Genomic DNA, 72089 nt, shown 5'->3' on the forward strand with positions numbered 1-72089 from the left:
ATTATTCTTATATTTCCAGTTGTGTACTTCTCCTTTTTACTTAGAGAAATCCCTTTAACATTTCTTGTAAAGCTGGTTTGATAGTGGTGAACTCTTTTAGTATTTGTTTACAAAACATTTTAAAATTTTTGTTTTTAATTGAAGGAGAGTTGCTTTACAATATTGTGTTAGTTTCTGCTATACATAAACATGAATCAGCCGTAGGTATACATATGTTCCCCTCTCTTGAACCTCCCTCCCACTTCCTACCCATCCCACCCCTCTAGATTGTTACAGAGCACCAGATTTGAGCTCCCTGCATCATACAGCCAAATTTTCACTGGGTATCTATTTTACATATTATAATGTATATGTTTCAATTCATCCCTCCCTCTCCTCTCCCCACTGTGCCCACAAGTCTGTTCTCTATATCTGTGTCTCCATTGCTACCATGCAGATAGGCTTGTCAGTACCATCTTTTTAGAGTCCATATATATACATTAATATACATTTGTTTTTCTCTTTCTGACTAATTTTATATAATAGACTCAAGGTTCATTTACCTCATTAGAACTGACTCAAATGCATTCATTTTTATGACTGAGTAATATTCCACTGTATATATGTGCCACAACTTCTTTATCCATTCATTTGGCAATGGGCATCTAAGTTGCTTCCATGTCCTAGCTATTGCAAATAAAGTTACAGTCAACATTGGTATACGGAGAAGGCAATGGCACCCCACTCCAGTACTCTTGCCTGGAAAATCCCATGGATGGAGGAGCCTGGTAGGCTGCAATCCATGGGGTCGCTGAGGGTCAGACACAACTGAGTGACTTCACTTTGACTTTTCACTTTCATGCATTGGAGAAGGAAATGGCAACTCACTCCAGTGTTCTTGCCTGGAGAATCCCAGGGATGGGGGAGCCTGGTGGGCTGCCATCTATGGGGTCGCACAGAGTCGGACACAACTGAAGTGACTCAGCAGCAACATTGGTATACATGTGTCTTTTGATCTCTCCATCAAATCTAAATGAAAATCTTACTGGGTAGACTATTTTTGTAGGTTTCTCCCTTTCATCATCATGCCACTCTCTTCTGGCCTGCAAAGTTTCTGCTGAAAAATCAGCTAATAGACTCATGAGAGTTCCCTTGTATGTAGCTTCTTGAAAGCCTGTTTCTCTGGAGGCTTTTTAATATTTTCTCTTTATCTTTAATTTTTGCTGCTTTAATTATAATGTTTTTTGGTGTGGCTCTCTATGAGTTGATTCTGGTTGAGACTCCCTATGTTTCCTGGATCTGGATATCTATTTCCTTTCCAGGTTGGGGAAGTTTTCAGTTCTTACGTATTCAGATATGTTCTGTGACCCCTTCTCTCTCTCTCTTCTCCTTCTGCTGCTGCTGCTAAGTCACTTCCGTCGTGTCCAACTCTGTGCGACCCCATAGACGGCAGCCCACCAGGCTCCCCCATCCCTGGGATTCTCCAGGCAAGAACACTGGAGTGGGTTGCCATCCCCTTCTCCAATGCATGAAAGTGAAAAGTGAAAGTGAAAAGTGAAGAGTCGCTCAGTCATGTCCAACTCTTAGCGACCTCATGGACTGCAGCCCACCAGGCTCCTCTGCCCATGGGATTTTCCAGGCAAGAGTACTGGAGTGGGTGCCATTGCCTTCTCTTCTCCTTCTGGGACTCCTCTAATGTGAATGTTAATATACTTGATGTTGCTACTGAGGTGTCTTAATCTCTCATTTCTTTTTATTATTATTTTTTGCTGTTTCAGTGGTTTCCACTATGCTATCTTTCAGCTCACTGATGCATTTCTCTGTATTATCTACTCTAGTGCTGATTTCTTCCAGAGTGTTTTTGTTCGTTTGTTTTAGTTATTGTAATTTTCATCTCTGTTTGGTTCTTTATATTTTCTCTTAGTTCAAAGCTTCTAACTTATCTTGTTCATCCATTCTTCTCCTGAGTTTTTGAACATCTTTATGATCATTATCTTGAATTCTTTACTGGATAGATCACTTATCTCAACTTTTACTTAATTCATTTTGGGGGGACTTTGTCATGTTCCTTCATTTGGAATATATTCTTCTAATTTGCTCTTTTTATTTCTGTATATTTGGTGTGTTGATTATGTTTCTCGACCTTGGAGAAGTGACCTTTAGAAGATGCCCTATATGTCCCAGAAGCACACTCCTCTTCCGATCACCAGAGCTACATGTGCTAGGGCGTCTTCCCATGTAAGCTGCATGGGTCCTTCTGTTGTAGTGGAGTTACTACTATAGGTGACCTCCAGTCTGGCTTGTTTCCAGGCCTGCCTTCTGTGGAGGTTTCTGACTGCTGGTGGGCAAGGTGGGGTCATGAAGCAGCTTGCTGTAGAACTCAAGGAACCTCAGAACTTGTGCTGGCCTACTTGTGGGTGGAGCTACCTTTTAAGGTAGATGGTTGCAGAGCTGGGCATCCCAGATGTGGCATTAACTTGTTCGTGGGCAGAGCCTGTTTTTTTTACAGGACTGTCTGTGGAGTCTGAGTTGTTTTAAAGCTGGTGCTGGCCTACTGGTCAGTGGGTCTGGGTCCCAGGTCAGATTTCTGAGGGGTCTAGAGTTTTAGAACGGGTATTGGCCTGCTGGTTGGTGAGGTTGGGGTCCTGGGGGATCCCAGAGCTGATAACTGCTGGTAGATAGAAGCAGGACATGCGGCCTCTGGCTACAGGGTTCTGGGAGTCCTGGTGGAGCTGGTGTCAGCTCACCAGTGTATGGGGCCAAATCCTGGGGCAGCTGGACGAGGGGCTCAAGGTGTGCCAGGGCTGGTGTTGGTCTGCTCATGGGAGAGGCTGGGTGATCTTTGGGGTTGGTGCTGCCCTTTTTGTAGGTGGGCTGTATCCTGACATGGCAGGCTGAGCGGCTGTGGTGGTACTGGTGCCCACTGATATATGGAACGGGGCACACAGCATCCTGGGGCTGGTGCCTGCCTCCTGATGGGTGGATTTGGGCCCAGAGTTTCTGGTTACAGGGCCCAGGAGCTCCTGGGCCTAGTGCCAGTACACTGGTGTATGGTGTTCTCGGACTTGTAGTGAATAAGGCCAGGTCCCACTATTTCCCACGGTCTTCTTCTGGCTTTCCTGAAAGTAAGTCCCACTGGCCTTCAAAGCCAGTTGTTCTGGGGGCTTGTCTTTCCACTTCAGGACCCCTAAGCTGAGGGCGCTTATGCGGGGCTTGGACTCCTTGCTTCTTGAGAAGAATGTCTGTAATTACCATAATTATTATCACTTCCTTCTGTTTGTGGATCACCCACTTAGGGGTGTGGGTCTTGAATGCACCGCATCGCCACCCCTCCTACCCATCTTGCTGTGTTTCCCTCTTTATATCTTAGTTGTATATCTTTTTTTGCTAGTCTTCCAGTCCTTCTGGTCAATAATTTCTTTGTAAATAGTTATAGTTTTGGAGTGCCCATTGGAGGAGGTAAGCCCCGGGTCTTCCTACTCCTCCATACTACTGGTCACTCTTTTGTTGAGTGTATTTTTGATCAGTCTTTTTAGTAGTTGTGTTTGGTTACACACATATCCAAGTCTACTGATGACTACACTTTACCATTTCAAATGGATTCCAGAAATTCTACCTCCTTTTACATCCCTTTACCCTATCCTTTTATAATAAAATTATCTTACATGTTCTCTCTACATATATTGAAAATCACATTAGACTGTATTCTTTTCTTCAATGATAAAGCATTATTCAGAGAACACAGAGGTGTAAATTTTGTGTTGACCTATATTTTTGCCCTTATCATCTTTTTTCTTCCTTCCTGATATTTCAAATTTCTTTCTTTTGTTATCGCCTTTCTTTTTAGAGAACTTCCTTAGCCATTCTTTCAGAATAAGTTTGCTAGCAACACATTCTCTTACTTTTCCTTTATTTGGGAATGTTTTATTCTCTCTGAATTCCTAAAAGATATTCTTGCTGGATTTAGAAGTCTGGTTTAACAAGTATTTTATTTCAGTTCTTGAAAAATATTGTGCCATTTCCTTCTGGCCTTTAAGGTTTCTGATAATAAGTTGTTATCATTTGAGACTTTTTCTCCTATTGCTGTATTAATTGCTCAGTTGTGTCTGACTTCTGTGACCCCATGAATTCTGTCCATGGAATTCTCTAGTCAAGAATACTGGAGTGGGTTACCATTTCCTTCTCCAGGGGGTTCTTTCTGACCCAGGGATTGAACCCAAGTCTCCTGCATTGCAGGTAGATTCTTTATCATCTGAGCCACTAGGGAAGCACTTTTCCTCTATAAGTAATGCATTGTTTTTCCTCTAACTGGTTTCAACATTTTTGTGCTGTTTTTAATTTTCAGAGGGTTGATTATAATATATCTTGGCATGAATTTCTTTCAGTTCAGTCGCTCAGTTGTGTCCAACTCTTTGCGACCCCATGAATCGCAGCATGCCAAGCCTCCCTGTTCATCACCAACTCCTGGAGTTCACCCAAACTCACGTCCATCGAGTCAGTGATGCCATCCAGCCATCTTATCCTCTGTCATCCCCTTCTCCTCCTGCCCCCAATCCCTCCCAGCATCGGAGTCTTTTCCAATGAGTCAACTCTTCACATGAGGTGGCCAAAGTATTGGAGTTTCAGCTTCAGCATCAGTCCTTCCAATGAACACCCAGGACTGATCTCTTTTAGGATGGACTGGTTGGATCTCCTTGCAGTCCAAGGGACTCTCAAGAGTCTTCTCCAACACCGCAGTTCAAAAGCATCAATTCTTCAGTGCTCAGCTTTCTTCACAGTCCAACTCTCACATCCATCCATGACGACTGGAAAAACCATAGCCTTGACTAGACGAACCTTTGTTGGCAAAGTATTATCTCTGCTTTTGAACATGCTATTAGGTTGGTCAGAACTTTCCTTCCAAGGAGTAAGCATTTTTTAATTTCATGGCTGCAATCACCATCTGCAGTGATTTTGGAGCCCCCAAAAATAAAGTCAGTCCACTGTTTCCACTATTTCCCCATCTATTTCCCATGAAGTAATGGGACCAGATGCCATGATCTTCGTTTTCTGAATGTTGAGTTTTAAGCCAATTTTTTCACTCTCCTCTTTCACTTTCGTCAAGAGGCTTTTTAGTTCCTCTTCACTTTCTGCCATAAGGGTGGTGTCATCTGCATATCTGAGGTTATTGATATTTCTCCCGGCAATCTTGATTCCAGCTTGTGCTTCTTCCAGCCCAGCGTTTCTCATGATGTACTCTGCATAGAAGTTAAAAAGAATACATTTGAATCAGTTCTAATGAGGTGGATGAAACTGGAGCCTATTATACAGAGTGAAATAAGCCAGAAGGAAAAACATCAATACAGTATACTAACGCATATATATGGAATTTAGAAAGATAGTAACAATAACCCAGTGTACGAGACAGCAAAAGAGACACTGATGTATAGAACAGTCTTATGGACTCTGTGGGAGAGGGAGAGGGTGGGAAGATTTGGGAGAATGACATTGAAACATGTAAAATATCATGTAAGAAATGAGTTGCCAGTCCAGGTTCGATGCACGATACTGGATGCTTGGGGCTAGTGCACTGGGACGACCCAGAGGGATGGTATGGGGAGGGAGGAGGGAGGAGGGTTCAGGATGGGGAACACATGTATACCTGTGACGGATTCATTTTGATATTTGGCAAAACTAATACAATTATGTAAAGTTTAAAAAAAAAAAAAAGAAACAACAACAACAACAAAAATAAGCAGGGTGACAATATACAGCCTTGATGTACTCCTTTGCCTATTTGGAACCAGTCTATTGTTCCATGTCCAGTTCTAACTGTTGCTTCCTGACCTGCATATAGGTTTCTCAAGAGGCAGGTCAGGTGGTCTGGTATGCCCATCTCTTTCAGATTTTTCCACATGAATTTCTTTGGGTTTACCCTATTTGGAATTTGCTTAGCTTTTTGAATCTATAGGTTATGTTTGTCGTCAAATGTAGGAGCTTTTCAGGCATTATTTCTATGAATATCTTTTCAGCTTTTACCTGTTTCTCTTCTTCTTCTGGAACTCCAGTGTCACAAAAATTGGACTTTTTTTTTGGTATCATTCACCCATTTGATGATATTTTGAATGCTAGTCTTTTTCCCAGTATGCATAATACTGTTTACTTTCAAAGTCATGAAAGAGCTGTTTTGTGCATTTTTTAATAGATTTTACACTTGCAGTCAGTGGAAGAAATAAGATGGGATGTGCTTCCTTCACCTAACCCAGAACTAGAACCTTCTCATTTTATTTTGAATCTTTACCCAACTGGAGGGTCTAGAGAGAGAAAAAAAAAAAAACAATTTTATTTTTCTAATTCTGCAAGTTCTTGCCTTTCTATACTCTGTCTATGTTCTGATTGCAAAGTGGCTAGTGTTTGACTCTTATCTCTTTTACTATTTTACTATATACAACTAGATTAGTTGTATAGTAATTAGTTGTATAGTAATTAGTCAACACTTTCAAAACTCTTGCTGCAAATAATATTTTCAATGTCAAAATCAAGTTAATTTTTATTCCCCATGTTGCCACAGGAATCAGTTTTTAACAATTTCTGGACCATTAACAACATAAGTTGTCATTTTCCTGCTTGTGTTAAGGGTTTCATTGCTGCTTTTCCAGCCTTACTCTCTACCGAGTCCTGAAGCTGATGCTACCTATTTTCAGGGTTTTATTTCAGTATAGCCCCAATCTTAGGTACTGATTTCTTTATCCGTTTGCTTTTGAGGCATGACCACTCCAAAATTAAGTCCTTTAAAAAACCCAACTATTTGTAATTTTTCATGAGTGTAGGGATCTGTTGCATGGTTTTGCTTAGTGGATTTTAGTTGGGTCTGCTAATGTGTCTGTGGTCAGCTTGAGGACCAAAAAGAGGCAATTTAAATAGAACATTATTGGTTTTTCAGCACAACAGAGGGACACACAGGAAGAACATGGATGCCACTCAGCAGGCTGGCATCCATGGGAATCATGTGGTCATGGAGAATGCAACATCTCCTGGCCCCTTGGAGTTCCAAAATCTTAAATATATTCTTTCTTATTATGGGACTCCATTCCAGACTCTTTTGCACCTCTCTTGGTGATAAAACATTCACTGAGACATTCTAATCCATTTCTGGAAGGCTGTTAAAACCAGTTTATTTAGTCTTCTGTGAGTCCTGTTAGCTCACCTGGGACTGCTTTTTCAGGCTCCGTGAAGGTGAGCATAGCAGCTGGATTGCTTTTGTCCTAATGAGGTCCTCAGCTTCTCTGCCACTGGCTGGAGTTAAATAGCTTCAGGTAACAGCCCCAGACACCCTGATTGTCAGGCCCTTCTGTAGAGATCCAGAGATGATAGAAACACACAGGGATGGTAGTGGACACATTTAAGATGGGGTTGAGTGTCAGAAAGTGGTCAGGGCCTTGAGGCAGGGAAGCCATCCCCAGGCAGTGGGCTTAGCAAGCCACTGTCCTATAAGTAAAACACATTGTCCTTTTTACTTTAATTTGCCGGGTTTTTTTCTCTTTTTTTAAGTGAGATTAGGTCACCGCCTCTGCACTGCTTTCTCGAGAACTGACACTTTCAGTGCGAATGAAGCTAATGATGAGAGACAATATTTTAATGTTAATTAGATATTCCATGTGTCTTAGTTCATCAGAGAACCATTGCGCTTTTATGTATCAGATGAAAGCACAGCTCTTGCTTGGAGGAAAACAGAATACACAGAAAAAAATATTTTCCGTTTTGTAATTATTCAAATTATTGTTGCTTTTTAGAAAAATTCAGAAGACTTTGAGAGGGCAGAAGGATACTTAGCAATAACACAACTGCATGGCAGGAAGCCACTGAAGAGCCTCAAAGACCCTCTTCGTTCTCTTTCAGAAAACATTGTTAAAAGCTGTAATCTCCAATTAGGAAACAATCTCTCCAAGAGTTACTCGGAGTGGCCTTGTTAGATGAACGAGAGGTGGTAGGACCAAGCCTCCTTCTGAATGGGCCTACCCAGGAGAAAAGAGCCAAAAAGCATGCAAGAAGTCCCCTGGGTCCTTCGGACTCTAAAGTGTCAACACTTAAGTTGGAAGAAAAACACTGGCATAAACGTGGTGAGTTAATACCTCTTTAAGGTCACTTAAAAATAATGATCGGAAAAAGAATGAAGACAATTCTGTTCTCTCTGTGAGTTCCATTTTCCTGTCAATAAAATGAACATACTGAACTAACGCAGGAATTCTAAATAAACTATACCATGTTTTCTCTAACCTCTAAAATGTATAGTTCAGTTACAGGGTCAAGGTGGAAACTTTTAAATTGCATATGTCTAAGTGATCCTGTTACTGATGGGAATATGTTGCACCCTTCTGGCAGGTTGTCCTGCCAACTGTCCTTCTTTAGTTTTAGAATTAGCTGACCTCACTTGATAGGTGAATGTGTTTTGTCGCTCATTCATGTCCAATTCTCTGCGACCCCATGGACTGTAACCCTCCATGTTACAGTTTCCCCTGTCCGTGGGGATTCTCCAGGCAAGAACACTGGAGTGGGTTGTCATGCCCTCGTGAATTAATGGTTGACATTTATGGATGAAAGACTTATTTATTGTTTTTATTTTTTACTTTTGAAGTTTTTTCTCAAAAATTTGAAATAATTTTGGATTTACAGAAAAGTTGCAAAGAGTCCTTTTAGACAGTTTCCCTTAATGTTGATATTTTGCATAATTATGGTAGACTTGTTGAAACATTGATGAATTATTATTAACTAATCCAAACTTTATTTGGATTTCATCACTTTCCCCTCTAATGCCCTTTTCCTGTTCCAGTTTCCAATGCTACTATCTAGCATTCAGAAAATTTTATTTTTATGTGTAAATTTCTATGCCAAGTACTATTTGGTTGGGTTTATGAATCAAAGAATGGTTCATGGCCCCCACACTTCAGAAACACATGAGCCTGGAGGCAGTACCATATGTGCAGAAAAATTCAAGCATCCTTGTTCCTAGATCATCAAGACATAATGCACGAGGTTTGAGGGCAGATGGTTCAACCTGGTCAGGTAAGACCATGTATATTGGCAGCCTTGAAATGTGGTGGGAATGTGGACTTCTTCCCTTTGGATTCTCTGACCAGGGCCAGTAAGTGTACGGGATCAGTAAGTCAAATTCCTGAAAAATATCTCAACAAGTTTCTCTCCACCACATACCCAATATATCTTTCTTTTGCTTCTTTGCATTATGCAGACTCAACTTGGAGTGTATGGATAATTACTCTTCATCAGAAAGAATAACCCAAATAAAATTGGCAAAACTTTTTAAATGATTAACATCAATTGTAGTCAGTGTGGGAAAATGGACACTCCTTTGAACTGCCTTTGGAAGAAAAAACCGATGCATTCTTCAAGGGAATTTGTATTTTATGTCATCAAAATATGCCTCCTCATTGACCCAGTTAGCTCAAAAGTTACTTGGTACAGTATTGTTTACAATAGCAACACATTAGAAGAAACAAACATTTAGCCAAGATTATTTAGACAAAGTATAAAATACACATATAAAATTAATGCATATCTTAAAAATGAATTATAAAAAAAAATTTCATGACACAAATGGTTATGTAATACTACTCCAAAGAAAGAATTTTACAAATAGTTATGTACAGTATGACTTATTTTTGTTTATATACATGTTTGTATCTTGAACATTTCCCTTTCTAAATATATCAGTAGTGATTTTCTCTGGGAAGTGGGAATTATTAAAACCAGCTCTATTGAGATAAAGTTCACATATCACACATTTCCTACAATTAAGTTGTGCAATTCAGATTTTAGTACATTTACAGGGTTGTACATTACAACCTGTAGAAGTGAACAGTTTGTACATTTTCATCAAAGATGAAAAGATGGTGGAGTAGAAGGACGTGCACTCATCTCCTGCGAGAGCTCCAAAATTGCAACTCGCCGCTGAACAACCATAGACAGGAGAATGTTGGATCCCACTGAAGAAAGATACCTCACATCCAAGGGCAAAGGAAAAACCTCAACAAGATAGTAGGAGGGAAATTCTAAATGTTCAAGCTGGATTTAGAAAATGCAGAGGAACCAGAGATCAAATTGCCAACATCCGTTGGATCATAGAAAAAGCAAGAGAATTCCAGAAAAATATCTACTTCTGCTTCATTGACTATACTAAAGTCTTTGACTGTGTGGGTCACAACAAACTGGACAATTCTTAAAGAGATGGGAATACCAGACTACCTTCCTTGCCTCCTGAGAAATCTGCAGGTCAAGAAGCAACCAGACATGGAACAATGGACTGGTTCCAAATTGGGAAAGGAGTACATCAAGGCTGTATATTGTCACCCTGCTTATTTAATCTATATGCAGAATACATTGTATGGAATGTCAGCCTGGATGAAACACAAGCTGGAATCAAGATTGCTGGGAGAAATACCAATAACCTCAGATACACAGATGATACCATCCTTATGGCAGAAAGTGAGGAGGAACTAAAGAGCCTCTTGATGAAAGTGAAAGAGGAAAATGAAAGAGCTGGCTTAAAACTCAGCATTCGAAAAATGAAGATCATGGCATCTGGTCCCATCACTTCATGGCAAATAGATGGTGAAACAGTGAGAGACTTTATTTTGGGGAGCTCCAAAATTACTGCAGATGGTGACTGCAGCCATGAAATTAAAAGATGCTTACTCTTCGGAAGAGAAGTTATGACAAACTTAGCATATTAAAAAGCAGAGACATTACTTTGCCAACAAGGGTCCATCTAGTCAAACCTATGGTTTTTCCAGTAGTCATGTATGGATGTGAGAATTGGACCATAAAGAAAACTGAGTGCCAAAGAATTGATGCTTTTGAACTGAGGTATTGAAAGAGACTCTTGAAAGTTCCTTGTACTTCAAGGAGATCAAACCAGGCAATCCTAAAGGAAATCAGTCCTGAATACTCATTGGAAAGACTGATGTTGAAGCTGAAGCTCCAATATTTTGTCCACCTGATGCAAAGAACTATTCCCCTCATTGTAATAGACCCTGATATTGGGAAAGATTGAGGGCATGAGGAGAAAGGGATGACAGAGGATGAGGTGGTTGGATGGCATCACTGACTTGATGGACTTGAGTTTGAGAATGCTCCAGGAGTTGGTGATGGACAAGGAAGCCTGACATGCTGCAATCCATGGGGTTGCAGAGTCAGACATGACTGAGCGACTGAACTGAACTGATACTTATCATCACAATCTAATTTTAGAACACTTTCTTCACCCCAAAAAGAAATCCTGCAATACTGTTGCTCCCTATTACACTTCCCTACAAGTCCTGGGAACACGAACCACTAACTTACATTTGTTCCTATTGTTTTGCCTGTTATGGACATTCTGTATCAGTGGAATGAAGATGTGGCCTTTGGGGACTGACTTCTTTCAGTTAGTTCAGCCGAGGTTTGGCCATGTTGCAGCATGTATCAAGTAATATATTCCTTTTTATTGCTGGATTATAATAATACATTTTTTGTATATACCACAGTTACTTTTTTATTCATCATTTGATAGGTGTGGATTGTTTCCTTTTTGTAGCTATTATGAATAATGCTGCTATGAATGTTGATTTGTATACAAGATTGTGTTAGAGCTCTACTTTTACATATTGGGTATATACCTAGGAGTGAAATTGTGGGGTCACATGATAATTCCATGTTTAACTTTTTGAGGACTTTCCAACTATTTTGTAAAATGGCTGCACAGTTTTACATTCACACCAGAAATGCACGAGGGTTTCAATTTCTTCACATTCTCATCAACACTTGATATTGTCTGTCTTTTTAAATACATTCATTGTGGTATATGTAAAGTGGTTTCTTAGAGTTTTGGTTTGTAGATCCTTAAAGTCTAATGATGTTGAACATCTTCATATGAACTTATCGGGCTTTGTATATCTTCTTTAGCAAATTGTCTATTTGGATTATGTGGCCAATTTTTAATTGGGCTATTCATCTTTTTATTATTTAGTTTGTTATTAGGTTGCATGAATTCTTTTGGGCTTCCCTAGATATTCTTGATATAAGTGCCTTATGAGATATATGATTTTCAAATATTTTCCCTTATTCTGTGTGTTACCTTTTCACTTTCTTGATTATATAATTTGTAACACAGAAATTTTTACTTTGACAAAATCTAATTCATTTATTTATTTTTGTCTTTTGTCCCTGTTTCCTCGGTGACTCAGATAGTAAAGAATCTGCCTGCAAGGCAGGAGTCCGGAGCTCGATCCCTTGGGTGAGAAGGTCCCTTGGAGGAGGGCATGGCAACTCATTCCTAGTATTCTTGACTGGAGAATCCTAGGGACAGAGGAGTCTGGCAGCCTACAGTCCATGGGGTCACAAAGAGTCAGACATGACCGAGTGACTTAGGCTGCATGCTTTATGTGTTGTATCTGAGAGCATTTCCTAATACAAATCACAAACATTTTTGCATGTTTTCTCTGAAGAACTTTATAGATTTAACTTTTACATTTAAATGTATTACCAATGTTGAGTTAATTTTTATGTGTAAGTGTGAGGTAGGGATACAACTTCTTTCTTCCACATGTGGATATACAGTTGTCCTAGCACCATATGTTGAAAAGACAAATCTTTCTCTATTGAATGTCTTGGCACCCTTGCCAAGACTGTATGGAATCGTTGCATATATACACAGGATTTATTTATTGGACTGTGGTCTCTATCCCTTACGTCACTACCACGCTCTCTTGATTACCATGCTGCATAATAAGTTATGAAATAGGTAGCCTTGTAGTAAGGTATGAGATATGTGAGTTCTTTTCTAAGATTGTTTTGGCTATTCTCTATCATAAATTTCTGAAATTTCTACAAAAATGTGACTGGATTTTGCAAGGGATTATATTGAATCTGAAGACCAATTTGGACAGTATTAAGTCTTCCTCAGTGATCAATGCAAAGAAATAGAGGAAAACAACAGAATGGGAAAGACTACAGATCTCTTCAAGAAAATTAGAGATACCAAGGGAACATTTCATGCAAAGATGGGCTCAATAAAGGACAGAAATGGTATGGACCTAACAGAAGCAGACGATATTAAGGTGGCAAGAATACATAGAAGAACTGTACAAAAAAGATCTTCATGACCCAGATAAACACGATGGTGTGATCACTCATCTAGAGCCAGACATCCTGGAATGTGAAGTCAAGTGGGCCTTAGAAAGCATCACTACGAACAAAGCTAGTGGAGGTGATGGAATTCCAGTTGAGCGATTTCAAATCCTGAAAGATGATGCCCTGAAAGCGCTGCACTCAATATGCCAGCAAATTTGGAAAACTCAGCAGTGGCCACAGGACTGGAAAAGGTCAGTTTTCATTCCAATCCCAAAGAAAGGCAATGCCAAAGAATGCTCAAACTACCACACAATTGCACTCATCTCACACACTAGTAAAGTAATGCTCAAAATTCTCCAAGCCAGGCTTCAGCAATACGTGAACCATGAACTTCCAGATGTTCAAGCTGGTTTTTTTTTTTTTTTTAAATTCTTAAGAATACCATAAGGGTATTTAATGGTTGGAGTTCATTTCTTTTTTTTTTTTTTTTTGTTCAAGTTTTATATTTTCATATTTATTATTATTTTTTTAAAATAATTTTTAACATTTTTAAATTTCAGGTATACACATTAGAAAAGGCAGAGGAACCAGAGATCAAATTGCCAACATCCACTGGATCACTGAAAAATTAAGAGAGTTCCAGAAAAACATCTATTTCTGCTTTATTGACTATGCCAAAGCCTTTGACTGTGTGGATCACAATAAACTGTGGAAAATTCTGAAAGAGATGGGAATACCAGACCACCTGACCTGCCTCTTCAGGAACCTACATGCAGATCAGGAAGCAGCAGTTAGAACTGGACATGGAACAACAGACTGGTTCCAAATAGGAAAAGGATACGTCAAGGCTGTATATTGTCACCCTGCTTATTTAACTTATATGCAGAGTACATCATGAGAAATGCTGGCCTGGAAGAAGCACAAGCTGGAATCAAGATTGCCAGGAGAAATATCAATAACCTCAGATATGCAGATGACATCACCCTTATGGCAAAAAGTGAAGAGGAACTAAAAAGCAGCTTGATGAAAGTGAAAGAGGAGAGTGAAAAAATTGGCTTAAAACTCAACATTCAGAAAATGAAGATCATGGCATCTGGTCCCATCACTTCTTGGGAAATAGATGGGGAAACAGTGGAAACAGTGTCAGACTCTATTTTGGGGGGCTCCAAAATCACTGCAGGTGGTGATTGCAGCCATGAAATTAAAAGATGCTTACTCCTTGGAAGGAAAGTTATAACCAACCTAGACAGCATATTCAAAAAAAGCAGAGACATTACTTTGCCAACAAAGGTCTGTCTAGTCAAGGCTATGGTTTTTCCAGTGGTCATGTATGGATGTGAGAGTTGGACTATAAAGAAAGCTGAGCACTGAAGAATTGATGCTTTTGAACTGTGGTGTTGGAGAAGACTCTTGCAAGTCCCTTGGACTGCAAGGAGATCCAACCAGTCCATCCTAAAGGAGATCAGTCCTGGGTGTTCATTGGAAGGACTGATGCTGAAGCTGAAACTCCAATACTTTGGCCACCTCATGCGAAGAGTTGACTCATTGGAAAAGACTCTGATGCTGGGAGGGATTGGGGGCAGGAGGAAAAGGGGACAACAGAGGATGAGATGGCTGGATGGCATCACCGAGTCGACGGACATGAGTTTGGGTAAACTCCGGAGTTGGTGTTGAACAGGGAGGCCTGGCATGCTGCGATTCATGGGGGTCGCAAACAGTCGGACACAACTGAGGGAGTGAGCTGACCGATTGAATTCTTATCCATGACCATGGGATATCTTTGCCTTTATTTATAGTTTCTCTAAATTTTCCACAATGTTTTGTACTTTACATATACAAATTTTGTACCTTTTGGTTTAGTTTATTTATAAGCAATTTATTATTTCTAATGTTATTGAAAATGAACTCATTTTCTTAATTTCATTTTCAGATTGTTTATTGTCAGTGTATAGAAATTAAATTGGTTTTGTATATTGATCTTATATCCTACAACTTTGCTGAACTCATTTATCAGTCTGATAAGTGTATTTGTGTGTTTTTGTGGGTGTATTCCTTCATTGTTTCTTTATACCAATAGAAGAATTTGTGCTTCCTCCTTTCGAATCTTGGTGCTTTTCTTTTCTTTTTTTGTCTAATTTTCATGGCTGACTTGAGTAGAATATGTTGTGAAGTGGCAAGAGAGTCTTGTCTTCTTTTTTCTTATCTTTATCTAAAGGCAGAATATATATTCCTCCTCCCACTATAAATTTTAATATTGCTGATTTTCTAAAAATCTTTCTTCCTTTGCTTACATGTATTTGTTAATTTTACATAATGTACTGGCACTTTTGTAATTTAAAAGTTAGTAAGAAAAAGGAATAAATGTCAAAGATCCTAACAGCTAATATTTGTCTGTGGTGGGGCAGATATGGAAGAGGAGTCTAAATGACCTGCTTTTGTTGTGGGGACCATGTACTGGTGTTTTCATATTTCTGTTTTCTCTGATGATCCAAGGCAGCCAAGGAACAAGTAGTAGGGTAGAGAGGAGCAGAAGCTATTCATGAATGTGAGAACCATGCCACACTTTCCAAGGAACCAAAGGAGAGATAGTCCCGGGGTCAGAAAGTACACTGCTAAAAAAATGGGTTCAGTTCAATTCAGTTCAGTCGCTCAGTCATGTCCGACTCTTTGCGACCCCATGAATCGCAGCACACCTGGCCTCCCTGTCCATCACCAACTCCCGGAGTTCACTCAAACTCATGTCCATCGAGTCAGTGACGCCATCCAGCCATCTCATCCTCTGTCATCCCCTTTTCCTCTTGCCCCCAATCCCTCCCAGCATCAGAGTCTTTTCCAATGAGTCAATTCTTCTCATGAGGTGGCCAAAGTACTGGAGTTTCAGCTTTAGCATCATTCCTTCCAAAGAACACCCAGGGCTGATCTCCTTTAGAATGGACTGGTTGGATCAAGCAAATGAATTGGGTGTTGCCAAAAGGGCTTTCTCTGGTGGTTTAGTGGTAAGGAATCCATCTGCCAATGCAGGTGACACAAGAGGTGCAGATGCAATCCCTAAGTCAAGAAGATCTCCTGGAGAAGGAAATGGCAAGCCACTCCAGTATTATTGCCTGCGAAATCCCATGGACGGAGGAGCCTGGCAAGCTACAGTCCGTGGGTTGCAAGAGTAGGACACAACTTAGTGATTAAATCATGAAAGCAGGTTGAGTTTCCCCCAAAGCAAACCCTGAAACAAGAATTTAAGTGCAGGTCACTTATTTGGGAGATGAGCCTGGGAAGAACAGTATGGGAAAGAGGAAGTGAAATTGGGAAGGGAAGAAACCAATGTAGAGTATGTCGATGTGTAAGATATGTCAGTGGGCAACTGGGGACTCCAGAAAGCTGTGGAAACACCTCAGTGTGGTCCCATATGAAGGTCAAGGAAGCTGGAGTGTTTATCATCAGCTATCTCTTGTCCTTTGAGACACAGCAAGAACATACATTGCCCAGTACATCAGGCCTGACTGAGGGGTTGCCATGCTCCTGTGGTCAGTGAGGGTCTGCAGACAGAGGCACAGGGCTGACAGTGAAAGCCCTATTCATGTTTGGGAACTGGAAGTGCTGAGGGGATATACCATCCGCTATGAAGAAGGAAATGGCAACCCACTCCAGTATTCTTGCCTAGAGAAGCCTGTGGACAGAGGAGCCTGGTGGGCTGCTGTCCATAGGGTGGCACAGAGTCGGACAAGACTGAAGTGACTTAGCATGCATGCCATGCATTGGAGAAGGAAATGGCAACCCACTCCAGTATTCTTGCCTGGAGAATCCCAGGGAGAGAGGAGCCTGGTGGGCTGCCATCTATGGGGTCGCACAGAGTCGGACACGACGGAAGCAACTTAGCAGCAGCAGCAGCAGCAGCAGCAGCAGCAGCAGCAAGGGAGTGAACTGCTTTTATTCAGTGGTCCTCTCTGGTGTAGTCAGTTGCTAAGTTGTGTCTGACTCTTTTGCAACACCATGGACTGTAGCCCACCAGGCTCCTCTGTCCATGGAATTCTTCAGGCAAGAATACTGGAGTGGGCAGCCATTCTCTTCTCCAGGGGTTCTTCCCGACTCAGGGATTGAACCCAGGTGTCCCACATTGCAGGCAGATTCTTTATCATCTGAGCCAGCAGGGAAGACTTACCTGGCTCTGGGTCCTCCTTAATCAACTGGCTGTTAAAGGAATTAAAATATAGTGTGGCTTCAGTAGTTTAGATTATCATACTTTGCAACAAACTTTGAATCTCTGGATAAGGGAACCATTTATTATCCAATCCCCCTCCCCACTCCTCTGCATTTGCATTTCACCTTGGGTTGCAAGTAGAATGGGGGCCCCATAGGGTTTTGTAGACTTGACCAAGGAAATACAAATGTGTCTGGGTTACACTTCTGTAGTTGGCAGGTGTGAGTCTGGGGCCATGTTTAGGAATAACGGGAAAGTTTTTAACTAAAACAAGCCAAGCGCTGTGTCCCTGCAGCTGAGGTAGGGATGGATACATGTGGGGGTACAGGCCTTTCAGCCTTTAAGAAAAGAGATCCCTGTGTGCTCTATGACCCTGGGGAGCTAGTCTTGTGAAAGATCCCTCATCAAGGCTCTTTCATAAACAGAATCATAACTCAGACTCACCTCAAAGGAAAGGGAATCTGTTGGTTCATTTCACTGGGAAGTTCCAGGGATGCCCTCAGGCAGAGTCATCAACAAAGTCACTAGGACCCAAAGTGTCCTCCTCTCTGTTCTCCTCCTTGCCCATGGGCTTCACTCTTAGGCAGGATGTCCTCCTGTGCTGTCCCCTGGAAAGTCCAGAATTACGTGCTCCAAGTCTATCAACTCCAACTGGAAAAATGTCTTCCTCCTTAGCTCCAACAAAAGGCAAGTGTTAAGTTACGTTGGCCTAGTTCAGGTCATCTGCCCTTCCTGCAACAGCAACCCTAGGGGGACTGTGGTCTGACTGAACAGGACTAGATTCTGTGTTCATTCCTAGAGGGAAGAGATGAGGAAAGTTGCATGAAAACTGTGTGGACAGATAAGAGAAGATATCTCCCCACTCCCTATCCCCAAAAAGAAAAAAACAAAAGAGAGAGAGAGAGAGAGATGCTGTCAGATGCACAGGTGACATTGAGCAAGCCCAAAAGACCGAGCTCCCGGTTGCAATCAAAGTCAGTGTTCTCTTTGCCTACAGGCACCATCTTCTGCCTTAAGATCCATTAATCCATTTATTCTTCCTTCTCTATTCTCTGTCTATATAGAGACTTAAATTTATATATATGTATATATACATATATATTTATACTTAAACCTATTATGTAACAGGCATTGAGCTAGCCAGAGAACCATCAATCATATTAACACAAGGCTGAGTGTATATTTAAATGCAAATGGTGTGGAGAGACCAGAAAGCTGATATAACCACTGATCACAGAGGTTCCTCCTTGGTTGCCCGTGTACTGATCCAGCTGGTACCAGCTGACTCACCTCCAGCAAGAGGGCTTGTCCTCAAATTCAACCTCCCATGGGCCAAAGGTCCCTAAGGTCTTCCATGGCTGGGCATCTGCCATATCCTAGACACTGCTCTAAACAATATAAAATAAATAAGCAAAATATTACTTATAAAGCGTTGATAAATATATAATCATAGTAAGCTATTTGATGCAATCCCAATAATTGCAAAGAAAGCAACAAAAAACATTAAGGTTGTAGAGCATTTAAACAAAGCTAGTATGATACGTTCATGGTCATATATACAGACAGCCCTAAAAACCAACAAAAATAGAACACATTATTTTCAAGCGTATGTGAAATACTAACCCAAATGACAATATTCCAGTTCATGAAGTTTGTCTCAGAAGATGCCAAAGTGTTAAATATCATAGACGCAACATTCTCTGACTATAAAGGAACCAGTTTAAAAATTAGTAACAAATATAAGTTAAAAAACCCCCACAGTTTTAGGGGAAAAATATATGTTTCTAAATAAATCATGAGTCAAAAAAAGTAAAAATGGAAATTTGACAATATTTAAAGTTGAACAAAAATGAAAATGCTACATACTAAGCCAGAGCAAAATATATACTCTTAAAAACTTGTGGTAGAGAAAGAATTCTGGAACATACAGAAAATGTTTAAAAAAAAAATGTAGAGTAAATAAAAGAATATAGAAAAAGAAGCAATAAAGGTAAGAGAAAAGATTAATGAAACAGAAAACAAAGAAGTGATAAAAATAATCAGATCTTTTCTGTTTTTTAAAAAAAGATTATAAAAATAGACAAACCTCTGGCAAGACTGAGCAAGGCAAAAAAAGATCAAGTACAAATAATTTTAGGCCTGAAAAAGGAGCCACAACTACAGATATTGTAGAGATGTAAAAAAAATAGAAAATACTGGGAAATTTCACAGCTCTAAATTTGAAAACAGACAAAAAATATTTCTTTAGAAAAAGACTTCTGAAAACTGACTCAAGATGGGGAGAAAATCTTTACTATATATTTATATCTGTGTCTATAAATAGATAGATATAGATAGACAGATATCTGTCAAAGGACTTGTGTGAGGAATGCACAAATAGCTAACTATCATTATATAAGAAGACAGCTTAATTTAAAAAAAAGGCAAAAGATTTAAACAGACACTTCAAATAGGAAGACACGGTTGCCAATAGTCACATGAAAAGTGCTCAATATTAGTATCTCTGATGAAATGCAAATCAATACAACAATAAAATATCATTTCATACGCAGCAGAATGGCTAAAATTAAAATTCCCAAAACATCAGATGCTGGCGAGGATGTGGAACAAAAGAACTCTCTTATATTGGTGGTGGAATGCAAAATGCTAAAACTACTTTAGAAAACTCTTTGGCATTTTTTTGTATAAAGTTAATCCTGGGCCTATCACAGGACTAAGCAATTATACTTTGAAGTAATTATTCAAAGAGTTGTACACCAATGTTTATAGCAGTTGTACACCAGAAGTACCTAGAACAGCCCCAAACTGAGATAACATATGTATCTATCAAGAGAGAAATGGATAAACAAATTATCTGTATTCATACAGTGCAACTTTACCTAGCAAGATAAAGAATGAACCACTGATAAACCAGTAACACAGATAAATCTCAACAAAAATTATTTTGAGTGAAAGAAGCCAGACACAAAATAATGCATACTCTGTGATTTTTTTAAAATGATGTTCTACAAGAGGCAAAACTAGCTTGTGATGAAGGAAATGATAGCAGTTACTGTCTGGGAAGAGAGTGAGGAGCATTAGCTCTTTAGGGGGGGATTTACATGAGGGATTTTTCTAGAGTGATGAAAATATTCTATATCTTCATGGGGATGTGGGTTATGCGGGTGTATGCATTTGTCAAAATCCATCAAATTGTATACTTAGAACCTGCATGTCACAATATATAATTTATACGTCAGTAAAATATCTTAAAAACGGACTGAACAAAAGAAAAGGAAAATGGTTTAATATCTACGCACACACATATGTACACACACATACATACTGGCCTTCCCAGGAGGCTCAGTGGTTAAGAATCTGCCTGCCAAGGCAGGAGACACAGGAGACTAGTGTTTGATTCCTGGGTTGGGAAGAAGATCCCCTGGAGGAGGAGACAGCAACCCACTCCAGTATTCGTGCCTGGAGAATCCCATGGACAGAGGAGCCTAGTAGGCTATATAGACCATGGGGTCATGAAGAGTCAGACACGACTGAACAACTGAGCATTCATGCATGCATACATACATACATACAGCTAGCAAATGTGCCTACATGGTTTTACAAAGCTCTACCAACCCTCGAGGAATAGGTATGCTCAGTGGTAATGATTCCATGGGCTGGGGTACTTCCTCCAGGCCAATAGCAAGGATCATCTGTACCTCAGTGTGTAGGGTAGGAAGGCTTGTGGACCACAGCAATGTATGGGGAGGGTGGCCCAGAATGAAGCTGGAGTACTCAAAGGGCCATACCTGCTGGGTCCTGGAAGCACATGTGGCAGACAGACATTGGTGGCTGACTGCTGAAATGTCACATTCCCCTAATGTCCCTTCATTCTTGCTAATAAAACCTTAATTTCATTGAGGTAAGAGTCACCCTCAACTCCAGGAGATGAACCTTCATTAGTGTAACCAATGGAACACCATTCTTCTTACCTTGATTGGTTTTAGGGCTGACAGGTGACACAATTCTGGCCAATGGGAGTGGAATCTGCTAGTAGAGAGGCAGGAGTGGGTGGACAGGCTTTCAGAAATCTTTCCTGGAATTTATAAAGGACAAGGAAAAGGGATATTCTGTCCTCTGACTTTGGGCACTGCTGTGTGTGAATGTGATACTCTGAGTGCCTTCCTTCAGACATCTTGGGCCCTGGGGGACCATCCCCCAGAGAAAAGCCAGTGTAGAGGATGCCAGGAAAGCTGGAAGGATGCTACATCCTTGATGATGTTACTGGACCACGAAGTTAACCAGTTCTTGATGGAAGATCATAAATGCTCTTGTTGTTTGAGTCATTTTGAGCTGATTCTGTTACTCTATCACTCACTGCCCAAAGCATCATAAATAATTCTTCATAATGAGGATTTGAATACTTATTTGATTTGAGTAACAAGAAAGTATTTTAAAATATTCAGCCCAGGATGGGACTGACATGCTTAGGTTACGGTCTAAAATGCCTGCAGAGCGGACTGGGGGAGAAGGAAAGAAGAACTGATGTGAATAGCCTCCAGAAGAGATGAGGACAATGACACTTTAGACTTTGATGGTGGAAGTGATAATGGAGAGAATTGAATGGATTCACACCTATTTAGGAAGAAAAAATTCCTATGTTGCCTCTTTCAGAAAGCCTCTGACTTTCTCAACTAGATTCTGGTTGTAAACTCTCCTTCCTCTAAACCCTCCAGTGATGGTGTGTGGCCTTCTCTTTGGGTACTGGTTTTGTCTCATATGGACTTCCTTGGTGGCTCAGACAGTAAAGAATCTGCCTGCAGTGCAGGAGACCCAGATTCAATCCCTGTGTCGGGAAGATCCCCTGGAGAAGGGAGTGGTTACCCTCTCCAGTATTCTTGCCTGGAGAATTCCATGCACAGGGGATCCTTTCTATCTTATATCATTTGAACATGCCCCCCGCCAACATGACCTGTGAACTCTCTGAGGATGGAGACCCAACCTCTTCCATTGCTCGGTCCCATGTATGCCCAGCACAGTGCCTGACACTCAAGATCAATCAGCCACTGCTCAGCTTGCCTGAAAGAAGACAGGCTCTGTGCAAGCTTCGCCTTTACTCTGGTCCGCCCACCCATCCGTCCATACTCCTCAACAGGGATCTGTGCACTGTGAAGCGCAGGACCGACTCAGTGTCGAGAGGAGCAGTGAGAGAGGCCCCCACGCTCCATGCACAGGTCCAAGTGGGGAGACCAGCCAGCCGTGCCTCTGCTGCCTTGGGAAAATCTTTCCTGCCAAAGAGGTGGGGCTGGGGGAGGGGCTGATCGCTAAGGTTGAATGGTGACCTCCTGGTTGAAGGGTGGCCTGCCTTCTTCACAGGCTCCCAATGTTTCAGTTTATTCCTGGGAAATGAGTTCCATTGCAAGAGACTGGGAGCGGCAGACTGAGGAACCTGCTCCAACAGAGAACAAAACGAAGCTTTGCATTGTAAAACGTTTCTTTCTCTACAGATTCACAGTTTGTGCTTTCAGTGAGAAATGGAAAACAGGGCTGTTGGCTTTTGAGGATTGTTTATTTCAAGGAAGCAGGTAGATGGTGGCCATGGATGGCGATGGATCCATTCTCAGACAATAGCCATTGTTTGTGGCCAGGCAGAATGCGTGGCTGCACCCCGGGTTCCTGGCCTCCCCGGGGGCCCCTCTACACCTGGGGCGCCGTAGTGGACAGACCCTTCGCAGGTTGCCCGGCTCCAAGACATACCAGAAGGACATAAATAATCAGCCACCGATCCTTCAGCTCAACTATAAAAAGCATGCATATGCTCTGTGCAGGTTTTCTTAAGGTAAGGGACAGAGCCTGGGCAACGCTGAGCTTCTGGAGCTGCCCATATGGGGAGGCGGTCTTTCACCGATGATTCTGCAGACAGAAATTGCCCATCTGCACCGTTTGCAGGTGTTTTGAATGATTATATTATTAGCTCTGTCTGTTCAACTTTGCTTTTTTATGGTGGCTTTAGTATTGCAGTAAAAAAAAAAAAAGGAGAAGAAGAAAGAAAAAAAAAAGAAATATAAAGGCAGCCATCTGGTTCTCGGTTTGTGATAGCACTCTGTCAGGAAGGGGGACGAAGCGTCCCCTGCTATCCGGGGGCTGGGGCATACGTGGGGTAGACCCTCATTCTGCCCTTTTCTGAGACAGGAGAATTTGGGGGAAGCGAGGTCTTTCACTGCAGTGAAGGAAGCTGATTTATTTTCTCATTTCTCTTCTTCCCACCACCTTGATGCTCTGCCATTGCCTTGCAGCTCACCTGGGTACTGGAATTGGGGATCAGCATGTCCCCCAAAGCCTCAGCCTGGCCATGAGAACTGCCTGGGTATGTCAGTGAGGCCCCAGAGGGCTGTGCTGAGCTATCCATCCCCCCAATGATTCTGGATCTTGATATAATCTGTGCTGTTACCTGGGATGCTTTGCAGGGCTCTTCAACTACAGGTAGTAAGACAAAGATGTATTGGATTATCCGTGTATGGGTAACTCATCAGGGAAATGCTCTCTGTGTCAGATGGTGCTGAGCGGGGTTATTTAGGGTTGCACAGTCCATCCAGGGCAGGCAGGATGCCAGGAGCCCCGAGACCAGCCAGGTCATGGTGCCTCCACACCACAAGAGATTCCAGGCAGATCTCCAGTCACACTTGAGCCAGAAAGGTTCCTTTCCACTGCTTTGGATGAAAAGAGAATTCTGTAGGTCCCCACCCTCCAAGACAGACAGAAACAATGCTCTGATGTAATCTGAAGAAGCAAAAAGGAGTCTGACACCCAACCTGTTCTTCCTTCCAGGTGCCCCAGGCCAAACGTGCCTGCATGCTAAATCGCTTCAATCATATCCGACTCTTTGCAACCCTGTGGACTGAAGCCTAGGAGACTCCTCTGCCCATGGGATTCTCCAGGTAAGAATACTGGTATGGGTTGCCATTTTCTTTTCCAGAGAATCTTCCCAACTGAAGGATTGAACCTGCATCCCCTGTGGCTCCTGAAGTGGCAGGCAGATTCTTTACCACTGAGCCACCTGGGAAGCACCCCAGACCAGACAAACCATTGAATTAAATGTGTCATTGATCCCTGTGGCTACTCTTCTGCAACACTCAATTGTGCTGGTAGAAGGTGACGGGTGAATGCACAGGTCAGCTGAATGGCAGGGGCAGCATTAGGCCATGATATGTCTTAGAGATCCCAAAGGAGGAGGTGGGAGGAAGGGTCTAGAGAAGAAAGAGGAGATTCCTCGAAACCATACTTCCTTGATGTTTTGTTCTCAATGAACAGAACCCCATCCAATGCACCAGAAACAGAGGCTTACTGGGCCTCCAATTGGGATGGGAACTAAATTCTGTTCTTTTCACTTTTCTCTCCCCACTGCACTTCACTTCCAAAAGCAAACTAAGCACCTTGTATTTTCCTTTTCGGGTATACATGCAGGTTTAAAGCTGTGGGTAATCCCTCTTCCTTTGTTTTATGCAAGCTCAAGTCATGAGGACTGTGCCCAGAAAGGAGGTTCCTTAGGGTAGGTGAAGACCCTGGAAAGCAGCTAGGGAGAGGAAGAGTATCCCTCAGTCTGGAAAGAGAACAGAACTTGGTGGTCCTCAAGTGGCCAGCATGACTCCCTTGCTTGTTGGCAGTGCCTGAAGCTGATAAGACCTTGAAGAGGATGACTTCATGGGGCACCTGGTGGGGATACAGCCAAGTCCTTATGGTCCCCAGGCTTGGCAACGGATCATGGATCTGTTAGGATCATGGGCAACTGGGGGTAACTGTTACTGAGGAAAGAAAGAAGGCCCCTTTCTGGGATGCTTTGCTTTGCATAACATTTCAGAGGTTTGTCTGACCATGAAGAGGTGGGATAAGTAGCAAAGAGTTGCATAAAAATGCTTAAAATGGGGACTTCCCTGGTGGTCCAGCAGTCAAGACCCCATTCTTCCAATGCAAGGGCCAAGGGTTCTGTCGCTTGTCGGGGAATGAAGATCCCTGCATGCTGCATGGTGTGGCCAAATTAAAGAAAAAAAAAACTTAAAAAAAAAGCCTGAAATGGTGCATTTCTATTGAATGAAGTGATCAAGAATTAAGGGCCTAATATCTTTGATTACAGTAATATTGAGAAATGAGCTACTTCTGGTTTTTGAGCCTGGAGCTGCAAATTCACATCTGATATTTGAGAGGTGTCAGAATAAAGTCCAGAAAAGACAAAATCAGGAGCCACAGAGCTGGGAGCAAGGGGGCCCATGGCTTTCGGCAGGAGGAGTCTGTGGAGGTAGGCCCCAAGGTCCAAGGCAGATGCACAGCGCCAGGCTGTGCTGCAGAGAACAAGGCGCGAAGGAGCAAGACACTGGCTGATGATTTCATACTGCTGAGAACACCCTTAAGGGGGCAGACTGCCTGCTTTGAATTTTGAGTTTTCTATTTATTAGTTGTGTAACCATGAGTAAGTCCTTCGTTCCTCCCACCCTCTCTCCCTCCTTTTCTTCCCCACTTCTTTTTTCTTTCTTTGATAATAATGCTAGGATTGTTGAGAGGATTACTTATAAGACGGCCTGCCATGTGATGAGTACTCAATAAAGATTAGCTAGAACTAGCATGATTTTTATTTTCTGCATATCTGCTTCCTGTTTCTTTTTTCTCCTTATATTTTATTTTCTCCTCTTTTTTATTGTCTCCTTATATTATTCTCTATACGGAGAGCAATACCATGTAGAGATAAGAGAACAAACTTTGGAGCCATGAGGCCAGGAATCAAAACAAAATGTGTTAATCATTTAAAATTATTAGCATCATCATCACAGTCATTGAATGGTTGCCCCCTGTCCCAACCTATGTTCTCATTTTTTCCTTCATCACACTCTACCTTTGGGACCCCAGCTCGCCCTCTGGGATCCACCACTGCAGGAATCTTCGTTCTTTCCTTTTGGCCCCACGTCCTGCCTCCTTGCAGGGCTCAATTCCCCAGTGAGAAAGGAACCCACGTAACTGTCTTCCAGGTCAGCTCACCCAGGGCCTGAACAGAGAACACTGCACCTCCCGGGTATGGCTCTTGCCAAGGCAGGTAGATCATGACATTGACCAAGAGGACAGAGGTCTTCTCCAGGGTGTAAGTTTACATTTAACACAGCCATTCATCCTCAGGTTCTTCCTCGTGATACCATACCCAGGGAGTCTCCCAAGCTTTCCCCAGACCTCCCTGCAGGAGGGCCAAGACGCATGACTGTTTACTCACTGGCACAAGTTTTACTCCTCAGTGTGGGGTTGAGGCAGCAGGAGGTTGTGCGTGCACATGCAGGCCAGCCTCAGGTAGACCCTGGTGCTGTGGTCACCCACAAGTGTTCCCTTGACTTCCCTTTTGGCCCAGATGGCAGAGAACTCACGTGGTGCCTCTTCCCCTTCCCCACATGACCTCCCTCAGTCTCTCCAGATCCTTTGGGAACCCATACATACCCCGCTGAAGACACTGATTTCAATTATAATTAGCAGCAAAAATTGCCTTAAAAGTTCTTCCACCTCGGAATTCTCCCTCTGAACCATTTTACAGTAGAGTGTTAGCCACTCAGTTGTGTCCGACTCTTGCAACCCCATGGACCGTAGCCTGCCAGGCTTCTCTGTCCATCAGATTTCCCTGGCAAGAATGGGAAACCCACTGGAGTGGGTTGCCATTTCCTTCTCCAGGAGATCTTCCCAACCCAGGGATTGAACCTGGGTCTCCTGCATCACAGGCATACTCTTTACCATCTGAGCCACCAGGGAAGTCCATATACTCAGCAATTTTCATGTTTTTGACTTTATAGTCCCAAGGCAGAAAATCAGATGGGCCCAACTCATCTATTCCAAGGTCCCCTCCTGGTTTCTCAAACTCAACTAGGAAAGGGATGGAGACTCACGGAGCAAAAGAAGTTGCCTCCCTTGGGTGTGGGTTCTGCAGGGGAACTGGGTGAGAAGACTTCTCATCTTGAGGACACCAGGAGCTCTGCAGTAAACCCTTGTCTTAACAGTTATCTTTTTCACATGAGGAAAGAATTACTCCTTTATAAAGGCCAGGAAAACAGTGCCGCTATGCTGTGCAAACTCGGCCAGTTGGAGGCAAAGCTGGTCCAGATTCTATCCCCTCTACCAAGTTCAAGCCTCACAAGAGTCCCGCACACCCTGAGGTCTTAGAGAGCTTTAGAGCCATTTGTCAAAGTCTAAATGGTGGCCACAGGCTCAGATACCCCAGTGAAGCTTCCTCTGACCCCCACTACAAGATAGGTTTTATTTTTTTTATTTTTTTGTAAATAATCTTTTTCTTTTGTTTTTTTTCTTTTTTTTAAATTTTATTTTATTTTTAAACTTTACAATATTGTATTAGTTTTGCCAAACATCGAAATGAATCCGCCACAGGTATACCTGTGTTCCCCATCCTGAACCCTCCTCCCTCCTCCCTCCCCATACCCTCCCCCTGGGTCGGGCTGTCTTATACCACAATTCTGTCTTTAAGAGCTTCTATGTCTTTATGATTATATATTCCTCATTTGATTTTTTTTTCATTCAGCACATGCTTTTTTTTTTAATGGCATATATTTTCTTTACAATGTCATGTTAGCTTCTGCTGTACAATGATGTGAATCAGCTATATATAAATACTTATCCCCTCCCCTTTGGACCTCTCTCCAAGCCCTCCCTGCAATCCCACCCCTCTAGGTCATCACAGAGCACCGAGCAGGGCACCCTGTGCTGTACAGCAGTTTGCCACTAGCCATCTATTTTACACATGGTTGTGTATATATGTGAGTCTTAATCTCCCAGTTCATCCCACCCCTGCCCCTCCATGTCCACATGTCTGTTTTCTATGTCTGTGTCTCTATTCCTGCCCTGCAGATGAACACACAGGTCTCTGCTCTCATGGAGCTTGTGATGGAGTGAAGAGTGGAGACGGGGAAACATCACAGCAGGAGGAGGACAGGAGGGCTGAGAAAGAGAGGGCTCCTGTATACAGGGCTCAGTGCAGACCTTTCTGACAAGGGACACTGCAGTGGAGACTGGGATGCACCAAGAGTGTTCTCTATGACAGTATCTGGGGAAGGAATGTTCTAGGAGGAAGATTAGTGTTGGTTGCCCAGTTACATGAGTGACTATTTGTGATCCCATGGACTTCTGTTCTCCAAGTAAGAGTACCCAGGAGTGGGTAGCCATTGCCTTCTCCAGGGGATCTTCCTGACCCAGGGACTGAACCCAGGTCTCTTAAGAAAGTACAAAGGCATTGAGACAGGGTTCTTTTCACTTATTTCAGAAAGAGCAAAAGGACAGTAGTGTGGAAGCTGAGTGAGTGAGAGGTGTCTGCAAGTCAGGGAACAGAGCCATATAGGATTTTCCCCTGCATAAGAGGAGAGCTATGGAGGGCTCTGGCGGGTGCCAGTGGACTCACTCCAGGCTTCAAGGGACCACGTTGCTTCAGTGCTGAGAACACTAGTCAGGAGACCTTTGCAATCCTCCATGTGAGAAACAGTGGCTCTGTGTGATGGGGACGTAGCAGAAGGGGATGCTTCCCTTACTGTGTTTAGCCAAAGACTTGGGGGGAGGGGCGTTGTTTGTTACAGAAGCTAGCACGAATTATCCTGACTACTAAAAGCCCTACCCATCATAGACAAGGTCCCTGCTTTCAGGGGACTTGCTGCCTAGGTGAGAAGACAAACACTAACCAAAGTTCATTTCTTGCTCAAAATCCAGTTTGAGTTAGATAGCTCTCGTGGGAAGTTTCTTCCAGGTCGTTACTCAGGAATTCAGGCTCCTTCTACATTATGTCTTTAGCATTTTGAAAATTTTCACATCCAGCCATGAGGATGGAGGAAAGAGAGAGAGATCTAAGAAAGAACGTTGCCAGAGGACCTCAGAGATGCAGAGGACACTTCTGGGGGAATGAGGCAGTGGCGAGGGGCTGGACATTCAGCCTCTGTCCCTGCTTTCATCAGAACAGTCTCACTTTTAGCTGTTCTGCATATCGGGTTTGACATATGATTTTCTTTTTTAGATGAATTCTATTGCTGAAATTTGAAAAACTCCAGATTTCATGATAATCCCAAGATTCTTGAATTTCCACATATGTGTTGGGGAGGGGGTATGGGGGAGAGTTGTCCTCAAGATCATTTGTTGTTTTTAATTCAGGTTCTAAAAATAATGGGAAAGCTGGTCTCTTTCACTCAAATAGTAATCAAAAGTTTTGTCTCTGTTTCAAAATGAAAATTTGAAAAGGTCTAGAAAATACCAAAGGGACAAGCTAATGATCGAGCAGCCAAGGGAGTGTAACGAAATGCTGCACTGTGGATCTGATGCCCAGGACCCACAGCAGGGCACCATGCCCTGTCAGTCCTCGAGCCCTGGCACTGCTCCCTGAGCCATCTCACTCTGCCAGGTCTGCATTCTTCTCCCCCTCCCCTCCCCTCACCAACCATCTGAGCTGTGGGTGGATTGGGGACCACAGGGGGTGGCTGTCACTGGTATCTTGTCTGCCAGAGTGATAGAATGACTAGCGTTTTTCAGCTCATTCCTCCCAAACCCTTACTTGCAATTGCTCTGATGTCTACCTTGGAGAAGAGAGAGGGACTGTTCCTTGGAATCACTGCTCCCTGATCTGTGGAGCACTGGCTTGGGGGAATGTACTGGACCTGCAAAGCATCCTGTGGCTCCACTCCACGTGTGGCACCATTATCTGTACAACAGTGGGCGATTCTATTAACTCTCCCCCAAATTCTAGTAGTTGAGAAGTGACCATTTTTCAGCTTCTAAAGATGAGAAAACCAAGGCAATGAAAGGGAAAAATATGTCTATGAATTCTCTGTGATTCTATAGCATATAATTCTCAGATGATTTAATTAAAATCTAATATGGATTTCAAATTTTAATTCACACCTTGCAAATCATCATCATTATGTTGAACCTGATGAGAAGTCTTGGTTTGGACTTTCTCCTTTTTTTTAATTGAAGTGTAGTTGATTTGCAGTATTGTGTCAGTTTCAGGTATGGGGGGGCGGGTGTTGTCTCTCATCCTGGTACTGAGTCTCTTAGAGGGAACACCCTCCACACAGGCTGTAGCCACATCAGAAGTGCAACTGATAAAGGTACTGTCATCACCACTTTGGACACTTGGAATGAGCAAATGTGCAGAGCTCACAGTTTCTTAAATTGTCCTCAGGACCACACTTAGGCACTGGGAATTTTCCTGATGATCAGAGTAAAGATAACAGCCAAGTCCAAGTCCTCTCTCCCAGGGTCCTGAAGTTGAAAGCAGACCAAGGCATGACTTGTCATACAATTTTATACAATGCAATTGTCAAAAACTATATCATAATTTGTAAAATCCCATCACAGTTAACTATGGGTTTGGATACAAAACAGAACTAAAAACTGGGTCGACCGTCCCCAGGCCCCACCCTATGGTTGATGCATTCATTCATTTATGTAATCAGCTGATACCAGTCAAATACCTATGACTTGGAAGTCACTGCAGAGAGAAAAGAGAGGGTGGCTGCCCAAGGGACCCCAGCACAATGCCCACCGTGGACCTCAGCTCAAGGCGAAAAGAGTAAGGGACCAATGGGAAGTGCAAGGACATTGGTGCTCCCAATGAGCAGGGTTATTTGTTGTTGTTTTTTTTAAATTTTATTTATTTAACTTTACAATATTGTATTGGTTTTGCCATATATCAAAATGAATCTGCCCCAGGTATACATGTGTTCCCCATCCTGAACCCTCCTCCCTCCTCCCTCCCCATACCATTCCTCTGGGTCGTCCCAGTGCACCAGCCCCAAGCATCCAGTATCGTGCATCGAACCTGGACTGGAAACTTATTTCATATATGATATTATACATGTTTCAATGCCATTCTCCCAAATCATCCCACCCTCTCCCTCTCCCACAGAGTCCAAAAGACTGTTCTATATATACATCAGTGTCTCTTTTGCTGTCTCGTATACAGGGTTATTGTTACCATCTTTCTAAATTCCATATATATGTGTTAGTATACTGTATTGGTGTTTTTCTTTCTGGCTTACTTCACTCTGTATAATAGGCTCCAGTTTCATCCACCTCATTAGAACTGATTCAAATGTATTCTTTTTAATGGCTGAGTAATACTCCATGAGCAGGATTATTTGAATGTATCTGTTTCACCTAACAGGATAAAGTCAGCTATGACAGTCTGGAAAATTGAGGGTTATCTAGTCTCATAGCACAGAGATCTGACATAAAACCCTCACTTCTCTTCGGATTATCAGTTTGTTTTTAAAATATCAGAAGGCTGTAAACAACGAGGGGTGTTTTTTTTCTGTTGTTCTATAACTACATCTTGTTCTTGGAAGCCCTTCACCTTATGCATGTCAATTCTTAAAGTGGTTGTGTTGTCAGTCATGTATAATTCTTTGTGACCCTATGAACTGCAGCAGGCCAGGCTTCCCTGTCTTTCACTATCTCCAGGAGTTTGCTCAAACTTACGTCCACTGAGTCAGTGATGCCATCCAGCCATCTCATCCTCTGTCGCCTCTTCTCCCCTTGCCCTCAATCTTCCCCAGCATCAGGTTTTTTCCAGTGAGTTGGCTCTTCTCATCAGGTGGCCAAAGTACTGGAGCTTCAGGTCAGCCTCAGTCCTTCAGTGGATATTTAGGGTTGATGCCTATGAGTTGAACATTTAGAATGCAACCAACTCTAAGATGGAAGCCCTATTCTCGTGGGTGTCACTGGGGTAGAAAGGCAGGCATATACCTACAGGACCGTTCTCTCCCTGCAAACCAGGCCAGAGCTGAGGCCTCTTGGGGTTGCCTGTGCTGTGACCTTCACCGACTTTCTGAGCCCTTGGGAGGCACAATAGTATACTGACAGTACTGATCAACAACCAAAGTGGCAGTTTTGGCTGAAGCTGGAATGTGGGTTGGGTTGGGTTGGGCTTTGCCATCCCAGATTGAAAAAGCAAAAAACAGAAAAGAAATAGTTAATAGATTAAAGCAGTCCATGGTTTATGTTAAAATTGTTGAACTGAAGCCATGAGACAGACATTGTCTAGAAAGCAGACTCTTTGGGTCTGCTCATTACAGAACCTAATGTGTAACCAATTACACAACCGAATGTCTCAAAATAAGCTCAGATGGAGGATTCTGCCCTCCTCGGTCTGGCTCTCCCTTTGTTTTCTTCTCTGTCACTCTCACTGTTTATTTTTTGAAATATAGGGCCAATGGAAAAGTGTATCATTTTGGGTGAGGAAAAGAGAAGGGTTCTAGCTTTCTTTGGACCTCAAAATGGTATCAAAGGCAAAGCCTAGAATATTATAAAGGACCATTTGGAAGCCTCCACCTTCCTACTCCCATTAATGCTGTTCCCTCCCCATCCTCTCAGATTGCCAGCTCCTGTCTCACCTCCACAGGGGAAGGGGTGAAAACACCCAGGCAGTGGGGAGAGGGCTGGCAGAGTCCCAGGCTCTTCCACTTACTCAGTGCAATTGATAGCTTGGTCAAATGTCTGAACATATCTGAGACTCAGTTAACCTATCCATAAGTAGGCATAGTGAACTCTAGCTCAATAGACTGTTATAAAAACTAAAAGGACTCTAAGGCACCACCAGGGTGTCATGTGTCATGCCTCCCAACCTCATGCCAGACAGTTGGGTATCTGGTAAGGCTTGTTGTGGGACCAGAGGACAAATAGGCTCAAGCCACCATTAGCTGGCAGATTTTCTGTGGATGAAATGATCAGCTTCTGGTTGTATTGGGTGAGAATGAAGGTGTCTGGGTCATACTCTCCAGCTGGGATCTGAAGAGTGGTCCCAAGTCTCTCCCATCAGATGAGACCTGAGGATGCTCGCTGGTAAGAGGTTGGGCCACATAAGCAGGGCACAGATACCAGCAGGACTGGAATTTCAGTTTATACAATTCATGTTATCAAGGGGCCCATCTGAAGTAAGGGTGTTGTTTGGGATGGGCTTTGGGCTGATTGGACAAGGAAAGAGACTGGGTTGACAGGAGGGTGTGAGATGGAGCCAAAAGGCCCCCTCTCTCAATGTGGGCATAGCCAGGATCATCTGGGGGGAAGATGAAAACACTGTGAGCTACTTGCTTTAATAAATGAGAAGTGTCCACACGTTCTAGCTTGCTGCTTTGGAGACACCAGAATCTGCTAGAAGAAAGGTGAGGTGGTTCTCTAAGGCTGTCCACTTCATTAACTTGGCTCCCGTGGGGAGGCCGGTCCTGCAGAGGGCTTCTAAGTGCCACCAATGACCACTGATCACAGGACCCCGTAAGTGAGGCCTTCTCCTTTCCTTCACTCTGCCACGTAGTCCCATGTGCTATGGGCAAGCCCTTCCTTCTCTTGGGTCTGTTTTCTCAGGGGTGGCATGAGGGTCCCCACTACACCCAAGGTGAGTATCTTTGCTGGGAGTTGGTGACCCAGCCTTCAAGGGGTAAGCCCTTTCTTGGGTCAAATGTTCACAAGAAAACTATCAAGGACCAGGTGGGGTCCCAGAGAGTCAGGGGTATGAACAGTCCCTGCCACTCTGCCTGGTGTCCTCTCCAGGCTAAGGCCATTTGTGCATTCCTGGGTCAACCGTCAACCTGTAGGCATCCATGCTTCCCTTTCAAGGAGGGACGCCCTCAGCTTAGCCCTGGGCCTGGACAGCATTCTACAGTTCAGTTGGCTACATGATCAGATAACTGAGCTGAAGGTTTGCCCAAAAGTTCTCAGTACCAGCCTGCCCCTTGGGCCTCCCGCAAGCCCATCCTTCCCATGGTTCTCTAAAGTTTAACCTGCAGAGACCAGTGGTCCAATAAGATCCAGTTTGGCCTGGGCCGTGCTTCAGATATACAAGATAGGAACACTCCGGGATGTTTTTAAGGAATTTCCTTCTCCAAGTTACACTTTTCCCTTGTGTACTAGTTTTGAAAGAAGAATAGAGTCCACACATGCAGGGATTTCTGCAGATTTACTCAGTATCTTAGAGGAAAAAGTAGAGATTCTTTGATAAAACTTTAGACAGAGTCTCTACTTCTCAGGACTTCAGGAAATGGGCATAAACTACCCTGTGTAAAGGGCTTCCCAGGTGGTTCTAGTGATAAAGAAACCACCTGCCAATGCAGGAGACTCAAGAGACCCAGTTTTGATCCCTGGGTAAGAAAGATCTCCTGGAGGAGGGCATGGCAACCCACTCCAATATTCTTGTCCATGGGAGAATCCCATGGACAGAGGAGCCTGGCAGGTTACAATCCATAGGGTTGCAAAGAGTCAGGCACAACTGAAGCGTCTCAGTACATACACACCCTGTGTAAAACCACAGGAGAGTCTGATCTGGAGCTTAATATTTTATGTTCCATAGGATCTTGGAAGAGACACCCAGGCAGCTGCAAGAACAATGTCTCAAACACAATACAATCTTGTTACATCTGATATTTATTTAGTTCTTGCTCTGGGTGGGGCCCTATTTTAAGCACTACTTTCTCACTAACTGATTTAATCCTCACAACAGTCCTCAGAACTAGTTAAGTTATTGGATGCACAAGGCGACTCTTTGCTGCCAAATAAAGATGAACTTTCCATTTTTTTGCAAAACATGCCACTGAGCAGATGCTCCATTTAAACCAATTCAACAACCTATGCACCACTGCATGAGTTCTGGAGGCAAGAAATCTTTCCCTGAAGGAATTTGACTTCCTATAGGGAAGTAAAGTATCTGTCTTTTATACAAACAACTGAGAGGACACAGAAGAAATACCAAGTATATGAACAAGTGAGTCACTCCTCTGTGCTTCTATGCCCCGAGCAGACATCACTAGTCAATCAGAAGCCTTCTTTCTTGATGAACCCAGATGCAGCCTCAGGATCCTTCTCGACATCCTGTTCCTGGAAGCCACTTTTGACATCCTTGGGATGTGCTTTTACAGAACAAAGGTTTGCCTGTATCCTTTCTCAGTATATCTGCTGGCAGCTCTGTGAAAGATGCAGATAGGATTCATTATCTCCAAAATAGAAGGCAGAGGACTGATGCCCAGAGAGGTCAAGTGACTTTCCTAAGGTTACACAGCCTCTTTGGGGCAGTGTCTAGTTGGTCTCACTTCAGACACATGCCTGCTGCTTGCCCAGTCGAACTGAGACTCCTTAGTGTACAGCCCATCAGACTACAGGTATGGGGGTAGAACTCATTTCTAAAGAGACACCCACGCACTTTTACAAAAACAAAACAAAACAAAAATTGTTAAATATTGAAGAGTCAAAAAAGTTTCCCTGTACCCTGAGTCTGATTTTGATACAACATAGCTCCACAATATCTTTTTAGCTTGAACTTGAACTCATCTCAAGTTCTCAGTCGACTTTCAGCATTGGATCTGTTCCTGGTCTTGGCATTTCTACACCTACCATAGGAAAGCCTATTCACTTCACTTTATTTAACTCCTATTAAGCATCATGTGAGGCATTTTCTGGGTGAGAAAACTGAGACTTAGAGACTTAACAAACGCATTCAAGGTCACTCACCTGGATCAAGAGTCTTCTCAAGGTCTTTCCATAAAGTCTAAGATCCATTTATGTATTAAATAATTAATTCACTCATCATTTGTTGAGCACTGAATACCCTTTAGACTTGCCTTCCTTTGTGACTTTGCTCATAAAGGCCATCCCTTTGGGAGTACCTCTATCTCATCTCCATGGAAACCTAACCCATCTTTCCAGACCCACTCTCTGGGTACCATCTTCAGACAGAAAATGATTTTCCATTGTTACAGCCTCTGTTTGTGCACTTCTGGTGCTACTCCATCCAGTTAGTCTGAGAATCTTAGTTCACTGTCTCCTCACCCTAAGTTCCTGCAGGCTGGTGCTATGTTTCCCACATTAAACACAGAGCCCCCGAAGCTGGAAAACTCAGTAATGGGGGCTGATATAAGCTACTGAGGTGGGACTATTTGAAGTTGCCAATAACCGACCATTTTTTAACCTGCAAAAATTGCCATCTCATGTAGTTCAGCAAAATAAATTGCATCTGACTTTATTGGGGTTTATGATTTATCAATAAGCAATTCTGGACTTTATATACTGGGATTTGTGATCTCCTATGCTCAAGATATTTCCCCACTGTAGCATCCTGTTATCAGAAAAGCTTAGATTTTACTTTTAGTTTTTCATGTTAAGAATCTTAAAAAGGCGGATTCATTTCGATATTTGGCAAAACTAATACAATATTTTAAAGTTTAAAAATAAAATAAATTAAAAAAAAGAATCTTAAAAAGGTAAAGCCATATACAAAAGTAAAGAGAAGAACATACTGAAGACCCAGACACTCCTCAACCAGCTCCAAGACTATCAAATTCATATTCAGTCTTATTTCATTCCCAATCCACCCACCCACCACCTCCTTTCCCCATGCCAATTATTCTTACGCAACTCCCAGACACCAAGATATCAAATTATTGGAAAACAGTTCAGCATGTGTTTCTAAAAAATAAGCAATCTTTTAAATATATATAGCCAAAATATTTAAAAATAAATTAATGACAATTTCTTAATATTGTCAGATTTAGTGTGTGTGCACACACATACACACACACAGACATACATGCAGAAAAGAGACACTTGCCTTATATATCACTTGACATATATATCCAATGAAGTACAGTCAGACAAAAGATAGTTTGAAGCAGGGTCTAAATTAGTTTTACACATTGTGTTTGGGGGCCATTCCACTAAGTTTCTTTCAGTCCTCAAGTTTTCCCTCCCAGTTATTGCCTGAATCAAATAGTTCTCTAATAGTCCCCTTTGACTCAGTGGAAACTGGGACCCTTGATTAACCGGGCTGTGTCCAATGTCCCAGATCAAGCCAGTGACACAGGCCAGGGATGGAGCCCAGATGTTGGGCGGTGCGAGCCTCCCCATCCCTCACCCGGAGGCCCCACCCAGGCCCACTCCGGAGGCCCGTCCTGGGGTCAGCACCACTGCCCTCTACAGATCACCACTTCCTGTTTATCTTTCCAGGAGGCAGTGAGCACTGCTGTGAAAAGGTTCAATGGGTTTCCTGACACACAAAGCCCCTAAAAGGCAATATTTTGATGATTTAAGTATAAATGATCAGAAACATGTGGATTTCATTTCCTTCAGAATACACTTGGGTATGAAAATTAAGGGGAAATGTGCTTGGCAAAGTACAGCCCGGGCTTCCTCAACCCCCTGACAGGGTTTAAGATGTTTAGCGAATCTGAAATGAGGTTCTCCTTTTTCTCGGCACTCTCCCACCAGGCTCATGCTCATTTGGACTCGACCTGCTACCGCGCGGGGCCGTGACCCTGTTAAGAAAGGCAGAGGAAGAGGAGAAGCAGGAAAAAGAGGAGGCGGACAGATTCTCCTAACTGGGCTCTGCCTTGCCCAGAAGAAAACTGACCTGTCTTCAGAATCAGTCCAAGGGAAGTCCTGCCAGGTCCCCCTGCCTTTATGCCCTTAGGGACTAGACGCACTCTGGCTACCTCTTCCTTTCTCCTGAGGAATAACCATGTGGAATCACACAAGAGGCACAGCAAACACTTGGGGGATTTTCCCCTTCTTTATTAGGGTTAAAATGGCATTGATTCCAAGACACAGGTAGATGGTCTCCAAAGCTCTGGATAATCCAGGCCACTAGGCAACCATAGTTTCTGGTGTTGGAAGAGGAAAGTCAGAAAGACGTTCTGAAGAAAGGAGACTGCAGTGGAGAAAGAAAGAAAGAAGGAAAGGCAGAAAGACAAATGGAAGGAGAGGAAAGGGAAGGAGGGAATGTGTGCAGTGTTGAGTGGGAAAGGTGGCCTTAGGACCACCCATCAGGGCTGCTGACCCTAAAACAGGATTTGGGGCCTTTCCTAGTGGTCCAGCTAAGACTCTACGCTCCCAGTGCAAGGGACCTGGGTTTGATTCCTGATTGAGGAACTAGATCCCACATGCTGCAACTAAGGCTCGGTGCAACCAAATGAATAAATAAGTACTTTTTAAAATAAAATAGAGTCTTGGTCAGCAAGTTATTTCCAGACCTGCCTCTTTTGAGGCACACTACAAATAATGCAAGGAACAATTTTGGGGGGAAATTTCATAAACAAGGACAGACTTCCTTTCTCTCTGTTTTTTGTTTTAATCATCACAGTTAGTAAAAACGTCTCCAGAGGGCTTGCTGTTTATTCTGAGGAATGGATGTTAGACTTCTCTGTGTCCTGGGGCACCCACCATGGTGAGGGCCATGCAGGATCCCAGAGCAACCACCTATGTGGCCAGTAATCACGGGTGGGGCCTCCCAGGAGTCCCCAGCCAGATCAGCATAGAGGTGGGCACATCCCATGTGTTAGGCATTGTTGTGGGGGTCCCAGGGAATGGGATAGACGATAAGAAAGGCTGGGCTTCCATTCCTGGGGGCTTGCTATGTGCTGAGTCAGTTTAATCATGTCCAGTTCTTGGAGACCCTATGGACTATAGCCCTCCAGGCTCCTCTGTCCATGGGATTCTCCAGGCAAGAATACTGGAGTGGGTTACCACTTCCTCCTTCAGGGGATCTTCCAGACCCAGGAATCAAACCCTGCATCTCTTGCATCTCCTGCATTGGCAGGCAGGTTCTTTACCCTTAGTGCCACCTGGGAAGCTCCCGTTGGGGCTTGGGGCTTACATAGCACAAAATACTTTTTTGGTGGGACAGTGGGAACAGAGCAGAAACATCATATTCCCAGTCACATGCTGGCATTAATCAAGGTAAAGGTGACTTGGCTTCAGGTTCCCCTGAAACAGATGCCCAGACAAGAGGAATCTCTGGGGACAAGTGGTATAGTTAAGAGATGACCCCAGGAAGCAGAGCAAGGGTGGGCAAAAGTGAGACAGAAAAGCCAAAAACCTTGCCAGTGAAGGCTAGTGCATGGGCAGCTGAGGCTCAGTGACACTGGGGCTCCGTGAATACCTCTGGAGTACCCCAAGGATGGTCCCACCAAGAGGTGAGCAGCTGGGATGTGTATCCTCCAGTTCACTGGTGAGGGGGAACTCCTGGGGTTGTAAACTTCCAGCTCTTCCAGTCCTTCCTCCCCAAGGATTCCTAGGCCCCTAGAACATCTTCAGGTGGGAAGCTGTGGGTTGGATGGAACAGTCTATGGCTGGCCTCCTGGGTGGGCCCAAGGGAGTCTGGGCAGGGGTTCTATACTAGCTCCAGCTTCCAAGCAGACACCAGCATTTGCCCAGATGAACAGAGTGGAGTCTGGGGGTGGGAGATGGCAGGCGAGTAGCAGAAACCAGCAGTTGTGCTTCTCCCAAAAAAAGATGGGGCAGCAGCCCTACCTCTGGGCAGCCCCACACACTAGTGGGCTCGGCCCCCATTCAAGTCACCGCAATCTCCTGGACTCCAGCTCTTCTGCCCAGAACTAGGCACAAGAAACAGGAAAGTGCTTTTTCCCTGGGCTCTGGGTGGCCTGGATTAAGTTCACAGTCATTAGAAGGAAATGTGGAGCACAATTGTGTATGAACCTTCAGTGGCCGCATTCATGAGAGGAATCACTGGCAGATGTTTTGTTTTTGCAGAATTTTCATGAACAAGGGGCATTACCGTCCATTATTCATTTCCTTTCAATTGCAGTGAATAGTTTCAGTGACAAATATCAAATTTCTGTATTTACAGAAAACCGGCACATGCGTTGATAATGGTGCAATCCAGTGTTTATAAAGTGCTGACTTGTTTTTCATTAATATAGACATTTGGTAATTATTACTATAACTATTCATTAAAATGTGAAAGTAGCTAAATAATAAGTTGGTAGGCCATTTATTCTGTGCTCCCGGGGCGGGACGGGGGGGCGGGGGTGGAATAGCCAGCTTCTCTTTGATCATCCTGGTTTTTTAGATTTTGGACAATTCAACTTCTATCTGAATGAGCAATCTGGAGAAAACACACCCTTTGCACATGGCAGATGATCAATAAAAATACTTTGACAAATGTTTATTGGTTGACAAGGCTACTAAGCATCGGCTTTATCCTTAAATCCTCTAGGCAGAGTTAATGTCAGTCCATGAAGTTCCCGCCACAGGTACAGGCACTGCATCCATGCTAGGGGACAAGATGAAGCCTGGATGCACAGTAATCGCTTGATCACACCTTCAACTTGGCAAAGATCTTGCGTAGGATCATTTTAAAAAGCACTTTAAAGGACCAAAGGTAAATAACTTCAGTGTCTCATAAGAAAATCCTCCAAGCTGACTGAATAAGAGCTCCCATGTCCGGGCCCTGTAGCCTAGGAAAAATGTGCTTATACCCACAATCCCTTCATTCATTCATTTGTTGGCTCATTCATTCATTCACGGATTCTGATGGAGTCTACTGCAGGAGGGTAGCACACGGCGTGGTAAGGAGCCAAAGAAAAACAACATACAGCCCTGTCCTCCAGGGACCCAGGGCTTAGGGATAAGGGACCTTCATATTGGAAAGTGTCAAGGATGACAACGGAGTCTGAACCTATCCCCTCAGATGAGCAAAGGCAGCTGTGCTGCTGTGCTTAGTCGCTCAGTCATGTCTGACTCTTTGCAACCCCATGGGCTGTAGCCCACCAGGCTGTTCTGTCCATGGGGATTCTCCAGACCAGAATCCTGGAGTGGGTTGCCATGCCCTCCTCCAGGAGATCTTCCAAATCCAGGGAATTGAACCCAGGTCTCTTGCATTACAGGCAAGATTCCTTTACCATCTGAGCCACCAGGGAAGTCCAAGGCCCATAAAGATCTGGAGGTTCTATACCATAAGTTGGATCTCATTCAGTCTCCATTTTGACATTGATTTACTAAGTGCAGTGAGTGCAGGTACATACAGGTGGAGACCAAGAGAAGGACGTTAAAATGATTGTATCACTTTCAGTCCAGTTGTGAACCCTTGTTTACAGACATTTACTCTTGAGTCTAGTAGAAATGAATGCTTTGTCCTGTAAGTTTCTGAATTAAAACTCAAGTCTCTCAACTTTCTTACATTTTCAAAGTTTATATATATAGACACTTCTATTTGTGCATATGTATATATGTATATGGAGAAGGCAATGGCACCCCACTCCAGCACTCTTGCCTGGAAAATCCCATGGGCTGAGGAGCCTGGTGGGCTGCAGTCCATGGTGTCATTAAGAGTCAGACACGACTGAGCAACTTCACTTTCATTTTTCACTTTCACGCATTGGAGAAGGAAATGGCAACCCACTCCAGTGTTCTTGCCTGGAGAATCCCAGGGATGGAGGAGCCTGGTGGGCTGCCGTCTATGGGGTCACACAGAGTCGGACACGACTGAAGTGACTTAGCAGCAGCATATATGCATATATATATATTTATTTATAGTGTATATATGTAGATATGTTTGTAGAGTTTCCTGGGATGCGAGACCTAAACCCACAACAGCCTTTTCTATTGACCCAGAGGCTTCACCTTGGACTTGATCCTGAAAATTAGCTTTTTGAATTGTTGTTGTTGTTGTTGTTGTTTAAATAGCAGCTGCTTCCAATGACTTTTCAAGTTTTGCTTCCTGGTTGCTAACACTCCAGAGCAGTCTGAAAACCAATTTTACACTTAATAAAGTTTAACTATTCAATATTTTTCATTTTAAAACTAAATAACAGACATTTAAAAGAATATTTCTTTTTTAATGACACTCATGCCACTTTTTATAAAACCAAGTGACATCCACCGTGCATTCCTATCTCTTTAACTGCCAAATACTCTATTAGTCAAGTTTGCTCATATTTACAAGATTTTGGAGCGGGGGGATGTTTTACTGCTATCAGAAGATCTAACATCTGTTTCTCCAGGGATTCTCCATGTGTTCTGTAGTTTGCAACAATTGAAACCACTGTTTTCAAAATGCATTTGGATTAAAGGCAATGTACTAAGACTGGATTTCACTTCACAAAAGCCTTGCACATGCATCTGGGGCTCTCACTCGTGTAATTTTCCCGAATAGCAAGACATTCGCTCTGGATTTAGGTAGGTGACATGCAATAACAGCAGAGCCCAGTGGAGTGCTTGTGTGAAATAATGTAGGTGAAGGCACTTGGGTGTGAGGAGTTTTCTGGGCATCTGTTTCTGCCTGGGGCACCACATTGGAGAGGGTGTTCCCTTGCTTTTGTTGCTTCAGAGCCCAGAGCAGCAGGGGCCCCTCCAGTTCATCTCCTTGCATTCAGGCAGGAAGGGGGTCTTGCCTGGCTATTTATCAGCAACACTGTCCAGTAGAACTTTCTGCCATGATAGAAATGGTCAATTATGTCTTTGCACTGTTCCTTTGATTATAGGATGGTGCTGCTTCAAACCCCATGTGGTTATTGAGTACTTGAAATATGGTCAATGGGACTGAAGAACTGAGTTTTTCTTGTATTTAAATTTTTTTAATTTCAATTTAAATTATAATATCCAAGTGGCGCTAGTGGTAAAGAACCTGCTTGCCAATGCAGGAGATGTAAGAAGGGTAGGTTCAATCCCTGGGTCAGGAAGATGCCCTGGAGTAGGGCACAGCAACCCACTCCAGTATTCTTGCCTGGAGAATCCCATAGACAGAGGATCTACAGTCCTCTGGTGGGCTATGGTCCATAGGGTCACAAAGAGTGGGACACGACTGAAGGGACTTAGCTAATGGCTACCACATCAGACCATGCATAAAGGACTCAGTCATGCTAAGATCAGTCATCTTTTGATGTGTCTGGACTGAGGCTTCAGCTCATGGGAGCAAATAGCACCATTGGCCAAAACTATTACTGTGCCCACTGCCAGTCTAGGTGTCACTCATGTACAGATCAGGAAAAGGAGCTCTTCCTAAAGACATTTTTCTCTTATTTGTTACAAAGTTACATCATAATATGCAAAGCTACCATGTCAAGGCTATGGCAGGCACCCCCTAAGCTTCTGCTCAACCATATGTAAGATTCTCCTCTCCATGTGGTTTCAGATACTTGGATATGGGCATAGATTGCAGACTGCTGGCTCCAGAAGAACAGAGGCTGGATGCCCCTCACTGCATACCCCAGGACAATAAGCAGGAACCTAGACAAACCACAAAGAGGCTTGGGAAGAAGCTGACTCTGGGAACTCTTCTTCCTGACCGGAAGCCCATTTCCAAGAAGTCTCCTTTCTATTGATTTTGTGATGGATTATCATAAACTCTCTCCTATAGGTTATCCCCACAACCTTTCAGTTTTTGGGAAACAGTTACAAAGCACCCCTTTCAGCCTTACGTTCCCTGGAACAGGAGTCCTGGGATAACTTCCTCTCCTCCACATACTTCTCTTCCTCTATCAGAGGAGCCCAGGCTTGTTTCCATGATGAGGCAGAGGCCAAAGTATGTCAGGCCTCCTGAGGCCTCGCTCAGAATGGACCGGCCACCACTTCTATCTTGGGCTTTGGCCAAAGCTGGTCACAAGGGGTAGAGAAATGCATTCTGATCCCTGAAAAGAATTCCGAAGTCACATGGCAGAGCGCAAGGAGAGAGGAGATAGGAAGGAGAGAGGAACTGGACCCTTAATTCGCCTATCACAAATTCTAAAATAATACTAGCCAAGCTAGCATTATTGAGCACAATTATTGAGTACTCCTTGAGCACACAGCATATGTGCTCAGTGACTGAGTACATACTAGTGAATGTGCTCAGTCGTTCAGTCATGTCTGATTTTGTGACCCCATGGACTATAGCCCATCAGGCTCCTCTGCCCATGAAATTTTCCAGGCAAGAATACTGGAGTGGGGTGCCATTTCCTACTTGAGGGAATCTTCCTGACCCAGGGATTGAAACTGTATCTCCTGTGCTCCTGCATTGGCAGGTAGAGTCTTTACAACAAGCGCCACCTGGGAAGTGTTATCTTTTGGCAATAAGAATATAGGTGATTCTTTTTATCTTTGCTTCATCTGTAGTTTATTCTTTTTTTTTTTTTTTTGCATTTTTGAATTATATAATAGGTGCATTTTAATGTTTGCTAATAAAGGGAATAGATTTGTGCAAATAAGTTGACAAATATAGACAAGTAGGAAATAAACACCCAAACTGTACTTTTCACCAAGAGTATTCCTAGTACTGTGAGACTACCTGGCTGGAGACTGTCATATGTATTGCAGGATATACATCTTTGGCTCCCCTCATATCCAATGATTGTAATGGCCTACACCATTCTGGTAATCAATCCCTCCACAGCAGCCACCATCACTCATGTTTCCAGTGGCTTCTTGAGTTCTTCTCCGTTAGTAACACTAAAAGCCACATTTACCCTTTTGATATGCTGATTTGTTTTTTTTTTTTCTTTTTTGGTACTTCTGTGCATAGCATTAATTCATTCACTCATTTAAATAATTTTAATGTTTATCTTATTTATTATTTTACTGTTTTCCAATGACATAACACATCACATGGATAATTTTGATTAGTTATTTTTTATTTAATTTGATATAATGTATTTTTTTTACATGCATCCTAGATGCTCCAAGTCTTTTGACTTTCTAAAGTTATGTTTCCTTTAACTAAAACAAAATTTTTCTAAGGTATCCAGTTTTCCACAAGAAGTCAGGTCAATGCCTTCCTGTGGATTTCTAGATAGGAGAGAGGCACCTGGACTCTTCTCATGGCTGTGGCTGTAGTCAGCCCTTCCCATTGCGTCTTCCCCCATCATCCCAGGCACCTCTTGTGCTGCCCTCTTCCCCACCACCTTTCATGGACATTTCTCCTCTCTTCACTTATTTCCAAAGAAAGTTTTGCTAAAGGGACCTGTTTCTATACAGTTCTGGAGATAATGGAAGGTGACAACTGCGTGGAACTGGGAACAACTTGGGTGTGCATTTCAGGCATCACGGGTGCCCAGGTTCACTGGCCATAGCATGTTTTAGGGCACTCTCGGACTATGCAGGGAGAACTGCATCATACCCTTCTTGCCTGTAAGTTTTGAGTCAATTGAGAATCAGATGAATGTTTCAATGTGAAAACTAGATAACAGCTAAATTATTGGGGTAAATAGCTTGGATCTAGAGCTGAAGTCAATATTCTGGTACTTTCCCTCAAAGTTTTGCATCAAAAGTTTTGCACCTAAGTTTTGTACCTAAATCTTGCATCGTAAAAACAAGAGAGTTCCAGAAAAACATCGACTTCTGCTTTATTGACTGCACGAAGGCCTTTGACTATGTGGCTCACAACAAACTAAAATTCTTAAAGAGGTGGGAATACCAGATCACTTTACCTGCCTCCTGAGAAATCTATATGCAGGTCAAGAAGCAACCGTTAGAACTGGAAGAACTGGACATGGAACAACAGACTGGTTCCAGATAGGGAAACGAGTACATCAAGGCTGTGTATTGTCACCCTGCTTATTTAACTTATATGTAGAGTGAAATGCTGGGCTGGATGAAACACAAGCTGGAATCAAGATTACTGGGAGAAATATCAATAACCTCAGATATGCAAATTACACCACCCTTATGGCAGAAAGCAAAGAAGAACTAAAGAGCCTCTTGATGAAAGTGAAAGAGGAGAGTGAAAAAGTTGGCTTAAAACTCAACATTCGGAAAACTAAGACCATGTCATCTAGTCCCATCACTTCATGGGAAATAGACGGGGAAATAATGGAGACAGTGACAGACTTTATTTTCTTGGGCTCCAAAATCACTGCAGATGGTGACTGGAGCCATGAAATTAAAACACGCTTGCTCCTTGGAAGAAAAGCTATGACCAACCTAGAAAGTGCAAGTGAAAGTCTTGTCTGACTCTTTGTGATCCTTGTGATCCTGTGGACTGTAGCCCACCAGGCTTCTCCATCCATGGGATTCTCCAGGCAAGAATACTGGAGTGGGTTGTCATTTCCTTCTCCAGGGGATATTCCCGATCCAGGGATCAAACCCAGGACTCCTGCATTGCAGGCAAACGCTTTAACCTCAGAGCCACAGGGGAAACCCTGACTAACCTAGATTTTTTTTTTCTAATGGACCAACCTAGACAGCATATTAAAAATCAGAGACATTACTTTGCCAACAAAGGTCCGTCTAGTCAAGGTTATGGTTTTTCCAATAGTCATGTATGGATGTGAGAGTTGGACTATAAAGAAAGCTGAGTGCCGAAGAAATTATGCTTTTCAACTGTGGTGTTGGAGAAGACTCTTGAGAGTCCCTTGGACTGCAAGGAGATCCAACCAGTCAATCCTAAAGGAAATCAGTCCTGAATATTCATTAGAAGGACTGGTGCTAAAGCTGAAACTCCAACACTTTGGCCCACTGATGCAAAGAACTGACTCCTTGGAAAAGACCCTGGTGCTGGGAAAGATTGAAGGCAGGAGGAGAAGGGGACAGCAGAGGATGGCATCACCGACTCAATGGACATGAGTTTGAGCAAGCTTCAGGAGTTGGTGATGGACGGGGAAGCCTTGTGTGCTGCAGTCCATGGGGTTGCAAAGAGTCAGACATAACTGAGCAACTGAACTGAACTGAACTGAACTCACCAGATGAATGGAAAATTATGACCCATTTCTCAGAAGAGGCCAGTTGCAAAGAATGTATTATGGGAACTGAATTAGAAGATGCCATTTAGAGCAGCCACCAAGAAATTTCCTCTTCAACACCTATCCCCTACTCTACACACCTCTCAGCTGAATCTGAGAAATGCCTTCTATTGGGAAGAAAACCTCCTGGTAAAGTGTTAATAAGGACTCATGGAAGGAGCAGAGGAGGTTAATTTTTCTACAAAATTTCTGTTCAATTATTCTGTTTATTTTCTGTTGGGTTGTCATCTATCTATCTATGAAAAAAGTTCTTCACATATTCTGTATAGAAATAATTTGCTAGTTTTGTGTGTTACAAATACAATCTCCCACTTTGTGACTTCTAAGCTGTATATGGTATATTCAATTTTCTAATTCTGATATGGTATACCAATCTCTTTTCTTTGTCTTTAGTACATTTTGTGCCTGTTTAAGAAGCATTTTCCAATACCAAAGGTCTTAAACATATGCTCCCATATTATTAATAAATTTTCTAAAAGTTTTATAAGTTTTGCTTTTCATATTTAGCTTCATAATACATCCAAAGTTGACTTTTGTGAATGGTGTGAGGTAGGGATCTAATTCCAATTTTCATTTCCATAAAAATACTATATGTTTCTAGAATCATTTACTTAAATGTAGATGTCTTCCCCCATTGCTCTATAGTAATATCTCTGCTTGTGGATTTTCCCATTCTATTGTGTTCATCTGGATATCAAACACTTGTTATAAAACTAATGTGATGCTGGCCCCAGATGGATAAATACATTGAGTCTTCTCACCATGTTCTTCCTTTTCAAGAGTGCCTTGGCTATACTCAGCATTCTATTTTTCCATACACTTTCAAATCAGCTTGTTAAAATCCACAAGATCAATTTGAGGGAAAATGATATTTTAAACATATTGAGTTCAAGCACTATCCTTTTGTTCAGCTTTTATTACTTTATTTTAAGTATGACTTAACAAGCAGACTGTCAGATTTTGTTTGTTAATCCTGAGAGTTGCTGACCATTCCAGCTACTCCAGCAATTGCTGGAGTGCAGCTGTTTACATTTAGAGGAGTCATGAATAAATTTAGCTTCCTCTATCTAACTTTCTGTTTATGCCTGTTGCACACTGCAGTGTTCTTTTTCCTTTTCTTTATTTTACCAGTTTGATCATGTTGCTATTCATTCCACTTTTGCCTCTGCTATAAAGATCTATTGCACTTTTCTTTTACACTTATTGCTAACTTCCCTTCCCCTGCTCTTTGATTCAAATATATATTACTTCACCATCATTCAAAAGTTCAGATCAGATCAGTTGCTCAGTCGTGTCTGACTCTTCGCGACCTCATGAACTGCAGCATGCCAGGCCTCCCTGTCTATCACCAACTCCCAGAGTTCACTCAGACTCATGTCCATCGAGTCAGTGATGCCATCCAGCCATCTCATCCTCTGTTGTCCCCTTCTCCTCCTGCCTCCCAATCCCTCCCAGCATCAGAGTCTTTTCCAATGAGTCAACTCTTCGCATGAGGTGGCCAAAGTACTGAGTTTCAGCTTTAGCATCATTCCTTCCAAAGAAATCCCAGGGCTGATCTCCTTCAGAATGGACTGGTTGGATCTCCTCGCAGTCCAAGGGACTCTCAAGAGTCTTCTCCAACACCACAGTTCAAAAGCATCAATTCTTCTGTGCTCAGCCTTCTTCACAGTCCAACTCTCACATCCATACATGACCACAGGAAAAACCATAGCCTTGACTAGACAAACCTTTGTTTGGCAATGTCTCTGCTTTTGAATATGCTATCTAGGTTGGTCATAACTTTCCTTCCAAATTCAAAAGTTAGTTACCATTTATTTCCTATGTTCTTCCCTCATGAAGCCTTAATTACCCCATCTCAGAATTTCTCAATGAGAGGCATAAAATAATTTCACTTACCCCAACTATTCCCAAGCCTTCCTTTTATTTAATATGTGAACTTTGATATTTTTTCCTCCCTCTTCTCTCCCTATCACTCTCACTTGTAGATTTTATTTAAATGGTTTAGCTACAGTGTTCCTTTTATTCTGTGTCTTTATAAAAATAATAATTAAACTTTCTATGTATATGCATGCATTTATGTTGAATATTTGATATCTATATATTAGCCAGGTTTATTGTTCACTGCATTTTCTTTTTATCTTCATCTTCCCTCATCTTTATTTTTTCATTAAAGTCATTTTACAAGTATTCTGCTCAGATAGGATATTTGGGTGATATACTTTCTAATTTTTTTAGCACATTTATTTCACACTACTAGATTTGTGCTATGTCACCAGGCATAGAAATTTCTCATTATAGGTCTTTCTTTATTCATCTATAGAAACAATTCTATTGTCTTCCAGCATTTAGTAGGGCAGATGAAAAGTCTGATGTTGTTAACTTGTGCTGTTTACTTGGAAGCAAGTACAATTTCAATTTTTCTGTAAAATTTAAGAATTTCACCAAGTGGGTCTAGACATGTGTTTGTGTGTATATGTGTTTCTTCATTAATTTATTTCAATTTGTTTAAGCACTTTAAATCTGCAGACTTTTCTCAATTCATGGAATGTATACATTTGTTAAAGTTTAATAATATCTCTTGTATATCAGCTGCTTCTTTTCCCATAATTTCTGTCACTCACATGTTAGATCTCTAGGATTTATCCCTTAATCCTTTTACCTATTCTATCAAGTTCATAATCTTTTTGCATATTTTTCTGTTCTTTCAAGTATCTCTTGCTCTTGACTTGTGACAGTATTAATTTAATCTTAACAGTGATAAATCTTTCATTTGATTTATTTACCATTTTTTCACTTTATTTTATTATGAAAATTAATTTTCTTACATCTTATGCTTCTTTTTTTATCCAGATATTCACAGCCTCCTCCAGCAGTATTTTTTTTTTAACTAGGTTTGCATACTAAGAGTTCTTCCTGATCCTTCTCATTAAGGTCTCTGGGCTCTTTTAATTAGAATATTATTCTTTCTGGATTTATGTAGTTCAGTTAGCTACAGCTGCTATTTTTTTTTTTTCCTGAACAGCAGGGGTTGTATGGATGATGAAAAAAATGTGGTAGTTCCTGGCCCCAAGAGCCTGAAAAGTAAAGACAATTGTCACCTGCTATTAAGGCACCTGGAGAGATCTCTTGCTCACTGATGTCCCAACACAGGATGTTGAGCACCAGGATCAGGAAAGCCTCAGTTTACCCATTCATTTTACTCCTTGACTTTCAAGAATGTCCCTAGACAACTCTCCCCAGGTCACATTGCACTCCTACCCTGCTCCCGAGCTGCATCACTGCTCTTGGGTCACTTATTCACCACCTATGCTCCCTGCAAGAGCTATTAGTTTCCAAAGACTCATGCCACTAAGCCAAGTCCTGTAGATTCCAGGTCTGTGGTTAGGAGAGGCTGGTAGCATGGATTAGGTTGTTGAGGCAGGAGGGAACTGCGTTCAGTAGAATCCTCTTTATACTGTTGCCCAGGAGAACCCAAATAATCAGAAAATTTGCAGATAAATTTTCAGTGGAGCAAGGTCCATAGACTGTAAGAAAGTAATTTTGAACGTAGAAGTCTATATCCGATCAACTAACATTATTGTGAGGGAACAATGAAAATGTTGTCATCTGATATACCTATAAATAGATGTTTATAGCAACTTTTGTTCATAATTGCTAAAAGCTGGAAACAAGTCAAATGCTATCCAATGTGTAAGTGGATAAACAAATAGAAGTACCTCCATGCAGTGAAATACTCTTCAGCAATAAACAAGAATAAACTATTAATTCATGTAAAAATTTGTATGGCTTTCAAAGGCATTATGCTGAGTAAAAAAATCAGTTTCAAAGGTTATGTATTATATGATTCCTTTTAAATGATATTCTTGAGAAGTCAAAATGATAGTGATGGAGAAGAAATCACAGTAGTCAGGGATTAGGATGTGGGGAGTGGATGTGACTATAAAGAGATAACAACAAGGGAGGGTTTTGTGTGATGGAATTCTTCTATTACAAGTGGGAGTTATTGTATGAATCTAGGAGATCAGCCCTGGGATTTCTTTGGAAGGAATAATGCTAAAGCTGAAACTCCAGTACTTTGGCCACCTCATGCGAAGAGTTGACTCACTGGAAAGGATTCTGATGCTGGGAGGGATTGGAGGCAGGAGGAGAAGGGGACGACAGAGGATGAGATGGCTGGATGGCATCACTGACTCAATGGACATGAGTCTGAGTGAACTGCGGGAGTTGGTGATGGACAGGGAAGCCTGGCGTGCTGCGATTCATGGGGTCGCAAAGAGTCGGACACAACTGAGCGACTGATCTGATCTGATCTGATCTGATGTATGTGTCAAATTTTTTGGAAATGTGCACAAACATCAGTTTTACTCTAAATTAATTTCGAAAAGGAAAGGAAAGAAAGAAGAAAAGAAAAGAAACGATAGGCAGAGTGGATTCAACCTGAAATCATGCCTTTAGACAAATAAGAATTCCAGAAATAGAGAACTGAGAAAATAGAGGGAAAAAATTATATTGAAAATATAATAGATTTCCCACAACAGAATCTTCAGTTTGAAGTACTCCACAATAAATGAAAATATCATTTCATCTTCCATATCCATATATTCACAGAAATAAGACATCCTCTACAAAGGAGGAAGAATTAATCAAGCATCACGTGTCTAACTCTCTCTACTGGACACTAGAAATAAAAATGGAACAAAACCTTCAAAGTTCTTAGGGTGACTTGGGAATTGACTTTCAAATTGGAAGTGTATAGCCAAGCAAGCTATGAGATAAGTGAAAGGGAAGAATAAAGATATTTTCAGACTGCACAGACCTGGAAACTTACCTCAAACACACTTTTTCCTTGGGAATTATTTGAAGACTCTAGCAAAATAGAGTAAACCAAGAACCAAAAAAGAGAAAAATATGGGATCCAGAAAACAGTGTATCAAAACTGAGAAATAATGATGTCCTATTTCAGAATCCTTGCAAGCACCAAGCACAGAGACCCGTAAGTCCAGACCAGGGTGGGAAGGTGACTCCAGAATAAAAGGACAGTTGGAGGATTGTGTAGAATGATTAGAACTTCCCAGGTGGTAAAGAACCCATCTTCTGATGCAGGAGACTCAAGAGAAGTGAGTTCTGTCCCTGGGTGGGGAAGGTCCCCTGGAGGAGGAAATGGCAACCTACTCCGATATTCTTGCCTGGGAAATCCCATGGACAGAGGAGCCTGGCGGGCTATAGTCCCTGGGGGCGCAAAGTGTCAGACACTATGGAATAAGCAATGGGGTGGGGGTGAGGGGGGGTGGGGGTGGCTTGCTGAAGACAACTGGTGATGTTAGATTTTTAAGAATGAACTTAAACTTGACTTTGAGTACATTTTTCTTCGAGTGGCTTTGTGGTCAAGAGGTTGGTCTCCTGGTGAAAGAAATGTATCCTGTTACTTTGTTCTTTTGTCAGAAATATTCATATAATCATAATAAAATCAACATCATTTATTAGCCTTTGACTTGCAGACTCACCCCACAAATGAAACACAGAAGATCCAACTTTGATTATACTGCAAAAGTTATAAATCTTGGCCAAATAAAAGTAAAAGTTCATTTGAAAGAGGTTGGGAGGTGGAAATATCCTCACTTTAAAAGTTAAAATTCAAAAGATTTAATTCAGAGATTGAACCTATCATTGATTAAATAAGAAATATAGACAGGATAGAACAGTGGCTAAGAGCAGGGGGTCTCCAGGTTTGAATCCCATCTCTGTCATTTATTAGTTGTGTGATCTTGGACACATTACATAATCTTTCTGTACTTCAGTTGTCCCATCTGTGCTGCTGCTGCTAAGTCGCTTCAGTCGTGTCCGACTCTGTGCAACCCCATAGATGGCAGCCCACCAGGCTCCTCCATCCTTGGGATTCTTCAGGCAAGAATGCTGGAGTGGGTTGCCATTTCCTTCTCCAATGCATGAAAGTGAAAAGTGAAAGCTAAGTCGCTTCAGTCATGTCTGACTCTTCGCAACCCATGGACTGCAGCCCACCAGGCTCCTCCGTCCATGGGAGTTTCCAGGCAAGAGTACTGGAGTGGGGTACCCATTGCCTTCTCCAGCCCCATCTGTAAAATGAGGGTATCAATCATAACCAGATTAAATGAATGAATCTATCTAAAATACTTAGAATAGTGTATAGCACATAGTATTACATACACATTTGCTACAAACTCAGAGATGAACAATAAAGAAATTAATAAAAGTGAAAAATATTTTTTGAAGGATAGAGATATTACTAGATGTCATGTAATTGCACAAAAGCATCATTAAAACATGGCAAAAAGTTATTAGACAATATCTATAGCTAACAAGTCAAAATGGTGAATTAAATTTCTAGAAGTAGAAATAAGAAGATTTAAAGAGATTAAAGGGTTTACTTCTGGAAAGACAGGCTGGGATTTGGAAGTATAGAAGCTGAACTTCTTGCTTACAAGAGTAAGGGCTTCTGAACCATTTGATTCTTCAGCCAGATTCATGCATTATTGTGATAATCTGTTTTTCAAAAGTAAGTCAAAGAAAGACAAATATCATATGATATTAAATATATGTAGAATATTTTTAAAAGGGTGCAAATGAGCCTATTTACAAAACAGAAGTAGAGTCATAGATCTACAAGACAAACGTGTGGTTTCTTGGGGTTTTGCCTGTGTGCGTGCTAAGTCACTTCAGTCATATCCGACTCTTTGCAATCCTAAGGACTGTAGCCCATTGAGTTCCTCTGTTCATGGGAATTCCCCAGGCAAGATAACTGGAGTGGGTTGCCATGCTCTCCTCCAGGGGATCTTCCTGACCCAGGGACCGAACCCACATCTCTTACGTCTCCTGCATTGGCAGGCAGGATTTGTTTGTTTGTTTTTACCACTTCCTGCTATCTGGGAAGCCTGGGGGTAAGAGTGGGGAGGGATAATTTTGGAGATGGGAACTGACATACACACGTACTAAAACAGTGACAGATTTTATTTTGGGGGGCTCCAAAATCACTGCAGATGGTGACTGCAGCCATGAAATTGAAAGATGCTTGTTCCTTAGAAGAAGAGTTATGACCAAATTAGACAGCATATAAAAAACCAGAGACATTATTTTGCCAACAAAGGTCCATCTAGTCAAACCTATGGTTTTTCCAGTAGTCATGTATGGATGTGAGAGTTGGACCATAAAGAAAGCTGAGCGCCAAAGAATTGATGCTTTTGAACTGTGGTGTTGGAGAAGACTCTTGAGAGTCCCTTGGATTGCAAGGAGATCCAACCAGTCCATCCTAAAGGATAACAGTCCCGAATATTAATTGGAAGGACTGATGTTGAAGCTGAAACTCCAACACTTTGGCCACCTGATGCAAAGAACTGACTCCTTGGCCACCTGATGCAAAGAACTGAAAAGACCCTGATGCTGGGAAAGATTGAAGACAGGAGGAGAAGGCGATAACAGAGGCTGAGATGGTTGGATTGCATCACCGAGTCAATGGGCATGAGTTTGAATAAGCTCTGGGTGTTGGTGATGGACAGGGAAGCCTGGCCTGCTGCAGTCCATGGAGTCACAAAGAGTAGGACACGACTGAGCGACTGAATTGAACTGAACTGAAGTATAAAATAGATAGCTAATAAGGACCAGCTGTATCACACTGCTGAGTAGAGATAACTCTACTCACTACTCTGTGATGACCTATATGGGAGAAGAATCTAAAAAGAGTAGATACATGTACATGTATAACTGATTCACTTTGCTGTATACCTGAAACTAACACGACATTGTAAATCAACTATGCTCCAATCATAATTTTTTTTAATTACATGCATCAGACAATATGTCCGGGTGAATAACATAAATGTCTATCTTCTAAATCACCTTTGTGATGAAACTGAATAAGGAAAAGTTAATCCAATAGAATGCAAGAAAGAAATACAAACAAAAATTGGAAAACATAAAATAAGATGAGAGGAATTAATCTAAGCATTTAAATAACAATGTTATGGGACTTGCTCAGAGTTCCTGTAATGAGGAACATAATGGCTGACTAACCCCTCTTGCCCTCTCCAAATCCACCACCACATTCCCCCCAAGGCTGACCTAGCCCTGGGAAATTGCCAAGGATACTCACACAAACCACTTCTACAGAACACTGAGCCCTGTTAGGGGCAGCTTGGGCTGCAGTCTCGTATTAACCAGGTTGGAAATTTCAGGTTGTGGACTGAGTCAGACTCTTTTCCCCGTGTTCTTCTTGCTTCCCCTCTGCTTCCATATGGGGCAGATCTGTTTTGCTAGAGAAAGTTTGTCCTCGCCTTTTCCTGTGTATGACACTTTTATCTTGACCTGCACTCCCCCAATAAACATGGTGCAGGTTACTGTCTTTTTTTTGTTTCCTGGCAGATTCAACTGATCTATCAGAAGACAGAGTTCCCAGATTTAGTTATCAAATAAGATCCAGTATGTAGGTGTCCTCAGAGATAGAACTTCACGAAATAGAACAGAAAGTCTGAAAGTAAGGGGTCGGAAGAAGTGCATGAGGTAGATATTCACAAAATAAAGAAATTTAGCTAAGGATATTAAACAGAAAACAGATGCAGTCAAACTGGTATTTAAACAAATGAGAAATGGACAAATCCTTGATTACAGATAGAGACTTTAACACAACTTTCTGAGAAATACAGATAAGTTCAGTTCAGTTGCTCAGTCATGTCTGACTCTGCGACCCCATTGACTGAAGCACGCCAGGCTTTCCCGTCCATCACCAACTCCCGGAGCTTGCTCAAACTACAATACAGATCAAGTCAACCAAATACAGATCAAATCAACCAAAATACGCAAGGATATGGAAAGTGTGATTAACACAAATAACATGCCTTAGTCATGAATTAACATACTCTTCCTCATCCCCCAGTTTTTAGCACTCAAGGAATACTTACAGAGTTGTGCAATGTATTAAATAAAATTTTTAATGTAAGTTACAAAAAATAAATCTTTAAAGCCATTTTTCTCTGGCCATAAAAAAATTGAGAAATTAATATCAAAAGAGAACAAGAATGCAGAATGGTGATCAGGAGGGAGGAGAAGCAATGATTCACCTGAAAGAAATTTTTTTCAATTCTTGATTTAAAGAAAACAGACCCCAAATCATGAACAAGTTATAAATGAACACCAATAAATACTCTACACTTCAAAATGGTGAACATGACCAAAGTAGAACTCAGAAGAGAACTATAGCCATAAATCTATTTTAAAAAGACAAAACAAAAAATCTTGCATTAAAACAAACAAGCAAGCAAAAGACATAACAAATAACAGAAAAAATAAATTCTAAAAAAGTAAAAAAAAAAAGATAATAAAAAGTAATGAAGTAGAACAGCAATATAAAAAGTACACCTTATCTATCAGTGAATCTCCAAGCTGATTCTTTCTATGACAACAAGAAAGACAGCCATCAGAACTGCATGGAGCCTGACTGCTCATCCACATACTTCTGTAGTGATTTACATGCAATAACCTAAGTCATCATCACCTCTATTAATGTGGATGCCTCATGGTGGGTACTATTATGTAGCACAAATTCTGTGTGTTTTCATAGTCTTGGTTTCCCTTTTTATTTAGTGATTATTCATTCATTCATTCATTTATTCATTCAACGGATGTCTCAGTTCAGTTCAGTTCAATCGGTCAGTCGTGTCTGACTCTTTGTGACCCCATGGACTGCAGCACACAGGCTTCCCTGTCCATCACCATCTCCCAGAGCTTGCTCAAACTCATGTCCATCAAGTTGGTGATGCCATCCAACCATCTCATCCTCTGTCATCCCCTTCTCCACCTTCAATCTTACCCAGCATCAGGGTCTTTTTCAGTGAGTCAGTTCTTCACATCAGGTGGTCAAAGTATTGGAGCTTCAGCTTCAGCATCAGTCCTTCCAGTGAATATTCAGGACGAATTCAACAGATGTCTAACACCTGTCATGTACTATGACATATTTGGGGAACTGGAAAGTTGAACTAAGGAATTGTTTCATATAGTCATTTCAGGACTGCACTGAAAAATATTGATCACAACTGTTATGTTGTTATATAAATTGTTATTGAAACTCACTGGCTTTTACATTTACATATATTTTCCTTTTGATTTTTATTGAGGTGTAATTCACATTCAATGAAAGTCATCATTTTTAAGTGTACAGTTCATTGTAACACATTATGTGTACAGCTGGGTAGTCACTGTACAATCAAGATATAGAACATTTTTATTCAATCCCCCAATTTTTCCTGCCTTTTTCAGTCAGCCTTCTCCAGTCCCTGGCAACCACTCATCAGTTTTCTCTACCTATAGGTTTGATTATATAAAATATCATATAAATAAAATTACATAGTGTACAATCTTTATGTCTAGCTTCTTTTGCTTGGCATAATGTTTTTGAAATTTACCCATATTATTGCATTTATCAGTAGCTTATCCTTTTTCATTACTGAGTAGTGTTCCATGGTGTAAATCAAACACAATTTGTTTATTTATTCACCAGCTGATAGACGTTTTTGTTGTTTCCACTTGGGGCTATTATGAAAAAAAGTGCTATAACAATATATATGGTTATAGGAATTTTGTGTATACATATGTTTTTCTTTCTCTTGCAAAAATACATAGAAGATGAGTGGTAGGTTTATATAGTAGATATATGTTTAGCATAATAAGAAACAGCATTTTTTTTCCAACATGGGTATACCTTTCTGCATCCCTACTGCCAATGCATGATGGTTACAGTCTTTCCACGTCTTTGGAATTCAGTAATTCCATGCCTTTTAATTTCAGCCATTCTAATGAGTGCAGTAATATCTCTGTGATTTTAAATTGCATTTCTTCAAAGACATGTGAAGAAATACAATGTGAGGTTATTAACATGTGAGGTTATTGCCTTTTCATGTACTTACTTGCCATGTGCATATCCTCTGTTAGTAAAACATCTTTTTCAAAGCATCTTGTATCCTTTTACAATATATTTGCTTTACTTAATATTCACTAATAAGAGTTTTTTATATATTTAGGATAAAAATATGTTTTGTAAATGTTTTCTGCCAGTGAATGACTAAAGTCCCTAAAGTTTTGGTTTAATTAAAGCTGAACATAAGAAAAAAATGTTTATGCATACAGCTGATAGTTATGATTTTCCAGTTTGTACCTCATGTAACCACATTTTATTATACACACACAACATATTTTTTGTATGGCCAATATTCTTAGTTGTGAAAAACTCTGGTGTAGATTTTAGGATGAACTGTTGAAGCACAGGCTCACCAGGAATTCATCTTCTTTTCCCCCCACATTCTTAACTATGTCTTCGTGTAAGAGCAATTATTGTAATCTTGATTAAATCGAATTTACCCTCTTTCAGTCTTTATTTTATGATTTTTGCATCATATCTAATAAAACTTTACATAATTTGAAGTTACAAAGCTTTTTACTCATATTTTTTTCTAGGCTTAGTTTTACCTCTTACATTTAGATAAATGATCTATTTTGAGTGTGTGGTGTGAGAAAAGGGTTACATTTTTTGTTTATTTTGTTTTTTCCATATAGATATCCAATTGTTGTAGTGTTTCTCTTGAAAGACTATCATCTTGGAGAATATTCTTCTTCTTTCCATCGAATCACCTCAGTACCATTGTAAAAAAGTCAATTTGTCATGTATGTACATGTCTAGTTTTTGCTTCTCCATTCTCTATTTCGAAGCTCTGTCATTACGTACATAGACATTCAGAATTGCTATGTCTTCTTGGTAAATTCTCCAAGAATTTTGTAATGTCTTCCTTTACCACTTTGTAATGTCTTCCTTTATCACTCACAATATTTTTTGATTTAAAGTTCATTAATATAACCATTCTGCTGCTGCTGCTGCTAAGTTGCTTCAGTCATGTCCAACTCTGTGCGACCCCATAGACGGCAGCCCACCAGGCTCCCCCGTCGCTGGGACTCTCCAGGCAAGAACACTGGAGTGGGTTGCCATTTCCTTCTCCACTCTACTTTTCTTAGAATTAGTATAGGCATATTGAATTTTTTTTCTATCCATTTGTTTTTAACCTATCTATAATCTTTATACTTAAAGCAGATTTCTTGAAGACAACATCTTGCTTTTTACTTAATCTGATAATTTTTTTGCCACTTAAATGGGGGAATTAAGATAAATTATATTTAATGCAGTTACAGATATTGTTGGATTTAAGTGTCTCATTTTCCAAGTTGTACTCTTTCTGTTTCATCTGCTATTTTATCCTTTTTACCTCATTATGGGTACTTATAGATTGAATACTTTTTAAAAAGATATTTATTTATTTATGGCTGGGCTAGGACTTCCCCAGTGGTTCAGTGGTAAAGAATCCACCTGCAAAGGAGGAGCTACAGGAAACACAGGTTCAGCCCCTGCGTTGGGAAGATCCCTGAAGGAGGACATGGTAACCCACTCCTGTATTCTTGCCTGGGGAATCCCCATGGACAGAGGAGCCTGGCAGGCTACAGTCCAGAGGGTCGAAAAGAGTTGGACACGACTGAAGCGATAGCTTCATGCACGGCTGTGCTGAGCCTTCATTGCTGTACACAGGCTTTCTCTAGTTGCAGCAAGTGGGGGATACTCTGTAGTTGCAGTGTACAGCTTTCTCATTGTGGTGGCTGCTCTTGTTGGAGGACACAGGCTCTAGGGTGCACCCCTTCAGCTGTTGTGGCACACGGGCTGAGTAGTTTTGGTGCACAGGTTCTAGAGTGTGCAGGATGCTGTAGTTGTGATGAGTGGGGTTGATTGCCCCATGGCATGTGGAATCTTCCCAGACCAGGTATCAAAGCCATGTCCTCTGCATTGGCAGGAGAATTCTTAACCACTGGACCACAAGGGAAGTCCAGACTGGGTACTTTTATAACTCCACTATTGTTAAATTTTCTAGTGGTTTCTCTATGGTTTCAATATCTTTAATTGCTGCTGCTGCTGTTGCTGCTGCTGCTAAGTTGCTTCAGTCGTGTCCAACTCTGTGCAACCCCATAGACGGCAGCCCACCAGGCTCCCCAGTCCCTGGGATTATCTTTAGTTAATCACACTCAAATTATTTTATTCTGCTTCATGTATAAAGTAAGAAGTTTACATTAGTATCCTTACAATTCCTCCCTCCCTTCTTTTGTGCTAATTGTTATTAATAGTTTCCTTTTTATGTTAAGTTCCAACTCAGTCAGGTATATTTTAGAGTGATTAAAAATAAGGAAAATGACATTTTAATTTTTTTTTTGCTGTTTCTAGAGAGCTTCATTTCTTTATGTAGACTGAAATTTCAGTCTGATATTATACTCCTTCTGCCTGTAGGATTTTAGTATTTCTTGTAGCTCCAGTTGATAAACAGTGAATTATCTCATTTTTCCCCCTAAAAATCCTTTGTTTCACTCTAATTTTGGTAAGTTATCCTAGCTGGATATAGAATTGTGAGTTAATAGTGTTTTCTCCAGTATTTTAAAGATGGCATTCTACTGCCTTCTGGCTTCCATAGTTATTGACAAGAATACTGCTTTAGTAAATTTCTATTTTTCCTTATGGCCTTCAACATTTTCTCTTTTTCACTTTTTCCTGCAGTTTCACAATGATATACAGAGGGCATTTTTGTTCTTCCTTTTGGAATTTATCTTGATTTGTGTTCTCTGAGATTCTTAGATCTTTGATTTGGTGTATATCACTTGGTGTATATTTTTAAAGAATCTTAATCATTCTCTCTCTAAAAATTTTCTGTGTCCCATTCTCTCTTCACTCTCTGGAAGTCCATTTACATACATATATATATGTGTGTGTGTGTGTGTGTGTGTGTGTGTGTGTGTGTATGTATGTATGTATTTGATTTGATATTGCCCCACAGCTCCCAAAGAAGGGAAATGCCCAAGAATGTTCAAACTACCACACAATTGGGCTCATTTCACATGCTAGAAGGTAATGCTCAAAATCCTTCAAGCTGGGCTTCAGTGTTACATGAACTGAGAACTTTCAGATATACAAGCTGGGTTTTGAAAAGGCAGAGGAACCAAAGGTCAAAATGCCAACAATTGTTGGATCATAGAGAAAGCAAGGGAACTCCAGAAAAAAGTCTACTTCTGCCTCACTGAGCATGCTAAAGCTTTGGACTGTGTGTGGAACACAACAAACTGTGGAAAATTCTTCAAGAGGTAGGAATTCAAGACTTCCTTGTTTGGTCTCTTGAGAAACCTGGATGTGGTTCAAGGAGCAACAGTTAGAACCGGACATGAAAAAACCTACTGGTTTGAAATTGGGAAAAGAGTATGTCAGAGCTACATATTGTCATGCTGCTTATTTAACTTATATGCAGAATACATCATATGAAATACCAAGCTGGTTGACTCACAAGCTGAAATCAAGATTGCTGAGAGAAATATCAACAATCTCAGATAAGCAGATGGTACCATTCTAATGGCAGAACATGAAGAGAAACTAAGGAGATTCTTGATGAGGGTGAAAGAGGAGAATTAAAAAGCTGGCTTAAAGCTTGACATTCAAAAAACTAAGATCATAGCATCCAGTCCCATCACTTCATGGCCAACAGAAGGGGAAGAAGTGGAAACAGTGACATATTTTACTTTCTTGGGCTCCAAAATCACTGAGGGTGGTGACTGTGGCCATGAAATTAAAAGATGCTTGCTCTTTGGAAGGAAAGCTCTGACAAACCCAGACAGCATATTAAAAACCAGAGACATCACTTTGCCCACAAAGGTCTGCATAGTCAAAGCGATTGTTTTTCCAGTAGTCATGTATGGATGTGAGAGCTGGACCATAAAGAAGGCTGAGCATCGAAGAATTGATGCTTTCAAATTATGGTGATGGAGAAGACTCTTGAGAGTCCCTTGGACAGCAAGGAGATCAAACTAGTCAATCCTAAAGGAAATCAACTCTGAATATTCAGTGGAAGGACTGATACTGAAGCTGGAGCTCCAATACATTGGTCACAAGAACTGACTCATTGGAAAAAGACCCTGATGCTGGGAAAGATTGAGGGCAAGAGGAGGAGGGGGCGACAAGGAGTGAGATGGTTAGAGAGCATCGTGGACTCAGTGGAGATGAGTTTGAGCAAACTCTGGGAGATAGTGAAGGACAGGGAAGCTTGGTGCACTACTGTCCATGGAGTCAGACATGACTGAGTGACTAAACAACACAGCTCTTGAATGCTTCGCCCTGTGTTATTTTTCATGTTTTTTTTTTCTCTTTGTGCTTCAACTGTCATAATTCCATTGAACAATCTTCAAGTTCACTAATTCTCTTTCCCCTGCTGTTTTGAATCTACTGATGGGATCACTGAAGGAATTATTCATCTCTCACATTACATACTTTAAAACAGTCCAACATATTCATTAGACTTTTTCTTATAAATGTCTTCTTTTTGCTAAATTTCCTCACCTGATCATGCATGAAGTTTATCTTTTCTATTAGATCATTTAATTATTAGTTACAGTTTTATGTTTAAATTGTTGTTTGATGATTTCAATGTTAGAGTCATTTATTAATCTGGCCATGAATTGTGTTTTTGTTTTAGACTTTTTTTTTTAATTGAGAGAGTAAGTTGTATTGCTTTCTTGCATGTCTTGTCATTTTTCATTAAATACTGAGATTGTATGTTGACCGGTAGATACTGAGTTGGGCTTAGGTTTTATTGCTTCCATGATTTACTCTCAGTACACCATAGTGTTTAAATTTCCATTAGCAATGAGCTGTTATAGTTTTACACTCGGGTAAGGCTGAGGGGCCAGAAGCTATTTCTTAGAATTACTACTCCTTCACCTTCAAATTTTCAGCTATCTTTGCTCACTTACACCACAGAGGTTTCTTTCCATGCTTTCACTTCTCCAGTGGTAGATTACTGTTGTTTGACTTTTGTGCTTGCTAAGCAAGCAGTGGGTAAATTCAGGTTTCTCTCTTGTCCCTTCCCAGTTTTAGTTTTTAGTCATATAGGAAGGTCCTTTATGCCTGAGCTCAAGGATATTTAGCAAAGAAGATGCACAAACAGCAAACAATCACATGCAAATTATTTGACCTTTTTAGTCATTAGAAAAATGCAATTTATTTCTCCAGCTTTATTAAGGTATAATTATACAGAATTTTATTTATAAATGTATAAATAATGCTATTTATTAATGCACAATTATAAATAATATTCTTAAAATATATAATTTAATGGTTTGATATATATGTGTGTACTTTAATCAAGCTAATTAACACGTGTATCATCTTAAGTAGAGTGTATATGGTGAGAACTCCTCAGACCTACTCTCTGAGAAAATTTTACTTATATAAAATAGTATTATTAACTACAGCCACCACACTGTACCTTAGATCTCCAGAACTTATTCATCTTATAACTGAAGGTTTTGCCCTTTGACCAGTATCTCTTCATATCCCTCACTTCTAATCCCTGGCAAGCACCATTCTACCATCTGGAGAAATGCTATTCAAAACACAATAAGATACGACAGCATGCCTATAGAATGGCTAAAATTAAAAAAAAAAATGTTGACCCATCACAATATTGTAAATTAATTATCCTCCAATTAAAATTAGTTATTAAAGATAAATCAATAAAATTTTTAAAAACTTGTAAATACCAAGTGTTGACTAAGATCTGGAGTTAATAGAATTCTCCTACATTACTGTTGACAATGCAAAATGACACAGCTACTTCGAGAAAACAGTTTGCCAGTTTCTTATACTGGCAAACAGTTTCTAATACCTGAGAAATTCTTCTAGGTATTAGAAGAATAAATTAAATTAAAATAAATTAAATATAAAATAAACAAATTTATTTAAATAAAATAAATTAACATATATGTCCACACAAAGGCTTTTTCATGTATATTCATAACAGCTTTATTCATAATAGCTCCAAACTGAGAACAACCCAAGTGCTCATCCACCGGTGAGTAAAAAACAGTGGTATGTCCATATGAAGGGATATTACCCAGGATAAAACAGGGATTATCCAACAATATGGAGGAATCTCAAAAGTATTATGCCAAATGAGCTAAGTTAGCCATATAAAACTGCATATTATATATTTCTGTTTATATTGTGATTCCAGAAAAAAAAGAAAACTGGTTGAAGTGATTACTTTCTGGGGCCAGATTGGTAAAAGACACTTATTGTAAAGAAGCCTGAGAAAACTTTTTAGAATGATGGAAATATTCTACATCTTGATCGTGATGGTAGTTTCAATCATATGTATTTGTCAAAATGTTCAAACTATGCACTAGGAATTGGTGAATTTTATTGTATCTAAATTATACTCAGTATATAAGATTAAATAATAAGTATATAAGATTAAAATATAAGTATATAAGATTAAAATAATAAGATGGAAAAAAGACTTTCAATGAGTAATGAAGTAATGAATGGTTTTCAAGAGAGGGGCCAAAATAAGTGAGAGGAAGATTAAATATTGAATGAGAAAGCAGAATTAGATAAAGCTAGAGAATAAATAGATAAAGCTAGAGAATAAATAAATAAAGCTAGAGAATGAGAAGGATGAGTAGAGAGAGCAGTGGGGCCTGAGCATTAAACATCAGAAACAGGGAAGGAAGCCTGAAGAGAGGGAAGTAGGTTTTAGCAGCGGATGGATGGAACAGGCAGAGAAATTGCAATTTTCTTTCATTTTCCATCCCTGTTAAGAGGCTCCTATTGGCCTCCTCAGGCTTCCCAAATGGCACAGTTGTAAAGAATTTGCCTGCCAATGCAGAAGATGCAGGAGACGTGGGTTTGATCCCTGGGTTAGGAAGATCCCCTGGAGTAGGAAATAGCAACCCAGTCCAGTATTCTTGCTTGGCAAATCCCATGGACAGAGGAGCCTGGAGGGCTACAGCCCATGGAGTTGCAAAGAGACATGACTGAGCAACTAAGCGACGAACACTGGCTGGCTCGTCTGCCAGCCATCTTTGTGGGGAGGGGTAGACTAGGTACTGGGTGATCTCGCTTCATCAATATTAGTGCCAAGTATTCCTGAGTCCCTTTTTGACTATCATCCAAATATTCAGTCAAAAAATAAAATGAGTACAGGGAAGTGAGCAGAATATAAATGTGAAAGGTAGGCTTGTCCTAAGACTAGTAATAATCATCATAATAAAGCAGATAGATATACTAGTTAAGTCAGGACACGGGTAGCGGAGGCAGGTCTATGCAAGTGCCTTCCTCTTGAGCTGACATGCCTCTGAGGAACCCCTAAGCTTCCCTAGATACTCGGGCTGGAAATCCTTCCCATCCATTGGAGTAGGGAAAATGAGAGCCAGAGGGGACATGGATTTCCAAGGTCAGAGAGTTCTATAATCTCAACTCTAAGACTTTAACCAGAATTATGTAAGGAAGGAAAATTTTTTTTTTACAAAGAGAGTTGATTATTTTCCATGCGTCTCTTTCATCTTCTAAATATTTTTTGAGAATCAACTAGCTACATGACATTAAGCTAGCTATTGGAGTGATACATTAAAAAGTCACAAATCTGGTACTCTAAGTAGTTTCTTTTGAGGAATGAAGTTCACGTACTATTTATTTATCTTTTCCAGGAGTGAGTTCATGCTGATATCACACGTACATCTTTTACTATAGCAGCTATAATACAGAAATTCCACCTGCTGAAAGCCACCCCCTGTTCCAATCTGCACTGGACACGATGCACTCAGGTTATCATTGGCAAAGTGCTCAGCGAAGGGGCCTGCATTCCTAGGAGTCGCTGTGAAAACAATGCATCTGGGCAGCTGTTGGGAAGTGGCCACAGGCCCCTGGGGACTTTCACACTGGTGACCAAAGTGGAATTTGGGATTAAGGATGCTTACTCATCTCTTCTTCCAGGAAGAACCACCATCCGTTTTCTGGAGTCTCAAGTTTGCCTAGAAAGGCTATCATAAATTCAGAACATTGGTTTTAAAAGTGGTGCTTCTGGAACTCTCTCGCCTTTTCCTCTTTCACCAAAGAAGTCATTCTCGGAGTGGGGGTGCTATCATGAGAACGACTCCTGTTAGTCTAACAGGGCCGTATTTCCCATCAACCTCCCACCTCATTTCCTTTGGGCCTTAAACATTGTATGTCTCATCTCAAGCTCACTTTATTGCTCTTTTTTTTTTTTTGTCTCTTTCTTTGCCTTAAAAAACATTTTTTTCTTGCATACTTTTTTTTTTCTTTCTGAGGGAGGAGGACTGGGGAGGAGAAAACCATTGTCAATTAATAGACATTTTCACCAGGTGTTTCTCAATTATCACGTTGGCAGTCAGCCCCTTCTGTGTAAATTGTATTTAAAAAAAAAATCCTTCCAGTGCAGAAATCCTCCTTGGGATTGTAACCAACTCAGTGTCTTATTTTCTCTGAAGAAAGATTGTCCTCTGGGAACAGCCCTGCTTAGAACTCTAAGAAAAGCCAAGGTTGCTGCCTCCTGCAACAGCATGATTTAAATGTGTTAAAGTGTGTGATTATCATCAAGTCTTAAACACTCTAGATTTGCTCCTTCATTCTGCACAAGTTTGAGAAATAAACCTGCGACCAGTCTCCAAGAGAGATTGATGCTTATTCTGTGTCAGAGGCCTGGTCTCCAGACGTCCCCATAAATTTGTCTGCTGGAAGACCATAAACATAATTCTGAGCATGGAAGTTATTTCGATTTGAATTAATTGCTTTTTCAGTTTTTTCAAATATGCAAATTGGAATAGCCAAAGAAACATGCTCATAAAAAAAGCAGTCCATTCTCTTGGAGAGATTCTGGAGCGTCCTTGCCAAGGTGACCTGCTTCTTCTCAATACAAAAACAAAGGTGTATTAAAAAAAAAAAAAGATGCATGTGTGTGTGGGTATATCCTCTTGGTCTGACATTTTCCTCATCATTAAGTCTAGAGTTTTGTGTTTCTCAGAGCCTCTTTGACTTCAACAAGTTACCACAAAATGAAATAAGGCTGTCAAGTCAACTGTGCAGAGAAAACTCTTAAGGCCAGTCCTTGGAGCCTGCAGAAAAAAATGATTTTGTAGTTAAGGCTGGATGTGAATGCAGAAGAAGACTCATTCATTATCTTAAAATTACCCTTGACCCAGGTTGGTCAACCACCACTCTTTTCATCAGGCTCCTTGGTGGGGTCTAGAATGTCACTGCTTATAGCTGCTACAGCCCAGCAGCCTGGCTTCCTTGGAGACCCCAGGAGCCCTCTTGGGGGGGAACATGATGGCTCATCTGGACCACAACTTTTGTAAACATCCTCAAACTGGGGATTTTCCATAAACCTTCTGAGCCTGCAGAGATGCCCAGCTTGTGCCATCTCCTATAGAACAAGCTCCAGGTGCTTTCTCTCTGCTGCACTAGGTGGAATTCCCTGAGCTTTGCCCTAAAACCATTTCATCAGAGCCCAAAGCCAGGGGTGGGAAGTCATGGGGTCAGATCCCTGAACAGAGCAGCGCTGCTCATGTATTCAGACTCTCTGCTCACAGTATGGATGCCCAGACAAGATGCCCCGTAATCAGCCAGAGAAAAGAACTCATTTTCCACCCCGACTCCCCGGCATCACTAGGGAGTAGTCAAAGTCTGCCTGGGTTATCTGAGTAGTCAGGTTTATGAAGACATAAGTTCAAGTCCTGAACCAGGAAATGCAGAGGTCAGAGAAGGATGGAACCATAAGCTCTACTCGTTGTGTTAGGTCAGGTTTCCTGGAAGCAGATGCTGAGGTGGGGATTCTGGTGCTAATGACTTCCTGGGGAAGTGCTCTCGGCGGGACCAGTGAGGGATGAGGAACACAGCTTAGGGAAGGGGACATAATCAGGCAAAGATCTGGTTTTAGCTAAGAACCTGGACTCAGCTTGAGCACACAGGAAGCTCTAGGGTAACTCGGGCTCCTCAGCTCTCCAGAGTTGTCCTGCTCTGACCCCATGACTTCCCACCCCTGGCTTTGGGCTCTGATGAAATGGCTTTAGGGTAAAACTCAGGGAATCCCACTCAGTGCAACAGAGAGAAAGCACCCGGACCTTGTTATACAGGAGCTGACACAGGCTTTATACCTGCAATGTCGGTGGCTGACTGGAGACAGCCCATCTCCCACTCCTACCCACCCAAAAAAGTATGCAGCTCCAGAAACTCCAGGCCAGGCAACTCTGAGGGCAGTTCTCTTGAGAAGGGTGCTTCTTGGAGCCATGAGCAGATTGGCTACTGACTGAGTGCTGAACCCATTATAGGGCTTCTGGGCAAAGCATTAGGACACTGATGATACAGCTGTGGGAGAGAACGTGGTTTAGCTGCACAGCCACAGTGGGCCTCCTAATAGGACTCCCCAAGTCGCAGCCTTGGGGGCCACAGAGCATGGGTGGGATGGGATGGGATGGTGGTTTCCCAGGCAGTTCACGCAGAACCAGGGCCTGGCTCACCCCAGTAGAGGACAGAAGTGACTTTAAGACTGTCTTGTCTGATAGAGAAATCCCTGGATGGCTGAGTCTTGCTGTGCTCCCAAGAGGATGAATCATTACACCTTCCTTCTGTGTGACAACTGCCCCTAGAAAGAGAACAGAGGACAGCAGTTCCTACCAATCATTTGCAAAGGCAAGGGTTGGTCCCTTCAAGGTTGGTGGCGGGGGTGTGGGTTGCATAGGAAGGACAGCGATCTGGAGAGAGAGTGCTGGGGTTGAGCCAGGAGGAGTGACACAGGCCAGGAAGGATGACTGGACTGAAACTGATGCCCAGCCTACTTCCCTGACCCTTGAAGCAATGTGATGGCTGCTCTTCAGGCACACTAGGGAAAGGCCAGGCCAGGCCAGGCCTCAGTACTTTTGCACTGGAGTCTGCAGGCCCTGAACTGAGGAGTCCTCAAGGGATCCTTCTGGAGCAGAGTTGCACCTGCTGTGAAAATGTGTGTGTGTGTGTGTGTGTGTACGTACATCCTCACTTAAAAAAAAAAAAAGAAACCAAAAGCATGAGACAAAACTTAAAAATCAGAAGATCTCACATAACACCTAAGCTTTTCTTAAGTGTTTTGCTGTTGCTATTTTATGAATCTGAGTCCTTATCACGTGGCCTCAGCTTCCTAGTGACTGGACCATGAGCAGCCGAGCCTCTTCCTCAGAACACTCGCTTCCCAGCTCATCAAGACTCACTGCCTGGCCCCTGAAAGCATCCAAGGATGTTACCCAGGAATACATGCACGGACTAGAGGCTGACAGACATGCACTGAGGTTTGCAAACTTATATAGTAGGAGCAACAAAGAAGACCTGGGTGCCCTGAGGAGAGCACGCAGTGTGGCCAGGACGTAAGACCTAGTCTGATGGGTGATCAAAGCCCCCGTTCTCACTGTTCTGACGTGGGGTACAGAGTGCGAAGGGGTGCAGAGCAACAGGGGTATGGGCACAGCTGAGCTGAGGGAAGGGTCAGCCTCTGCCTCCATCTCTGCACTGCTGTCCCTCCTCACCCAGACCTCAAGATCACTTACCTGGATCAATGCCCTTGTCCTCGCAGGCTTCCCCACTGCATCATCCTCCTTCCCACCTCCAGCTTTGCCCAGCTCTGTCCCAGCCTCCACTGCTGTCTGCTTTCAGCTCAGTCCAGATCATATCCCCTCTTGGAAAAAAACCCAAGGACTCCCAAAGTCTGGGGTGTGGTTTGGGCTTCTTAGGCTAGTAGTGAAGAGCCAAGGAAGCTGATAGTGACTCATGCATGTGTGTGTGGCGTGCTAAGTCGCTCAGTCGTGTCTGACTCTTTGCAACCCCATGCACTGTAGTCCACCAGGCTCCTCCATCCATGGGATTTCTCAGGCAAGAATACTGGAGTGGGGTGCCATTTCCTACTCCAGGAAATCTTCCCAACCCAGGGTTCAAACCTATGTCTCTTGCGTCTCTAGCATTGGCAGGTAGATTCTTTATTTCTGGGTCACCTGTCATCCACATTCAAGATCAGTCCCGATGTCTCAGGACATTACATCTAGGAAAAACTTCAAGCTCTCAGGTAACCCAGAAAAGTAGAAAGTCCCAGCAAGTGCCTGGCTCAGGAAAAGGGTTGTGGGGCAAATATCAAAGTGGGCTTCACAGAATGGGTGTATTCTTTGTCTGCTTTCTCTACTGAGGGATCAAGGGAAAAAGCAGGTGAGAGAGGTTGGTGAGGAGGTTGGGATCTATCCTGGGAGGAGCACACCTCTCTGCTCAAAGTGCAGGCACGAGTGCCAAGTATGCTCTGATCCGCAGCCCAGCTCACCTGCTCCCTGAGGGAGACTGGAACAGATGAGCCGCAAGTCAGAGCCTGAGAACATGGCTGAGGAGATTTCCTCCAGCACAAATCCACTCTGGTGTGTGCAGTCATTATATCATACAAATTATCTATCTACCTATCTGTTTATCTATCATCTATCTACATGGTATATTACTGCCTTCTTTCTGTTGTAAGGTCCTTTATGTAAATGTACATTCCCAAATAAGGGTTCATTTGGAAGCTTCCAAAACTCCCCAGTTTTCACTCTAGGCTCAGCCAACCTCTACCACAAGTGCCTACTTCTGTGATGGAGGGAGCGTTGTTTCCAGACTAAATTTCCCTCCTATCAAACTAGAGAATTTCAGCACATGCCTTCTCCAAGGTAATGTCATATGGGCTGAGGAGGGTACAGAATCTCTCCCCAAAAGTAGGGTCTCTTCCTGGCAGCTCACTGTGGCTTCCTGGCAGCTCACTGTGGCCCAGGGGCAATGACCAATCTAAGGTTGGGGCTAAGTACCTAATATTAATATTCCATAATTAATAGATTGGAGAAGGAAATGTCAACCCACTCCAGTATTCCTGCCTTGGAAATCCCATGAACAGAGAAGTCTGGTGGGCTACAGTCCATGGGTCCACAAGAGTCAAACACGACTTAGTGACTAAACCACCAATTAACAGATGCTGAAGCTGAAGGAGTTTAGGAAAGCTGCTTAAGCCAGAAAGCTATACTTCAATGTATAAATTCAGTGTAATCCAAACAAGATTTTATTTTTTGGAAACCGATAAGATAGTTGTAAGTGCTATTTGCAAGAATAAACATAAAGGCTACAATGATGATTTTGAAATCAATCAAATGTATAAAAATAAAGATCTGCAATTATGATTATAGAATTAGTCAAACATGTAATAATATAATGATGGAACAAACAAAAAAAAGTGATGGGAAGCTTGCTCTCTCACTAACAAAATACACAATAAAGCTACAGTAACTAAAATAGGGTCACACTAGTACAAGGATGTATTTCATAAGCAAATATAGTGATTTTATCTGTTCACTGGAACCATTTTGAAGTTTAGGAAAAAAGAAACAGATGTCCAGCTCTCACCTCCTGCCCAAGAGATGCTGATGTTATTGTTCTAGATGGGGTGTGACCTGGGCTTCCCAGTTTGTAAGTGCTTCTTGAGGTGATTCTAATGAGCATCTAGTGGTTGAGAATGGTCCAAACAGAATCATCTGGGGGGCTTGTTAGAAATGTGCATCTCTGGATTTGAGGTCACAGGTTCAAGATCCCTGAGGAGAGGGTTGTATTGAAAGCAAGGTACACCACATACACCAAAGCTTGAGAATCATGGAGAAAATAGTACTGAGACAGTTCCAAGTGCGTGGAGGAATTTAGTACATTATAAAGGGGCGTCTCAAAACACTGGAGGAGAGATTATCGAGGATATGGCTCAATTGGTCAACCGATGGTGATTAAGTTGCATCTTGAGTTTACTTCTTTCAACAGAAACCAAAAAAGAAATAAGGGTGACTAATCTATAATGCGGCAGGGTAAGCCCATTTAGACTTTCCAAGAAAGCCAGAAACTTGAGTAAACAAAAATTTGATAGATTTGATTGCATAAAAGTGAACCTAATTTATGATCTGAAAAAACACACAAATAAAAGTGACAAAGTACACTTTGTAAAAAGTGACAAAGATAAAGTTGCCACACACGTTACTGAGAAAAAGTTAATAACCCTAATTTGCCAAAAAAAAAATAAGCTTATAAACCAAAAGGAAGAAAATATTCAGTCAAAAATCCAGTAGTAAATACAAAGAGACAAATGAAAAAATAAAATGTATAAATTGCCAATACATATCACTGGGTGTTCTTTCCATTAGTAATCAAAAGTGTTAATAAAAGTAAAAATGACTCATGCTTTTTCGCTCATCATATTGTAAAGGAGTAAAAAGTTGGTAAAACCCCAAAATAGCAGGAAATGTGAGAAAATTGAGATTCTCTTGCAAATTGGTATTCTTTTCTGGAGTTTGTCGACTGAGGTCAACTTTTTGTTTTTATTAAAGAAACACATCTTCGAGCCAGCAATCCGTACATTTAGGAATTTATTCTA

This window comes from Bos taurus, chromosome 18 (assembly GCF_002263795.3).
Source record: "Bos taurus isolate L1 Dominette 01449 registration number 42190680 breed Hereford chromosome 18, ARS-UCD2.0, whole genome shotgun sequence".
Taxonomy (NCBI): Eukaryota; Metazoa; Chordata; class Mammalia; order Artiodactyla; family Bovidae; genus Bos; species Bos taurus.